At 34.0% G+C, this 71,939-nt stretch overlaps 5 protein-coding genes, 1 long non-coding RNA gene and 1 other non-coding gene across 10 annotated transcripts; all 7 read left to right on the top strand.

The window, feature by feature from the left end:
- Positions 1 to 18,116: 18,116 nt before the first annotated feature.
- On the top strand, positions 18,117 to 18,983 carry LOC136062546 (probably inactive leucine-rich repeat receptor-like protein kinase At5g48380). Its single transcript, XM_065761707.1, has one exon. It carries the CDS (start codon positions 18,117 to 18,119, stop codon positions 18,981 to 18,983), a length of 867 nt encoding a protein of 288 aa, XP_065617779.1.
- Positions 18,984 to 20,927: 1,944 nt separating this feature from the next.
- Positions 20,928 to 21,794, top strand: LOC112007606 (probably inactive leucine-rich repeat receptor-like protein kinase At5g48380). The gene has a single exon (XM_024039982.2). The coding sequence runs from the start codon at positions 20,928 to 20,930 to the stop codon at positions 21,792 to 21,794; it is 867 nt and encodes a 288-aa protein (XP_023895750.2).
- Positions 21,795 to 25,188: 3,394 nt separating this feature from the next.
- Positions 25,189 to 27,461, top strand: LOC112007597 (uncharacterized). The gene is made up of 2 exons (XR_010624277.1): positions 25,189 to 25,723; positions 26,375 to 27,461. It is a non-coding gene; the product is annotated as an uncharacterized LOC112007597 (transcript).
- Positions 27,462 to 48,029: 20,568 nt separating this feature from the next.
- LOC112007381 (2-alkenal reductase (NADP(+)-dependent)-like) lies at positions 48,030 to 54,614 on the top strand. The gene is made up of 5 exons (XM_065761669.1): positions 48,030 to 48,338; positions 51,363 to 51,540; positions 52,320 to 52,486; positions 53,178 to 53,260; positions 54,024 to 54,614. The coding sequence occupies exons 1-5, from the start codon at positions 48,123 to 48,125 to the stop codon at positions 54,400 to 54,402; spliced, it is 1,023 nt and encodes a 340-aa protein (XP_065617741.1). The 5' UTR covers positions 48,030 to 48,122; the 3' UTR covers positions 54,403 to 54,614.
- Positions 54,615 to 56,507: 1,893 nt separating this feature from the next.
- Positions 56,508 to 57,404, top strand: LOC136062551 (uncharacterized). Its single transcript, XR_010624276.1, has 2 exons — positions 56,508 to 56,661; positions 57,347 to 57,404. It is a non-coding gene; the product is annotated as an uncharacterized LOC136062551 (long non-coding RNA).
- Positions 57,405 to 58,600: 1,196 nt separating this feature from the next.
- Positions 58,601 to 63,020, top strand: LOC112007435 (2-alkenal reductase (NADP(+)-dependent)). 2 transcript variants are annotated; one of them, XM_065761679.1, is made up of 5 exons: positions 58,601 to 58,896; positions 59,610 to 59,787; positions 60,741 to 60,820; positions 61,513 to 61,605; positions 62,401 to 63,020. In XM_065761679.1, the coding sequence occupies exons 1-5, from the start codon at positions 58,741 to 58,743 to the stop codon at positions 62,806 to 62,808; spliced, it is 915 nt and encodes a 304-aa protein (XP_065617751.1). In that variant the 5' UTR covers positions 58,601 to 58,740; the 3' UTR covers positions 62,809 to 63,020. The 2 variants fall into 2 exon arrangements, with proteins under 2 accessions (XP_065617751.1, XP_065617750.1); XM_065761678.1 differs by having other exon boundaries at positions 60,654 to 60,820.
- A 2,911-nt stretch (positions 63,021 to 65,931) lies between these two features.
- On the top strand, positions 65,932 to 71,510 carry LOC112007361 (2-alkenal reductase (NADP(+)-dependent)). Of its 3 annotated transcripts, none has more exons than XM_065761673.1 (6): positions 65,932 to 66,226; positions 67,094 to 67,271; positions 68,142 to 68,308; positions 69,007 to 69,089; positions 69,783 to 69,787; positions 70,925 to 71,510. In XM_065761673.1, the coding sequence occupies exons 1-6, from the start codon at positions 65,984 to 65,986 to the stop codon at positions 71,296 to 71,298; spliced, it is 1,050 nt and encodes a 349-aa protein (XP_065617745.1). In that variant the 5' UTR covers positions 65,932 to 65,983; the 3' UTR covers positions 71,299 to 71,510. The 3 variants fall into 3 exon arrangements, with proteins under 3 accessions (XP_065617745.1, XP_065617746.1, XP_065617744.1); XM_065761674.1 differs by lacking the exon at positions 69,783 to 69,787 and adding an exon at positions 69,643 to 69,782 and having other exon boundaries at positions 71,060 to 71,510; XM_065761672.1 differs by lacking the exon at positions 70,925 to 71,510 and having other exon boundaries at positions 69,643 to 70,267.
- Positions 71,511 to 71,939: the final 429 nt, after the last annotated feature.

Below are 71,939 nucleotides of genomic sequence, written 5' to 3'. Positions count from 1 at the left end.
GGGGCTGCAAATCTCTTATAGCAATTTGGAATTCTCATGATGGGCTGAAGAAGATGGTAAGGTTCAAATTTGGTGTGTTCTCTGATCTATTGGAAGTGGTGTTTCACAAGCAAAGTAGTGTTGATGTGGATGTGTTGGCTATGATGTTTTGGCTTATATGGAACAATAGAAATGCAAAAAGATGTGGAGGGGCCATCACAGAAAATCACTTGATTCGGTCTAAGGCAGAAAGCATGATAAATGAGTTCGGGTCAACCCATGTTATTCATAGGAAGCCCTTTGAGGTTGTAGCTCGTGCTGTGAGATGGATTCCACCCTTCCCTCCAATGTATAAGATTAATTTTGATGGGGCAATCTTCAAGGAGCTGAGTTGTGCAGGTATGGGTGTTGTGGCCCGTGACTCCTCTGGCCGTGTGATTCGCGCTCTAGCTGAAAAAATTCCCATCCCAAATGCAGTAGCAACAGTTGAAGCTTTAGCATGTAGATGAGCTATGGTTTTTGCTAAGGAGCTTTGTCTCTTGGATTGTGTATTTGAGGGGGATGCCGAAGTCATAGTAAAGGCCATTCAGAGGAAAGAATAATCGCATCCAGAGCATGGTCAGGTGTTGAGTGATGTTTTAGTTCTTGTTGCAGATTTTTGTGTATGCAAATTTTCTCATGTAAAATGGGCAGGTAATTTTGTTGCCCATTATATTGCTAGACAGTGTAAGTTTAGTGATGAGCTACAAGTTTGGTTGGATTCCATTCCTGAGGATATAGATCCTCTTGTTGCGCGTGATGCGTTGTAATTTGTTTTCTTTATTTCAGTTTCCTATTTTTCAATATATGTCTTTGACCCTCGGGTCAGGTTTCTCAAAAAAAAAAAAAAAAATTTGAGGCAATCAGAAATTACAATAGCAAGTACCTCAAATGAAATTGTTTAGGTAGAAATTAGGTAGTCCAATTGATGCATGACATACAAAGTTGTATATTTTTCATTGAGAAATATATGTAGACAAATTTGCTTTTGGGTTATGTTTGCTTGCTATTATCTGTTTGTCATTCACCTCTTTTTCACCATTTCCCCAATGACTAAAACATAAAGTTTAATGTTTACGTGAATGCATTGTCGATTGAAAAAAAAAAAATTCTCTGTGCTTATCCATCTCGATTATTCTACTCATAAGGCACCACAAAAGATATTGCTATCACTAGACTCTCACTTGAAACTTAAACCCCGTACATCCTAATCTACTGTTGGTGGACAAATTGTATAGCTGCTCTCAGCAAGAGTCTTTTATTTTATAACCAATACAGAACAGTCAACCAATGTGTCTGATACAGGGTTACCTCTCGCTCAGTACATTTATATAGGGATGGCTATTTCTACAACATTCTGTTAGACCGTAACAATTGATAACATGATTTTCCGAAAAACCAACAAACTTGACACTTGTGGATGGAGTCATAATACCCCTCCGCTAGTTTATCCTTGTTGTAGTTAAGCGAACAGTTTTAATAATTCTAATAGTTAACCACTCCATTCATTCTATCCAGTCAAGGAAGATTTGTGTGTATTTAATCAAGAAGCATGCTTGTAGTTAATGTCTACTTTTCTTGATTGATCATTGACCACTTTGTCTGAATCATTGTTCTAGTCAAATATCTGTGGCATGTGCGCTCTGTAGTCTTCACAACGCTGACATGCAACATTCAAAAAGAATTTAGCGATTTCAAATTTAGTCACACACAATGAACTGACAATGAATTCTAGACTCAATCAATCCATCTCTTTAATATTCAGAATAGGCAAAATTTTCCTTCCTGCTTTGTCTTCAAAGAATTAGTTATTTCAACCAAAAAAAAAAATTGGAGCTTCAAAAGGATATATAGATGATCTTCTATATGTTTTAAATTTTAAATTAAAATCCTATGGACACACCTAATTTCACAATTTTATGAGTTGTCAACTTATGATAGGAGTAACTTCACTTTCATATGAGTCCACCATTGAACTTTTGCTGTGTCCTTAGTATGACTCTTTTATTATGTGCCAATTACAATTTCACACATTACTTATGTGTGAGAGATGGAATTTATTTTTGCAAAGTTGTGATAGTTTTAAATTCTAAAAGTTGAATAAATTGTGTTGACAATCTCAATTAGATATGATTTTCTTTTTTTTGGACGACCAATAATATATGAGATTAAGATTATTTTAATTATGAGTTCCAGCTAACTCAACTAATAAGTTTGTTAATGTTAAACAATAAATATGATATTCAAACTATACCTACTGATAACAAAGTATAATCATCATGGAATAAACTCTGAGATTAAATTTCTCCCCTATCTATCCAAATAACAAAAATCATTCTGCCTTGACCTTTTTTCATAGGTCCATTACTGGATTACATATGCTCTAGGCCTTTTTTAGTTTTTAATGCCGTAGGTATCCAATGGGCTGCTTTAGTGAGTTGAAAGCCTTGAATTAGTCTCTCAGAATTCAGCCCACTCTTTCTTTATTTAGCCCGAAGCAAAAACAAAGCCCAAGAGCTTTGAGTCTTTCACGAACGGCTCAGATAGGTTTTGGAACGTGATCATACTATCAAGATTCTAGCTTTTTTTTTTTTTTTTTTGAGAACTGGTCAGAAACTTTATTAAACTAAAAAAGAAGTACACGTATAAAGAAACTTGTATAAGTCCAAGGCCAGCTACATGGAGCTGGCCATAGACTGAGGCTACACTAACGTAGCTAGGAAAAGACCCATACCAAACAATTATCTCTAAGACGCCATCAGCTTTTGGTACTCATCCAGTAGACCCTCTGCACCACTATTTTCCTTGGGATGGGTTTGTTTTTGTTCAAATAGACCTTATTTCAGGCATTCCAAATAGACCATGCCACTGTAGCCCAACGTTCGAGGTCTCGTTGATCTAAGCTTTGCACCATGAACCGAACAGTAGGAAGAAATCCCGAGCTCATTGTTGCACTTCTGAATCTTCCCCTTTACCAACGCCCAAACATTCCTGGCAAGTGGACACTCCACAAAATATGCCCGTGGTCTCAAGTTGTTGCTTACACAAACCACACACCCTCAACATAAACCTTCCTTCTATGCAGATTGGCTCGAGTAGGTAAGCAGTCTGAGCACGCCCTCCAAATGAATTTTTGACTTTTGGGGTAACATTCAATGTCCAAATTTTCTTCCAGGTTGACTTGTCCGACCTGGCCTTTGAGTGCTCCACAACCTGCTGTTTCTTTAGCTTTAATAGTCTTTGCATTTGCACATGATTTCGTGATTTCTTCAATGACCAGTGCTCCACTATCCACAATCTTCCGAAAAAAAAAAAAAAAAAAACTCCACCGTCCAATATAATCTCGTACCTTGTTTGTTCCCAATTCCCATCAAACCAACCAAAGTATTTCAACTTTCTACGCGGTCCAAATGAACAAGAACAACAAAGTTAGACTAGCTTCCCCTTTCTTTTGAAAAGGTATAGTTATTGTTCATATGGGGACTTGCCTTGACTGTACAGGGCTCATGATTCATGAATCCCTCTGACCTCTTAGGCCTCCAAAATTTCACTTGCTTTTTTACTATAGAAAACCCTTTTTGTGAAAACAAAATCAAGCATAACAAAAGGCAGCATAAACGTTTTTTTTGTTTTTGTTTGTTTGTTTGTTTTTTTTTTTTTTTTAAGTAGACGTTGACCTTTAAAGATTCTAATCAACAATAACTCTGCTGTTTCTTTTTTGATGAACAATTATATAACTCTGTGAATGAGGAGTTACTCAAACCATTTGCGGTAGAGGAAGTCTTTTTGGCTCTGAAATAGATGGATGCAGATACGGCCCAGGTCCGACGGTCTTCCTCCTCTATTTTATAAGCAATTTTGGGATAAAGTGGGAGGGGAGGTCACAAAGGCAGTCCTATCCGCCCTTAATACCGGTACGATCCCTAAGGCTATTAATCATACCTATTTAATTCTTATTCCAAAAATTCAGAGTCCTAGAAAGGGTACTAATTTTTGGCCCATTAGTCTGAGTAATGTGATGTATAAACTCATTGCGAAGGTGTTGGCAAACCGTCTAAAACCCCTACTCCCTCAATTAATCTTTGAAACCCAAAGCCCATTCATGTCAGAGAGACTTATTACTGACAATATTTTTGAATGTTCAAAATGTGTATAAAACACCCTTGAAGGTTTAGACCCCAAATTACAAAATTTCAATTCAAGCTTATTATCAAACAATTAATGTGCGGAACATGAACATAAGTCAAACATATAATAAATAAACAATCTAAGCCAATTATAATCACATCCACAGCAGAAAATAAAAGGCAAAGATAAAGGGAAGGAAGATGCAAACACACGGACAACACACGATGTGTTATCGAAGAGGAAACCGAAGCTTTCGGCGTAAAACCTCTCCACCGCCCTCTAAGCGGTAAATAATCTACTAAAGAATGTAGTTGGGATACATGAACAGCAGAAGACCCTCCAAGCTTAATCTACCCAATGTACCTAAGCCCTCCAAGCTTCTTGCTCCAATGAGGTTGCACCAAACCTATTTCTTCTTTAGCTTACCGGATTCCATTATAACCCATAGCATCAACGAATAACCATTGGTCCCTTCCAAATTACTTCCCTTAGCACCAAAAGACCTTCTCATAGACGTGGGTGTGGTGAGAAAAGGATTTGATCAATAACCTCTCAAGGACATATCAATGGAAAGGAAGAGAGTAGAGGAATTTGAAGAGTCTCTTAGATGAAGATTGAGGATGAGGCAATCTTGTTTTTCTCTAGGGTTTCTCTCACAAAATTCTCTTTGAAAGCTTTCTACATTTCGTGGGGTATAAGGGTCTATATATAGTAGTGTGTGTTTGAAATACGAAAAGACAATGTTTGCCAAACAGGGCTAGTTGGCGACTTGGTCTCGCGGCTTGTCCAAGTCGCGAGTTCAAGTTGCGAAGTAACTGTCTGGCCAGCCTGGGACTTTTATCATGTAGTGTGACAGCTGGCGCGACCCTTCAGCTCCCTTATGTGCTTCTCATGTACTTGCAGTTGGCGACTTACCAGTCATAAGTCAGTCGCGAGTCCTAGCAGCGAAACTCTGCTTCTTTGCACATACTTGAGCTTTTCTTCACACTCTCTTCACACACTATCCTTACATGAATCCCACTTAAATACAGGGTTACTAAAAGCTAAATTACAAGCAAATTGGCACGGAATAAAGCTAGCAAGATGGTTGATAAATTTCAACCTTACAATTTTGGTAGCTCATGAAACACTCCATCACTTGAAATAAAAAAGGACCGATAAAATGGGTTACATGGCGCTGAAACTAGATATGCGAAAAGCCTATGACAGAGTTGAATGGAAGTTCCTTGAACAGATCATGAAAAAATGGGTTTCGCTCCGAAATGGATTCATCTAATTTCTGCATGTATCTGATCAGTGTCTTTCTCAATAATGCTTAATGGTCAACCACATGGTCTTATCTCTCCAACCAGAGGTCTTCACCAGGGTGACCCTTTGTCACCATATTTATTCTTGCTAGTGACTGAAGGCCTCCACGCCCTCTTTAGCAAGGCTGGAGAGAAGGGTGATATTAGTGGTGTCTCTCTCTGCCCGGCGGGTCCCAGAATTTCTCATCTGTTGTTCGCTGATGATAGCTTAGTATTATGTAGAGATTTTGTTCTTGCGTGTGTTAAGCTCCAATCTATTCTATACAACTACGAACAAGCATCGGGTCAAAGTATTAACAGGGGTAAGACAAATATTTTTTTCAGCACTAATACTTCGCATCAAACCTAAGTAGCTATCAAGAGCTTCTTGGGGATTCCATCTGTCCAAAGATTTGAACAATATTTGGGTCTCCCATCACTGATTGGTAGGGCAAAGAAGAAGTCTTTTAGTGTAATAGAAGAAAGAATTTGGAAGAAGCTTAAGGGTTGGAAAGAAAAATTATTGTCGCAGGCGGGGCGGGAAATCCTCATCAAGCAGTTGTGCAGGCAATACCAACGTACACTATGTCTTGTTTCAAGCTCCCAAAAGGTTTGATTAAGGAAATCGAGGTGTTGATTAGGCAGTTTTGGTGGGGTTATAGAGGGGAGCAAAAGAAAATCCACTGGCTGAGCTGGGAAAAATTATGTCTTCCTAAGGCGAGGGTGGAATGGGGTTTAGGGAGTTAAGCAAGTTCAATGATTCACTTTTGGCAAAACAAGTTTAGAGGTTAAATACCCATACTGAGTCCCTCTTCTATAAAGTGTTTAAGGCTAATTTTTTCCCAAATTGCTCCATCATGGAATGTGATAACCCAAATAAGGGATCTTTTGCTTGGAAGAGCTTGTTGCAGGCTAGACATGTTGTTGAACTGGGCACAATCTGAAGAGTGGGTAATAGAGAGTCTATAGTGATCAGAGGGGATAAATGGCTGCCAAGAACCTCAGCCCCAAAGGTGGTATCTCTGACCTTTGTTTTGCACCCAAGATCACGAGTCTGTGACCTTATAGACCACGAGACACACACTTGGAGGAAGGAGTTGATATCCCAAGAGTTCCTCACACATGAAGCAAGTTTGATTATCGGTCTGCCCTTAAGTCTACAAGTTACACCAAATAAGCAGGTCTGGTTTCCTTCATCTGATGGTGTTTTCTCAACTCGGTCAGCTTACAAGTTCCTAGCCACCTCAGACCGGGTTGTCCAACCAACTTGCTTTTCTAGTAGTCGTGGAAAAGCCTTGTGAAAGGGTATCTGGAATTTACAGGTTCCACAAACGGTGAAGCACTTAATATGGAGGGCAGCAAATGAAGCCATCCCCACATTGCTGAATTTGTGGAAGAGGAGGGCGGTTAATTTTGTCTATTGTCTAATGTGCAATTCAGATACCGAAGACCCAACTCACGCCTTGTGGGGCTGCAACTCTCTTACAGCAATTTGGAATTCTCATGATGGGTTAAAGAAGATGGTAAGGTTCAAATTTGGTGTGTTCTCTGATCTATTGGAAGTGGTGTTTCACAGGCAAAGTAGTGTTGATGTGGATGTGTTGGCTATGATGTTTTGGCTTATATGGAACAATAGAAATGCAAAAAGATGTGGAGGGGCCATCACAGAAAATCACTTGATTCGGTCTAAGGCAGAAAGCATGATAAATGAGTTCAAGTCAGCCCATGTTATTCATAGGAAGCCCTCTGAGGTTGTAGCTCGTGCTGTGAGATGGATTCCACCCGTCCCTCCAATGTATAAGATTAATTTTGATGGGGCAATCTTCAAGGAGCTGAGTTGGGCAGGTATGGGTGTTGTGGCCCGTGACTCCTCTGGCCGTGTGATTGGCGCTCTAGCTGAAAAAATTCCCATCCCAAATGCAGTAGCAACGGTTGAAGCTTTAGCATGTAGATGAGCTATGGTTTTTGCTAAGGAGCTTTGTCTCTTGGATTGTGTATTTGAGGGGGATGCCGAAGTCATAGTAAAGGCCATTCAGAGGAAAGAATAATCGCATCCAGAGCATGGTCAGGTGTTGAGTGATGTTTTAGTTCTTGCTGCAGATTTTTGTGTATGCAAATTTTCTCATGTAAAACGGGCAGGTAATTTTGTTGCCCATTATCTTGCTAGACAGTGTAAGTTTAGTGATGAGCTACAGTTTTGGTTGGATTCCATTCCTAAGGATATAGCTCCTCTTGCTGCGCGTGAAGCGTTGTAATTTGTTTTCTCTATTTCAGTTTCCTATTTTCAATATATGTCTTTGACCCTCGGGTCAGGTTTCTCCAAAAAAAAAAAAAATTATATAACTCTGTTGTTTCAAGAAGACGTTGACAGTATCAAAAAAAAAAAAAAACTGTTGTAGTAGGTATTATATTGGAATTTTACCTAACCCAAAAAAAAGGGGGAATAAAATAAAAGCCAAAACAAAAGAGACAATGAAAGAGAAGTGTGCTTTGGAACTAATCACCCTCTTTCTCTCTCTTTCATACTCATGATTAAGTGGACTTCCAACATTCCGCTGTCAACCACACAATGGTAATTTACACATTACTTGGGATCTATTATTTATGTGAGAGAAGAGATTGCGACATTATTATTGCACTTTTTGATAATTGTATAGTGGGTAAATGTTGTTATACATAAGTTAATTTACACAGTTTTGCATATACACTCCTAAATCAACATAACTCATGGGATAAAGTTTGTGTAATAAACGCTACTCTTGTACAATTAGTCACAAATGTGTCATGGTTAAAGTTCTTTTGAGCTTCCAGAATTGAAGGACTCTACAATTTAATTTATTTTTGGGTATATTCCAAGTCTACCTTTCTATGTGGTAAATTAATTGGCATCCTCTATATAAATGCAATGCTTCATGTCAATAATATGCTACTATAATCTCAAACACAAATGCCTCATAATGCAAGAGCCCTGGTTTTAGTCCACATTCTTTTTTGGTCATTTCTAAATACATTTATTTTGAGTCATGGTACTCAGAGTGATATCAATTGCTTGAAATCTTTTAGAGATTCCTTGGAAGACCCTCTCAATCTCTTAAAGACTTCATGGACCTTTAACAACCTTGCAAAAGGTTCCATCTGTAACTTTGTTGGGGTCACTTGTTTGAACTTAGCCAAGAATAGGGTATGCGATATCATACTTTTGAACATGGGGCTCAAGAGGGAGTTCCCCAGAGGCATTGAGGACTGCAAGGAACTTGTAAACTTAGACCTTTCAGGTAATGAGATTTCAGGATCAATCCCATTAAGCGTAGGAAATTGCTCTTATCTGGAGGTTCTTAAACTTGACAACAACAAGCTAACAGGTCAAATTTCTCAACAACTCAAACAGCTCAAGAATCTTAGAATCTTTAGTGTTGCTAACAATCTCTTGTCTGGTCTAGTGCCAGAGTTTGTCAACATTAATATTATGCGTGAGAGCTATGTGAATAATAGTGGACTTTGTGGAGGACCTTTAGAGTACTGTAAGAAGCATAGATGGGAGTTTGAAGTTTCTTTCAAAAGTGGGTTTATGGTTGGTTTCGTTTTTACTGCTACTTTGTATACACCGTTTTTCATGTACTATATTAATCTTAGGGTTGGTTTGAAGAAGAATAATCACAATAAAATGATGTCAACAACAAAGATGACAGCGTTACTGTCAAGGAGGAAGAACAGAACAAAACCTTGTTCTGTGAGTCAAATCCCAACTGAGGCACGACAACAAGAATTGAGCAAAGAGGTACTCTCTCTCTCTCTCTAGACAAGTATTAATTCAAAAAATTAGATATTCTTTCAAACTTATTATTATTAATATCATTATTATTATTAGTAGGAATTTTTTTTTTTTTATGAACATTATTATTAGTAGGACATTTACTACATAATTATACACATTTGCATGAATAGTATATGATACTGTAAATTATTGATGCGTATAATGTTGTATACATTTATTTAGTTTATAATGTAAAATATACATGAATGGTGAATGTAAAAACATATTTTCCATATAATTATTTATTATTTTTTTCTTTGGTAGTCAACCAATAATGTTAGATCCCCTCAAAAAAAAAAAAAAAAAAAAAAAATAAAAAAAAAAAAACCCAATAATGTTAGTATTGCATACTTTCAAACACTTGTTTTTGCTACAACTATCACAATTATGTGGATACACAATTTATTTTTTTTATCATTTTCAGTTTGCACAATTGTGAACGTGTGTATGAAAGTCTAAGGGTCCGTTTGGTATATGTGTTTAAACACATGTTTTCAGTTTTTAAATAATACTAGTCGCTAACCCATGCGATGCACGGGAAAGTTAATAACTAAATTCCAAAATAGTGTTATTTATTTACTTTTAAGAATGTTAAATAATACATGAGTATTTATAGAAGTTCAAATCTCTTAAAACACTATACCAATATGAGAAATTTGATTGCTGTGTTCTACCTAAGTACAAAGTTAAAAACAACATCTAACTTTATATTACTAATTTGTACCTTTAGTTAAAAACCTCGAACTACTGGTAGGCATCCCATGTTTATTATCAATTGCATCCTTTCTTTCATGAAATTTAAGGTCTCTATCATTTTTTTTAACATAATTCCTTCTATTATTCAGTCTATTTGCAAAATCTGGGTAATCCTAGTTGTTTATTCATTTTTCTTGTCATCATCAATGCGCTTAAAAAATCACATTTAGGAGTATCATTTGAAAAGTCATATATGGTGCAATTAATAAACAGTAGAAAGGGAGCAGAACATGCAAACACAAGAATGCTTTACATATCTTTAAATAAACTACATCCATTTAAATAAATAAAAAAACATATTAAAAGAAAAACATTGAGGACCTTGAACTTTGTGAAATAAGGTTGTAATGTTATTACATATAAAGTTATTCATCAGCCCTGTCTCAATCTTGTGTGCACTGCAAGCATGAGCTGGAGCATTTGAATCACTTGCAGCGGTACCCTACATTCCATCTTGCCTTTGGATGGTTGTCCTTAGAGGTTGCTATTAGAGATAGAGAGAGGGGGAGTGCATTATCGGGTTCAAAGTAGTTCAAAGTTCAAACTAAGTAAAATATTAACTAAAATACCGTGCTAAAAATAAAAATTATAAATATTGTTGAGGTGTAAAATTGTGAAGACTCCAAAGCTGAGTGGCACACTCTTAAAGAGGCCAACTTTTTATTAACATTTGAATTTACCTTGCAACCTTCTATTAACAAGAAGCAAACAAACACAACCTATGTTAATATTTCTCACTAAGTGCTTTTTTAAGAATCTGCCAATAACTACCAAAACTTCTTGGTCTTTGCATCAATTCCTAGTACAATGCCAACAATTACCAATTATCACAATACAACTAACACTAAGTACAATAGAAGCATAATGCATTTTAGCATGTACAACAACAACAACAACAAAAATTCACAAATAGCAGCACCAGGCATTAGTATAGCAGCACACAGCAGCAATAATGTTAGTTTGAATGCTAGAAAATGAAGATTAGCCTTATGCCCATAGGAGCAACATAGAAAGCCTATTGACTAAAACCTTATCTTCTTTCCTTTTTTTTTGTAAGTGAAAAACTTTATCTTCTTTCTAAATCATTTTATTTCAAATTACTGAAGCTTACCCTTCCAAGGGTTCAAAAGAATGATGACAGTGAAGCATAAGCAACTATGAACAGTTGTCGGCCTAATTAAACCATCAACACAATAATTAGACTACAAATATGAGTTATATTAATAATTATTTTTCTCAAAATTAAATCTAAAAAAAAAAAAAATTATCATTTGAAAAGTCATATATGGTGCAATTAATAAACAGTAGAAAGGGAGCAGAACATGCAAACACAAGAATGCTTTACATATCTTTAAATAAACTACATCCATTTAAATAAATAAAAAAACATATTAAAAGAAAAACATTGAGGACCTTGAACTTTGTGAAATAAGGTTATAATGTTATTACATATAAAGTTATTCATCAGCCCTGTCTCAGTCTTGTGTGCACTACAAGCATGAGCTGGAGCATTTGAATCACTTGCAGTGGTACCCCACATTCCATCTTGCCTTTGGATGGTTGTCCTTAGAGGTTGCTATTAGAGATAGAGAGAGGGGGAGTGCATTATCGGGTTCAAAGTTCAAACTAAGTAAAATATTAACTAAAATACCATGCTAAAAATAAAAAATTATAAATATTGTTGAGGTGTAAAATTGTGAAGACTCCAAAGCTGAGTGGCACACTCTTAAAGAGGCCAACTTTTTATTAACATTTGAATTTACCTTGCAGCCTTCTATTAACAGGAAGCAAACAAACACAACCTATGTTAATATTTCTCACTAAGTGCTTTTTTAAGAATCTGCCAATAACTACCAAAACTTCTTGGGCTTCGCATCAATTCCTAGTACAATGCCAACAATTACCAATTATCACAATACAACTAACACTAAGTACAATAGAAGCATAATGCATTTTAGCATGTACAACAACAACAACAACAAAAATTCACAAATAGCAGCACCAAGCATTAGTATAGCAACACACAGCAGCAATAATGTTAGTTTGAATGCTAGAAAATGAAGATTAGCCTTATGCCCATAGGAGCAACATAGAAAGCCTATTGACTAAAACCTTATGTTCTTTCCTCTTTTTTTGTAAGTGAAAAACTTTATCTTCTTTCTAAATCATTTTATTTCAAATTACTGAAGCTTACCCTTCCAAGGGTTCAAAAGAATGATGACAGTGAAGCATAAGCAACTGTGAATAGTTGTCGGCCTAATTAAACCATCAACACAATAATTAGACTACAAATATGAGTTATATTAATAATTATTTTTCACAAAATTAAATCTTAAAAAAAAAAAACTAACAAATAACAAAACCTAAATAATATTTAACACATTTTTGTTGTTAAAAATACCTGTACTGGTAGTGGTTCTTGCTATATATGAAGGTGTCAAGAGGCAGGGTTGAAGGTGGGTGATGATTTGACATGGAAGCAGTTTGACAGTCCTAGAATTTCTCTCAGTCTCTCTCCATCTATCTCTGTGTGCACATTTACAATTACCTTTATCGGCTACGAAATCATAATAAGAAATTATATTAAAAAATTAATAAGATGGAAACAAACAAACAAACCCAATTAATTGAACAAATTCTAAGGTCTGATTAGACTATTATAATCCAAATCGACTTTTGAAACCAACAATACTCAAACTAAAAGCAATTCAAATATAAACCAATTAGTAAAACTAAATAAAAGCTAAAACGATTCAAGAATATCTGATGCTATTCGTACTAAAATGGATTTAGCCGGAGAGAGAGAGAGTGACCTTCTTGGAGGAGTTGGCTAATTCCGTCGTCAGGGAAGAGAAAGGCTCAAACGGGAGTGGAGACTGAATATTGAGGAGACGGAAAGAACAACAACTCTGACTCTTGCTCGTCCACCGCTTATTCTTTGATATCCTTATATGTGTGTAAGAAGAATAAAAATCTTGGATATATAGATATAGATAAAAATAACCTAATTAATTGAACAAATTCAAGATATTTAGATATAGATAAAAATCCTGGATTTGACTCAAGAGGTTTCAAAACAGAATAAACATACCAAAAAGAAGCAGTGCTCCAATTAAGTAACCCAATAGTAACAAATTCAACACCCTAGGTAGAAAAAAAAAAAAAAAAAAAAAAAAAAACAACCATCAAACAAAAGAATAGAGCACAGCACGAAATAACATCAGGGATTAAATAGAGCACAGAAGCTGAAACCGTAGAACAGGAAGATGAAAACGTGAGTGAAACAGTAGAACAAAAGCTAAAACTGTGAGAATCAAAAAGTGAGGAAGGGAAAGGGACTAAACCCGAAACAATGAAACAAAACGTGGGACTGGGAGACAGGAAGTTGCAACCGTGAAAAAAACATCAGGGATTTTAGTTTTAAAGGCTTTGGGTGTGGCTTGGGCTTTATAGTGGAATTAAATGTATAAGAAGTGGACTTTAAAGTAGAAATAGGGCTAGAAATAATTTTATTTTTATTAGTATTTTAAAATTGGTAAAATTTATTTTAAAATTAAATTAAAAATTCATAAAAGGGGATGAGAATGATGTGGCTGCTGACGTGGCTCAATGTGAGTATAGCAACATTAAATGTTATGTTTCAGCTTTTAGTAATATATAGATATAGATTACACGCATTTTCACATACTTTTTTAACTATACGTATTTCCAAAAAATAAAAATAACATTACTAGAATAACGTTACCAAACAACCCCTAAGATACTAGTTTATTGGTGGGTTTTTTTTTTTGCTGAATAAAAATTCGCTAAAACACCTAAAAAAATCAAACATACATAAAGACACAAAATGAATTATTGGTAGTTGACTGACTTTGAAATTAGAAAGTTGACAATGTCAATTCTTCCTTGAGAAGAATTTGTGTATTTCCGTTTATCTTCTAAATTTTTTTTAATATACATACATCATAATCATAGAAAGCTTTTTAAAATGTATTGACAATGCCCTAGATCTTTGTAAGTGACACAGTGCTAAGTGGGCCTAAATCACATTTCTAGGAAATCAAGCTCTTTGACCCATAATCTTTCTAGATGGCTCCCTTTTGGCTCATTTGGGTTTGGAGCGTATCTCCTTGAGTGCTAATGATTTCATTATTTTTTCACCAAATACTAATGGTGATCTTATGTATAGGTTATGTAATTCAATCAAAAATTAACATATAAGTTGTAGCAAATTGTATGGTCCTAAAAGAATTGATATTCTTCATGACCTTGTGGTTGAGGGAGTTGGTTTCTCTTCCTCGTTTGTTTATATTTGTTCTGATTAATTAATTTATTAGTGTTATTCAGGGGGTAAAAAATGACTATAAATCAAAAAGTACTTTCTGATTATTAGTATTTAATTAATGTTGAAATGGTGCCCTAGATCATCTAGATAAAATCTTGAACTCCTCATTAGAATTCATTTAACCTTTATATTTTTGTTTGAGTACTAATGGAGAGTGATTTGCTTTACAGCTTTTAATAGTCGAGGGGATGGTTACAAAAATAAGTTTTACAAGGCTTAGTAAAGCAACCAACAATTTTAGTGCAAGCAATGTCATTGGATCCAGTAAAATGGGAACCATGTACAAGGCGATTCTTCTGGATGGTACTTTCTTAGCAGTCAAGAGGATAAATACATCTCAACATCATGAGGATCAATTACTATCTGAGCTAATGACACTAGGTAGGTTAAGACATAAACATATTTATTACTTCTGACCATCATGGGATTCTGTTGTACCTGTTTGTTCCTGTCAACTTCCCATCAAACCAACCAAAGTCTGTCAACTTTCTACGAGATCCAGATGAACAAGAACAACAAAGTTAGACTAGCTTCCCCTTTATTTTTTTGAAAAGGTATGGTTATTGTTCATATGGGGACTTGCCTTGACTGTATAGGGCTCATGATTCATGAATCCCTTTGACCTCCTAGGCCTCCAAAACTTAACTTGCTTTTTCACTGTAGAAAACCCTTTTTGTGAAAACAAAATCAAGCATAACAAAAGGCAGTATAAACGTTTTTTTTGTTTTGTTTTTTTGTTTTTGTTTTTTTTTTTTTAAGTAGACATTGACCTTTAAAGATTCTGATCAACAATAACTCTGCTATTTCTTTTTTGATGAACAATTATATAACTGTTGTTTCTAGACAACGTTGTAGTAGGTATTATATTGGAATCTTACCTAACCAAAAGAAAAAGGGAATAAGGTAAAAGCCAAAGCAAAAGGGACAACAAAAGAGAATTGTGATTTGGAACTAACCACCCTCTTTCTCTCTCTTTTGTACTCAAGATTAAGTGGACTTCCAACACTCCCACTCAACCACACAAAGGTAAATTATATAATACTGGAGGTTTACTATTTATGTGAAAGAAGAAAGTATGCTATTATTATTGTATTTTTCAATAATTGTATAATGGTAAATGTTGTTATACATAAGCTAATTTATACAGTTTTGCAAATACACCCCCCAAAACAACATATCTCGTGGGTTAAAGTGTGTGTAGTAAATACTATTCTTATACAATTAGTCACAAATGAGTTATGGTTGAAGTGCTTTTGAGCTTCTAGAATGAAAGGACTCTACATTTTAATTTATTTTTGGGTATATTCCAAGTCCACCTTTCTATGTGGCAAATTGATTGGCATCCTCTATATAAATGCAATGCTTCATGTAAATAATATGCTACTATAATCTCAAACACAAATGCCTCTTAATTCAAGAGCCTTGGTCTTAGTCCGCATTCTTTTCTGGTCATTTTTAGATACATTTATTTTGAGTCACGGTACTCAGAGTGATATCAATTGCTTGAAATCTATTAGAGATTCCTTGGAAGACCCTCTCAATCTCTTAAAGACTTCATGGACCTTTAACAACCTCGCAGAAGGTTCCATCTGTAACTATGTTGGGGTCACGTGTTTGAACCCAACCCAGAATAGGGTATGCGGTATCGTACTTGCGAACATGGGGCTTAAGGGAGAGTTCCCAAAGGCATTGAGGACTGCAGGGAACTTGTAAACTTAGACCTTTCAGGTAATGAGATTTCAGGATCAATCCCATCAGGCATAGAAAATTGCTCTTATCTAGAGGTTCTTAAACTTGACAACAACAAGCTAACAGGTCAAATTTCTCAGCAACTCAGCCAGCTCAAGAATCTTAGAATCTTTAGTGTTGCTAACAATCTCTTGTCTGGTCCAGTGCCAGAGTTTGTCAACATTAATATTACGCGTGAGAGCTATGTAAATAATAGTGGACTTTGTGGAGGACCTTTAGAGTACTGTAAGAAGCATAGATGGGAGTTTGAAGTTTCTTTCAGAAGTGGGTTTGTGGTTGGTTTCGTTTTTACTGCTACTTTGTATACACCTTTTTTCATGTACTATATTAATTTTAGGGTTGGTTTGAAGAAGAAGAATCACAATAAGACGATGTCAGCAACAAAGATGACAGCGTTACTGGCAAGGAGGAAGAACAGAACAAAACCTTGTTCTGTGAGTCAAATCCCAACTGAGGCACGACCACAGGAATTGAGCAAAGAGGTACTCTCTCTCTCTCTCTCTCTCTCTCTCTCTCTCTAGAGAAGTATTAATTCAAAAAATTAGGTATTCTTTCAAACTTATTATTATTATTAATAATATCATTATTACTATTAGTAGGAATTTTTTTTTATGAACATTATTATTAGTAAGACATTTGCATGAATAGTATATGATACTATAAATTATTAATGCATATAATGCTGTATTCATTTATTTAGTTTATAATGTAAAATATACATGAATGGTGAATGTAAAAACATATTTTCCATATAATTATTTTTTTTTTCTTTGGTAGTCAACCAATAACGTTAGATCCCCTCAGGAAAAAAAAATAAAATAAAATAAAATAAAATAACCAATAATGTTAGTATTGCATACTTTCAAACACTTTTTTTTGCTACAATTGTCACAATTATGTGGATCCACAATTTATTTTTTTATCATTTTCAGTCTGCACAATTGTGAAAATGTGTGAGAAAGTCTAAGGGTCCGTTTGGTACATGTATTTAAACACACGTTTTCAATTTTTAAATAACATTACATGCATTTTCACATACTTTTTTATCTACACGTATTTTCAAAAAATAAAACAACGTTCCTAGAACAACATTACCAAACAGCCCCTAAGATACTAGTTTATTGGTGGTTTTTTTTTTTTTTTTTTTTTTGGGCTGATTAAAAATTCGATAAAACACCTAAAAAAATCAAACATACATAAAGACTCAAAAAGAATTATTGGTAGTTGACTGACTTTGAAATTAGAAAGTGGACAATGTCAAATCTTCCTTGGGAAGAATTTGTATTTCCGTTTATCTTGTAAATTTTTTTAATATACATACGGCACAATCATAGCAAATTTTTCAAAATGCATTGACAATGCCCTAGATCTTTGTAAGTGACACAGAAAGTCTTGCTAAGTGGGCCTAAATCACATTGCTAGGAAATCAAGCTCTTTGACCCATAATCTTTCTAGATGGCTCCATTTTGGCTCATTTGGGGTTGAAGCATATCTCCTTGAGTTCTAATGACATATATTTTGTCACAACTTGCATATATATCAACTGGTGATTTCATTATTTTTTTCACCAAATACTAATGGTGATCTTATCTATAGGTTATGTAATTCAATCACAAATTAACATATAAGTTGTAGCAAAGTATATGGTCCTAGAAGAATTGATATTCTTCATGACCTTGTGGTTGAGGGAGTTGGTTTCTCTTCCTCATTTGTTTATATTTGTCCGATTAATTAATTTATTGGTGTTATTCAGGGGGTAAAAAATGACTATAAATCAAAGAGTACTTTCTGATTATTAGTATTTAATTAATGCTGAAATGGTGCCCTAGATCATCTAGATAAAATCTTGAACTCTTCATCAGAATTCATTTAAGCTTTATACTTTTGTTTGAGTACTAATGGAGAGTGATTTGCTTTACAAGTTTTTATAGTCGAGGGGATGGTTACAAAAATAAGTTTTACGAGGCTTAGTAAAGCAACCAACAATTTTAGTGCAAGCAATGTCATTGGATCCGGTAAAATGGGGACCGTGTACAAGGCGATTCTTCTGGATGGTACTTTCTTAGCAGTTAAGAGGCTACATGCATCTCAACATCATGAGAATCAATTACTATCTGAGCTAATGACACTAGGAAGGTTGAGGCATAATAACTTAGTTCCTCTCATGGGATTCTGCCTAGAAATGCAAGAAGGGCTTCTTGTATACAAATATATGTCAAATGGAAGTCTTCATGATTGGCTACATGCTGCGGAAGATAAGGGTAAGATCTTGGAGTGGCATTTAAGGGTTACAATTATAGTTGGTATTGCAAGAGGCTTGGCCTGGCTTCACCATTGGTGTGACTTCAAAACAGTTCATCTTGAAATTAGCTCAAAATGTATCTTACTTGATAAGAATTTTGAGCCCAAGATATCAAATTTTGGAAGGGCAAAAAGCAGGAGTTTTGCTATCAATGGTGAATTTGGTGATGTGGAACTGGTTAAGAAGGATGTGTATAGCTTTGGAATTATGCTTCTAGAACTAATTACAGGCAAGAAGCCAAGCCAAATAACTAATCTTCCTAATTGTCTTGATGGAACCTTGGTCCAATGGAATAATCATATTTCAAAAACCTCCTCATGTGGTATGAATGATGTCGTTGATAAATCTTTGTTGGGGAAAGGATATGATGGTGAAATATTTCAGTTCCTTACAATTGCATGTAGCTGTGTTCAGCCTCGTACCGATCAAAGGCCTACAATGCTTGAAGTGTGGGAGAAACTGAGGGCTATCAGAGAGAGATATGGCCTCACTGACAAAGATGATTATCAGTTACTAAGGCAGCCTCAAATTGGCACCTTTGACACTAAAGACGACCTTGAAATCATTGAGGTTAAGACCCACTGACCTGGAACATACATATATATTACAATGCTGATAGATAAATCCTTATCATCTAGTAGTTGTGCTTGTGCACCGTCTCCTTGTTATTTGATCTCTCTTTTGAATATTAAAATTTACATTTCAAAGGCGTTGTAAAGATCGAATAGTCATTCTTTGCCTTTTTATTAATATACATAACAAAATCAAACTAAATGAAGCTGTAGAAAAATGCGAAAGGACCAAAATACCGAAAACGATAATGTCTCTCAGCTATTATTTGTGAACTTGAAATACTCTATGTTGTTAAGCATTCAACAACTACTTTAACTTCAGGATCTAGAACTATCATGGATTTCACACTGATATAAAATACAACAAAATAGTCATAAGACTTACCTAGGTCTATTCATGCAATTCTCTTGAAATTCAGTGAATAATAATAATTCTCTATAGGACTGGTTTCTCTCTCTTCATCCTTTTTTGCTGTATATGCTCAGTTCATTCAGATTCAGTCTACGATGAGAAAAACTGAATACCTTAATGGGTGGAGAGAGGACTAGTTTCCTAATTTATTTTAACTTCCACTTTACCATCAAAGTTGCAATTACGTTAGGAAACCACTTCTCTAATTGATCAATCAAATAAGACACTAATAGATATGTCTTTATATCCCATTAAACCTCCAACTTATCACATGTGCCTTATCATGTGGGTCACCAAATTAATTTAGTCTTACATTATTTGCTTGTGGGCAATTTTAGGTTTTATTTATGTTGACAATTCGCGAAATAAACATATGTTGTAAGCATCTTTAGAAGTTTATTTTTGGAGACAAAGATGCTACAAAGTTATCTAATTTAGAGTGAAAATTTGGAAATTTCAATTCATGTTGGATTGATCGAAATTAAAATTTTGACCGATCAAGCACTTAAATTCGATCAATCAAAAATCGTAGATTAAATCAGTTTGCAAATTTTATAGCCCAGCCTACCGTCCAAGCAACTATGTTTTGTGCCATTTATTCTACACTATAAAAGAGACCCTATATGACAAAATAAACACTAAATATCCTAACACAATTGCTTTTGAAGCCAAATGATGAATTGGTGATTGAACTTAAGCAAGCTGAATTGCTTTAAATACATGTCATGGTAACTATGGATGATTTACTAGAGTTTAGGAACTAAGTATTGTTCAGGAGGGATGCAACTTGAAAATAGGAGAAAGCTTGTGTTAGTTGGCTAGGGTTTTATTTATATACCTAGGGTAAAAACATAAAACCCTAAACGTTTAATGAAGTAGGGCTGAGTTGGAAATTCTGCAGAAAATTCAACTTGTGCGATTTTCGATCGATCGAGTCTATTCTTCGATCGATCGAGCCAGGCCGAGAGTCCCAAGTACTTCTGCAACCACTCGATTCCAACTTTACAATATTAAACCAACTTTGAGCAAGTCTAAAGAAGACAACATACAATGTTTTGATCATGGTTTGCCAACATTACAAATTAGAGTTCTAAATACATAAAATCCTAAGACCTTAGAACCTAACATAATTCAATCACAAATTAACATATAAGTTGTAGCAAAGTATATGGTCCTAGAAGAATTGATATTCTTCATGACCTTGTGGTTGAGGGAGTTGGTTTCTCTTCCTCATTTGTTTATATTTGTCCGATTAATTAATTTATTAGTGTTATTCAGGGGGTAAAAAGTGACTATAAATCAAAGAGTACTTTCTGATTATTAGTATTTAATTAATGCTGAAATGGTGCCCTAGATCATCTAGATAAAATCTTGAACTCTTCATCAGAATTCATTTAAGCTTTATACTTTTGTTTGAGTACTAATGGAGAGTGATTTGCTTTACAAGTTTTTATAGTCGAGGGGATGGTTACAAAAATAAGTTTTACGAGGCTTAGTAAAGCAACCAACAATTTTAGTGCAAGCAATGTCATTGGATCCGGTAAAATGGGGACCGTGTACAAGGCGATTCTTCTGGATGGTACTTTCTTAGCAGTTAAGAGGCTACATGCATCTCAACATCATGAGAATCAATTACTATCTGAGCTAATGACACTAGGAAGGTTGAGGCATAATAACTTAGTTCCTCTCATGGGATTCTGCCTAGAAATGCAAGAAGGGCTTCTTGTATACAAATATATGTCAAATGGAAGTCTTCATGATTGGCTACATGGTGCGGAAGATAAGGGTAAGATCTTGGAGTGGCATTTAAGGGTTACAATTATAGTTGGTATTGCAAGAGGCTTGGCCTGGCTTCACCATTGGTGTGACTTCAAAACAGTTCATCTTGAAATTAGCTCAAAATGTATCTTACTTGATAAGAATTTTGAGCCCAAGATATCAAATTTTGGAAGGGCAAAAAGCAGGAGTTTTGCTATCAATGGTGAATTTGGTGATGTGGAACTGGTTAAGAAGGATGTGTATAGCTTTGGAATTATGCTTCTAGAACTAATTACAGGCAAGAAGCCAAGCCAAATAACTAATCTTCCTAATTGTCTTGATGGAACCTTGGTCCAATGGAATAATCATATTTCAAAAACCTCCTCATGTGGTTTGAATGATGTCGTTGACAAATCTTTGTTGGGGAAAGGATATGATGATGAAATATTTCAGTTCCTTACAATTGCATGTAGCTGTGTTCAGCCTCGTACCGATCAAAGGCCTACAATGCTTGAAGTGTGGGAGAAACTGAGGGCTATCAGAGAGAGATATGGCCTCACTGACAAAGATGATTATCAGTTACTAAGGCAGCCTCAAATTGGCACCTTTGACACTAAAGACGACCTTGAAATCATTGAGGTTAAGACCCACTGACCTGGAACATACATATATATTACAATGCTGATAGATAAATCCTTATCATCTAGTAGTTGTGCTTGTGCACCGTCTCCTTGTTATTTGATCTCTCTTTTGAATATTAAAATTTACATTTCAAAGGCGTTGTAAAGATCGAATAGTCATTCTTTGCCTTTTTATTAATATACATAACAAAATCAAACTAAATGAAGCTGTAGAAAAATGCGAAAGGACCAAAATACCGAAAACGATAATGTCTCTCAGCTATTATTTGTGAACTTGAAATACTCTATGTTGTTAAGCATTCAACAACTACTTTAACTTCAGGATCTAGAACTATCATGGATTTCACACTGATATAAAATACAACAAAATAGTCATAAGACTTACCTAGGTCTATTCATGCAATTCTCTTGAAATTCAGTGAATAATAATAATTCTCTATAGGACTGGTTTCTCTCTCTTCATCCTTTTTTGCTGTATATGCTCAGTTCATTCAGATTCAGTCTACGATGAGAAAAACTGAATACCTTAATGGGTAGAGAGAGGACTAGTTTCCTAGTTTATTTTAACTTCCACTTTACCATCAAAGTTGCAATTACGTTAGGAAACCACTTCTCTAATTGATCAATCAAATAAGACACTAATAGATATGTCTTTATATCCCATTAAACCTCCAACTTATCACATGTGCCTTATCATGTGGGTCACCAAATTAATTTAGTCTTACATTATTTGCTTGTGGGCAATTTTAGGTTTTATTTATGTTGACAATTCGCGAAATAAACATATGTTGTAAGCATCTTTAGAAGTTTATTTTTGGAGACAAAGATGCTACAAAGTTATCTAATTTAGAGTGAAAATTTGGAAATTTCAATTCATGTTGGATTGATCGAAATTAAAATTTTGACCGATCAAGCACTTAAATTCGATCAATCAAAAATCGTAGATTAAATCAGTTTGCAAATTTTATAGCCCAGCCTACCGTCCAAGCAACTATGTTTTGTGCCATTTATTCTACACTATAAAAGAGACCCTATATGACAAAATAAACACTAAATATCCTAACACAATTGCTTTTGAAGCCAAATGATGAATTGGTGATTGAACTTAAGCAAGCTGAATTGCTTTAAATACATGTCATGGTAACTATGGATGATTTACTAGAGTTTAGGAACTAAGTATTGTTCAGGAGGGATGCAACTTGAAAATAGGAGAAAGCTTGTGTTAGATAGTAGTAAGAAACCATGAGGGCAATTTGGTGAAAGCTCGGGTGCTTAACCTAGTGATAGCTATATTTGTAGATGTCACAGATGTTTGAGTCTTGCAAAGAGCTGTGGAGTTAGCTGGGAAGTGATGTACTGAACCATAGGGGAGAGGGATTCTCTAAGTCAATTTTGGATGCAACTATTAAGTAGAGAAGCCAATTTTTTGGGAAGTTGCTCTTATAGTTGAGGATATGAAAAATCTATTAACCCCTTTGATTGAGTTACAGTGAGTTATTTTGGGTTCCTAGGGCTAGTAATGAAAGTTATGAAACTGCTCACTTGATTGCTAAATGGGCCTTTGGATAGTGTGTGAATGAGTTGATCCGGTTATTTTCTCTATTATTAGATTTTTGTGGCCTAAAGGAAGGATTTTGGCTCATTTGGTAGCAGAATTTGAAAATTGTTTTGTGAGATTTAAATTCTCAAATATGTGAGCCCCATTTGTAAGTTGTGTTTGGTTAAAAAAAATCTTATAAGGATGTTTAGATAACAATTCTCATTTTAGGTGATTTAAAGCTAGCAAGTATTTGGAGAATCCTTCAATATATATATGTTATTGGTACTAAAGTAATAGTTTTAATTGGTATTGTTGTAATTATCAATTCCTTTGAAGTGAGTTTTATTGGGTTCCTTGAGCTAGTAAGAAAGTCATAAAACTGCCCACCTGATTGCTAAATGGGCCAAAATGGGCCTTTAGGTAGGGTGTGAATGAGTTTGTCTGGCTATGGTCTATATTGTGAGATTTTGTTTTGGGCCAATAGGAAGGATTTAGCTTCTTGATTACTTACTTTTGCTGCTCCTTTTGTTAGTCTGTGTTGGTGTATGTTTCGGTAGCAGACAAAAAAAGAAATGCCCTTAAGTCTTTTTGCTTTTCTTTTTTTAATCTTTTAGAATATTCTCTTGCTTTGAGCTCAATCTCACCCTTTATTTTTATTTCTATTTTCTTAAATTCAGATTCCATTTGTTATAAGCATCGTAACCCTATAAAATGATTTTACCAAACCTAATTTAAGTGTGGACTACATTAGACAATTGCGTTAGCGGAGAGTTTTTTTTTTTTTTGGAAATCTACATGGAGAGTCAATTTGGATGAATATATTTTATATATTGTTGTTTAGATTTATACTATATTTTTTGCTAATGGCCTTTGTAAATTGTTATTTTCTAGGGTTTTCATAAGAGACATTGAAGACTCAAATCCCCTCATATTCGTTGTAACTATTAAATTATTAAAAAAATTTAAAATTTTTTTAGCAAAAGCTAAGAGAAAAAAAAATTTATGAGTAGATTTTTTTTTTCCAAACTTATTTCTGAGGTTACTTTTGACTTCTTTTTTTTTTTTCTTTTTTTGAGAAGAGCATTCCTCATTGAAGTTTAGAGTCATGTATAAACTTTAAAAATTGTTATTTATACATTAAAATAAAAACATTTAATTTATACTCCCTATTTTCAAATTGAATAACTATAACAAAAGTGAGTGGTTAGCAGTTAGCATAACACAACTTATCTCAAACTTACATGCTTAAAATTTCGGGCCAAGTGATGCCTCTATATATTTTGTTTATTTAATCTGAGCCTCTCCAAGCAATTTTCTCTCCAATAAAGATCGTTATAGTAACCAACTTTTCATCTCTCTCCAAATTATAAAAGTCTAAATGTACATTGGACTTCTCACTAACACATAATGGCAAGTCTTGTAATAATTTTATCAATTAACGGTTAAGGTTCATCTTATTGGATCACTAAAATTTTTGAAATAGAGACTTTTCGAAACTCTGGTAGAAAAACACGGGTTTGTGTAGTTTACTATCTGCAATTATTAGACATGCTTATAGAAGTTTAATTTCAACAATTATGGTATAGTTGATTATGAATAATTAATAAAGAAAAAGTAATAAGTTCATGTGAAAATATAAACAACTACTCACAATCTTTCACCTTAGAACTGTAATAAAAGAACCCATGACATAAAGTTGTTTTCCTTTAATAACTCGATTGAATTTCTATGGACACGGCTTGTGTATGTGTCCTGAGCATTAGAGTAACGCATTGTACACAAGTTTAACCCAATTTTTACTAGCGTACTCCAGGGGGCATGACTTAGAAAATAGATCTAAAAACTACTAAAAAGTCGGGGTGAAAGACCATTTTTCTTCTCGTTTTAGAAGTGGAGTGGTGGCTTTTTATCTGCTCCTATACGTTTGAGTGCAGATTGACTTGACTTTGATCCTTGCTGTCATCCAACTTAGTTGTTTTTCTTTAGACTCTTAGGTGCTTCTAGAATCAAAAGATTTTACACTTTCATTCTTCATCCTACTAAAATCACAAACTCAAATGGCTCTTAATGCAGGAGCTCTGGTTTTGCTCTGCTTTTTTGTCTGGTCATTGCTAGGTACATTTAGTGAGAGTTATGCTCAGAGCTACGTGAATAATAGTGGACTTTGTGGAGGGTCAATCGAGGAAGACTGTAAAAAGCATAGATGGGTGTTTCAAATTTCTTTCAAAAGTGGATTTGAGGTTGGGTTTGTGGCGTTTGCTATTTTATATACAGCTTTTTTTATTTACTATTTTGACCTTGGGGTTGGGCTAATGGAGAGGGGGAAGATCATCAAAAGAATAGAACCTGATCATGTGAGTCAATTTCCAAAAGTAGAATCCCGATATGAACGAAGCAAAGAGGTACTCTCTCTGTTTACAAGCCATATTTTGAAGTTTAAACTTTAAAGCAGCTATCAATTCAAAAAAATCAGATGTAACTCCAAACTTTTTATTATTATATATTACTCAATTATAAATTACACCCTCCATGTCAGGATTTTTCAATTTTGGTATCTGAAGTTTTGATATTCTTAATTTTGCATATGAAGTTTCCATTCTCTTGGGGCAATGAAAGTGTTAAAAAAAAAAAGAGTAAAGAAAAAATTAAGAAAAATTAAGAATAAAATGGTGAAAAAATAAAAATTACAATGCTTAGGAAGCTTTAATAATAGTAGTCCAATTGGTGGACAGAAGGACTATATTGAACACAGAATAAAAGTTAAATGATGAAAATTAAAAAATCAAAATCAAAATCAAGGTTTTATTAGCTTCTTCTTCTTCTTCTTCGTCTTTTAATTTTAAATTTTTATTAGAAATTTGGACTTGCTTAACTTTTCATAATGCATTTTCATATGCTACATCTTTGTATGTGGCATCACATATCTGCAGGTAAAACTTCCCAAATTACTAGTTTTAATTGTTGAAATGTCTAGACAAAATCTTGAATTTTTCGTAATTTATTTTAAGATCTACGGTCATGATTAAGTACTAATGGAGTGATTTGGTCCACAGATTTCATTCTTCGAGAAGATGGCTACAAAAATAAGTTTTATGAAGCTCAGTAAAGCAACCAACAATTTTAGTGCAAACAATGTCATTACGTCAGGAAAGACAGGGACTGTGTACAAGGCAATGCTTCCGTATGGTACTTTCATGGCGGTTAAGAGGTTACACGCATCACAACATTATGAGAATCAATTTATATCGGAGCTAATCACATTGGCTAGTTTGAGACATAAAAACTTGGTGCCCCTTATGGGGTTCTGCCTAGAAATGCAGGAAAGGCTTCTTGTATACGGATATATGTCAAATGGAAGTCTCCATGATTGGCTACATGTTGTGGATGATAGGGCCAAGATGTTGGAGTGGCTATAAGGGTTAAAATCATAGTTGGTATAGCTAGAGGCTTGACCTGGATTCACCATATGTGTCATTTCCAAGTAGTTCACCTCAACATTAGCTCAAAAGGTATCTTACTTCATCAAAATTTTGAGCCCAGGATATCGACATTTGGAGAGGCAATGTTCATGAACCAAAATGACATTGATTTGAACAAGAGCTGCTCTATAATTAGTGAATTTAGGGAGGTCGAACTTGTTAAGAAGGATGTATATAGCTTTGGAATTGTGCTTCTAGAGCTAATTACAGGCAAGGAGCCAAGTCAGATGACTAATTTTCTTGACTTTCAGGAATCAAAATTTGATCAGTATGATGTCATTGATAAATCTTTGTTGGGGAAAGGATATGATGGTGAAATATTTCAGTTCCTTAGGATTGCTTGTAGCTGTGTTCAGCCTTGTACCAATCGAAGGCCAACGATGCTTGAAGTGTGCAAGAAATTGAGGGCTATCAGGGAGAGAAATTGCCTCACTGTTAATGATGATTTTAAGTTAGTAAGGCAACCTGAAATTGCTGCATCTATCACTGAAGATGATGTAATCATTACGGTTCACGCAGACTGACCATGAATAATGTGTATATCGTGTATATGTTGTAAATGAAATACTAATATCATGTATATACTCTTGCAGTTCTTCACAATCTCTTTGTATTTCAGTTTTCCTTTTTAATATAAATTTTTTACATTTTTGAAGACGTTGCGAAGACTGAATGGTCAGTTTTTGCCGTTTTGATAAAAGGCGGACACAAAGAGAGTACAAAACCAAGTGAAATGGAAGCTCTAGAAACAGATGAAAGATCAAAATGCTCAGACTTCTTTGCTATTGATTTTTTATGGATGAACTGTACAACCATTATCAATGTGGCAATGTGAATCCAACGTCTTACACTCTTCTATTGTGCACAAATTGGTCTTTACTCTTTAATACGTAACTCAATACTCATTTTGAGTACTAGATGATTTCGAAAAAATTCCATGTAACTAAGTCACACTTAGGAATATTAGACCCTTTTTCCTTTGTATAAATAGGAGGGTCCCAATGGGATGAGGGGGCTAACAATTTTCTCTCTAAAACATATATTGTAGGAACTTAAAAGTTTTCCATCGTAGACTTTTAACGCTTAAAGAACATGACTTGCCAACTAATCAAACTAAAGTTTTTAGTATCTACAACAATTTCACAACATCAAGAACAAACCTCAGTGTATACAATGTCAAATTCCATAGCCTCACATCAAATAAGTGTTTAATTTTTCTCGCAAAGTATTGAATAGTTAAGCTTCTGGGCCATGGTCTCAACTACAACACTCAATCATGTTGGACTTGGCTGACTCCTTTCCACAACATATCATTATAAGATGTAAATAAAATTTGAAGTGTACACAACGTTTAGTGTGGATGGAAAGATATTTCATCCTATATATTCCAATTGGATAGGTCAGTACTAAGGGACCTATTCCAATTTAATGATCCATGAATTTTGTATACAAGTATTAATCAATGAAATTTCCATCTAAAATAAGTTAGACTTTTGGCAGGAGAGAAAATTGATCTCTAGACAAATCAAGCTAAGCCCAACCAAAATGGACCATATTCTTAATTTCTTATCTCGATTTGTTCCGTGTACAAGACTTACAATCAATGCTTGGCGTATAAAAATTGAACATCTTTTCTAAAGTCCATCATCTGAAAGCTTGAGAAAAAAAATCATTTAAGCCAACACAGTATAGAAATTATAACAAAATCAAAGAAAAATTGTCAAAAATAATGAAAATTTAATCTGTGAATAAATTATTATAAAGATAAACACAGTAGCAATAGCCAATTTTTTTATATAAAAAATAAATAAATGAAGGTAAAAAAAAATCTATGCTTATAAAAAATATATTTTTTATTGTTATTATTTTTATGCCAAAGATATCTAATGGCCATTTTTCTAGGTCGAAAGCCTGGAATTAATCTTTCTGAATTCAGCCCACTCTTTCTTCATTTAGCCTGACGCAAAAACAAAGCCCAAAAGTTTTGAATTTCACAAACGGTTCGGATAAATATCGGAACGTGATCTTTCTATGAAGTTTCTAGCTGTAATAGTGTTGCATTTGCATAGTGTTACCATAACATGATGTGTTTTCGAAAACATTAGACAGCCAACTATTTTACTGTGGGATCATTCGTTTTACCCATTATAAATTATAAAATGAGTTGAACATAGTGCCTATTTGCGAGTGTTGAAGACTGAATTCTGTATGTCTTAAGTGTATTACTGTATATAAAACTCTACTAGTACTAGGAAATGCTTTATATAGGCACATTATGTGTGTATTATAATATTATATAGTACAAGCAATGTGAGTATAGGGCAAGTACAATAACACAACAGGCCCAATACTCTTTTCTTGATGTACGATACAGGGCATAAGACAACAAACCTTGCAAAACAATTTATATTAACAACCACATTATTAATGAATGCTAATAGAAAAATTGATATTTAAATGATAAATATTCTCTCACATTTGTATACAATATCTACAATTGTATGTGGTGATATACATATTTTAAAATGCGAGAAGATGATGTACACATTTAAAGTGTAAAAAGTTCATAAATATGAAAGAAGTAAAATAAGTTGTGTGAGAGAATAACTGTGGATTATATTTATAATTCTTGAAAACTTTGTGAAAAAATCATAAATTTAATATTTGAAGGGCCAAAATCACAACCATCGAAATTTAAAAATAAATATAAAAAGAAAAAAGGGGTTGCCGGACACATCTTTCGCTGAAATTATTAGGAATCAACAATCAACAGTCCTTTCTCTGTCTTGGCTTAAACCCATTTGACTTTGCTTTTCAGGCTTTAAATTTTCTACTAGCGTTCTTCACGAGGTATGACTACATGACTTGGAAAATTAGACAGCCAACTACTTTAGTATAGGGCCATTAATTCTCTTCTTTTTACCCTATTTAGTGGTTGTGAGATATGTTGCGACTCTTAACTTATTTTGATACACAGCCAAGTCTTCCAAAAACAGTTAATATGTTATTTGAAGATCCAAGAACTAATGAAAATTTTTTGTGAAAATATGTTGCAACTCTAGATTTTGTTTCTATCTTTCTATTTCTAAGTAGTTAAAATATATGGCTTTTTAGTTCCGGCTTTTCTTGCTTAAGCACTCAACAAGCAAATGACTCTTAATGCCAGAGTATTCGCAGCTCTTTTTCACATATTTGCTTGCGTATTTCTAGATATTCTTGAAATTAACAATGGCCGATCGAGTGATATCGACTGCTTCATGTCAATTAAACATTCGCTTGAAGACCCTTATGGCTACCTTAAAGATTCATGGGACTTCAACAACAATACCGAAGCTTTCATCTGCGAATTTACCGGGGTCGAATGCTAGCACCTTGATGAGAATTCGGTCATAACTATCCGACTCGCCGCCATGGGGCTCAGGGGCCAGTTCCCTCGAGCCATTGAAAACTGCACAAGTTTAACAGGGTTAGACCTCTCGAGTAATAACTTTTCAGGACCTCTCCCATTTGACATAGAAGAGTTAGTCCCCTCTGTCACGACCCTCGACCTCTCCAGCAACAAATTTTCTAGCGAAATTCCAATGAACTTATCCAATTGCACTTACCTAAATGTCCTTAAACTTGACCACAATCATCTAACTGGTGAAATCCCTCCGGAAGTAGGCCACCTCGCTCGTTTAAAACAATTCAGTGTTTCTAACAATATGTTGTCAGGGGTTGTCCCTTACTTTGGTCCCAATGCATCTATTACAGCCAATAGCTTTGTTAACAACAAGAAACTTTGTGGATCGCCTTTGTTAACAACAGATGGAATTTATTTTTGCAAAGTTGTGATAGTTTTAAATTCTAAAAGTTGAATAAATTGTGTTGACAATCTCAATTATATATGATTTTTTTTGGACGACCAATTATATATGAGATTAAGATTATTTTTAACTATGAGTTTCAGCTAGCTTAACTAATAAGTTTGTTAATGTTAAATAATAAATTTGGAATTCAAACTCTACCTACTGATAATAAAGTATAATCATCATCAAATGAACTTGGCGAAATAAATTACTCTCATATCTAACCAAATAACAAAAATCATTCTACCTAAACTTTTTTTTTTTCATAAGTCCATTACTGGTTTACATACGCTCTAGGCCTTTTTTGAGTTTTTAATGCCATAGGTATCCAATGGGCTGCTTTTGTGAGTCGAAAGCCTTGAATTAGTCTTTCTGAATTCAGCCCACTCTTTCTTTATTTAGCCTGAAGCAAAAACAAAGCCCAAGAGCTTTGAGTCTTTCACAAACGGCTCCGATAGGTTTTGGAACGTGATCTTACTATCAAGTTTCTAGCTTTAATAGTCTTTGCATTTGCACATGATTTCGTGATTTCTTCAATGACCAGTGCTCCCCCATCCGCAATCTTCAAAAAAAAAAAAACAAAACAAAACTCCACCGTCCAATATAATCTCGTAACTTGTTTGTTCCCAATTCCCATCTAACCAACCAAAGTCTGTTAACTTTCTACGCGATCCATAAGAACAACAAAGTTAGACTAGCTTCCCCTTTATGGCTTTATTTTTTTGAAAAGGTATGGTTATTGTTCATATGGGGACTTGCCTTGACTGTATAGGGCTCATGATTCATGAATCCCTCTGACCTCCTAGGCCTCCAAAACTTCACTTGCTTTTTCACTGTAGAAAACCCTTTTTGTGAAAACAAAATCAAGCATAACAAAAGGCAGTATAAACGTTTTTTTGTTTTTTTTTGTTTTGTTTTTTTTTTTTAAGTAGACGTTGACCTTTAAAGATTCTGATCAACAATAACTCTGCTATTTCTTTTTTGATGAACAATTATATAACTCTGTTGTTTTTAGACAACGTTGTAGTCGGTATTATATTGGAATCTTACCTAACCAAAAGAAAAAAGGAATAAGGTAAAAGCCAAAGCAAAAGAGACAACAAAAGAGAATTGTGATTTGGAACTAACCACCCTCTTTCTCTCTCTTTTGTACTCAAGATTAAGTGGACTTCCAACACTCCCACTCAACCACACAATGGTAAATTATATAATACTTGAGATTTACTATTTATGTGAAAGAAGAGAGTGTGCTATTATAGTATTATTATTGTGCTTTTCAATAATTTTATAATGGGTAAATGTTGTTATACATAAGCTAATTTATACAGTTTTGCATATACACCCCCCAAAACAACATATCTCGTGGGTTAAAGTGTGTGTAGTAAATACTATTCTTATACAATTAGTCACAAATGAGTTATGGTTGAAGTGCTTTTGAGCTTCTAGAATGAAAGGACTCTACATTTTAATTTATTTTTGGGTATATTCCAGGTCCACCTTTCTATGTGGTAAATTGATTGGCATCCTCTATATAAACGCAACGCTTCATGTAAATAATATGCTACTATAATCTCAAACACAAATGCCTCTTAATTCAAGAGCCTTGGTCTTAGTCCGCATTCTTTTCTGGTCATTTCTAGATACATTTATTTTGAGTCACGATACTCAGAGTGATATCAATTGCTTGAAATCTATTAGAGATTCCTTGGAAGACCCTCTCAATCTCTTAAAGACTTCATGGACCTTTAACAACCTCGCAGAAGGTTCCATCTGTAACTATGTTGGGGTCACGTGTTTGAACCCAGCCGAGAATAGGGTATGCGGTATCGTACTTGCGAACATGGGGCTCAAGGGAGAGTTCCCCAAAGGCATTGAGGACTGCAGGGAACTTGTAAACTTAGACCTTTCAGGTAATGAGATTTCAGAATCAATCCCATCAGGCATAGGAAATTGCTCTTATCTAGAGGTTCTTAAACTTGACAACAACAAGCTAACAGGTCAAATTTCTCAACAACTCAGCCAACTCAAGAATCTTAGAATCTTTAGTGTTGCTAACAATCTCTTGTCTGGTCCAGTGCCATTAATGATGATTTTAAGTTAGTAAGGCAACCTGAAATTGCTGCATCTATCACTGAAGATGATGTAATCATTACGGTTCACAGCAGACTGACCATGAATAATGTGTATATCGTGTATATGTTGTAAATGAAATACTAATATCATGTATATACTCTTGCAGTTCTTCACAATCTCTTTGTATTTCAGTTTCCTTTTTAATATAAATTTTTTACATTTTTGAAGACGTTGCGAAGACTGAATGGTCAGTTTTTGCCGTTTTGATAAAGGCGGACACAAAGAGAGTACAAAACCAAGTGAAATGGAAGCTCTAGAAACAGATGAAAGATCAAAATGCTCAGACTTCTTTGCTATTGATTTTTTATGGATGAACTGTACAACCATTATCAATGTGGCAATGTGAATCCAACGTCTTACACTCTTCTATTGTGCCAAATTGGTCTTTACTCTTTAATACGTAACTCAATACTCATTTTGAGTACTAGATGATTTCGAAAAATTCCATGTAACTAAGTTACACTTAGGAATATTAGACCCTTTTTCCTTTGTATAAATAGGAGGGTCCCAATGGGATGAGGGGGCTAACAATTTTCTCTCTAAAACATATATTGTAGGAACTTAAAAGTTTTCCATCGTAGACTTTTTACGCTTAAAGAACATGACTTGCCAACTAATCAAACTAAAGTTTTTAGTATCTACAACAATTTCACAACATCAAGAACAAACCTCAGTGTATACAATGTCAAATTCCATAGCCTCACATCAAATAAGTGTTTAATTTTCTCGCAAAGTATTGAATAGTTAAGCTTCTGGGCCGTGGTCTCAACTACAACACTCAATCATGTTGGACTTGGTTGACTCCTTTCCACAACGTATCATTATAAGATGTAAATAAATTTGAAGTGTACACAACGTTTAGTGTGGATGGGAAGATATTTATCCTATATATTCCAATTGGATAGGTCAGTACTAAGGGGCCTATTCCAATTTAATGATCCATGAATTTTGTATACAAGTATTAATCAATGAAATTTCCATCTAAAATAAGTTAGACTTTTGGCAGGAGAGAAAATTGATCTCTAGACAAATCAAGCTAAGCCCAACCAAAATGGACCATATTCTTAATTTCTTATCTCGATTTGTTCCATGTACAAGACTTACAATCAATGCTTGTGTATAAAAATTGAACATCTTTTCTAAAGTCCATCATCTGAAAGCTTGAGAAAAAAAAATCATTTAAGCCAACACAGTATAGAAATTATAACAAAATCAAAGAAAAATTGTCAAAAATAATGAAATTTAATCTGTGAATAAATTATTATAAAGATAAACACAGTAGCAATAGCCAATTTTTTTATAAAAAATAAATAAATGAAGGTCAAAAAAAATCTATGCTTATAAAAAATATATTTTTTATTGTTATTATTTTTATGCCAAAGATATCTAATGGCCTTTTTTCTAGGTCGAAAGCCTGGAATTAATCTTTCTGAATTCAGCCCACTCTTTCTTCATTTAGCCTGACGCAAAAACAAAGCCCAAAAGTTTTGAATTTCACAAACGGTTCGGATAAATATCGGAACGTGATCTTTCTATGAAGTTTCTAGCTGTAATAGTGTTGCATTTGCATAGTGTTACCATAACATGATGTGTTTTCGAAAACATTAGACAGCCAACTATTTTACTGTGGGATCATTCGTTTTACCCATTATAAATTATAAAATGAGTTGAACATAGTGCCTATTTGCGAGTGTTGAAGACTGAATTCTGTATGTCTTAAGTGTATTACTGTATATAAAACTCTACTAGTACTAGGAAATGCTTTATATAGGCACATTATGTGGTTATTATAATATTATATAGTACAAGCAATGTGAGTTAGGGCAAGTACAATAACACAACAGGCCCAATACTCTTTTCTTGATGTAGATACAGGGCATAAGACAACAAACCTTGCAAAACAATTTATATTAACACCACATTATTAATGAATGTAATAGAAAAATTGATATTTAAATGATAAATATTCTCTCACTTTGTATACAATATTTACAATTGTATGTGGTGATATACATATTTAAAATGCGAGAAGATGATGTACACATTTAAAGTGTAAAAAGTTCATAAATATGAAGAAGTAAAATAAGTTGTGTGAGAGAATAATGTGGATTATATTTATAATTCTTGAAAACTTTGTGAAAAAATCATAAATTTAATATTTGAAGGGCCAAAATCACAACCATCGAAATTTAAAAATAAATATAAAAAGAAAAAAGGGGTTGCCGGACACATCTTTCGCTGAAATTATTTGGAATCAACAATCAACCGTCCTTTCTCTGTCTTGGCTTAAACCCATTTGACTTTGCTTTTTAGGCTTTAAATTTTCTACTAGCGTTCTTCACGGGTATGACTACATGACTTGGAAAATTAGACAGCCAACTACTTTAGTATAGGGCCATTAATTCTCTTCTTTTTACCCTATTTAGTGGTTGTGAGATATGTTGCGACTCTTAACTTATTTTGATACAAGCCAAGTCTTCCAAAACAGTTAATATGTTATTTGAAGATTCAAGAACTAATGAAAATTTTTTGTGAAAATATGTTGCAACTCTAGATTTTGTTTCTATCTTTCTATTTCTAAGTTGTTAAAATATATGGCTTTTTAGTTCCGGCTTTTCTTGCTTAAGCACTCAACAAGCAAATGACTCTTAATGCCAGAGTATTCGCAGCTCTTTTTCACTATTTGCTTGCGTATTTCTAGATATTCTTGAAATTAACAATGGCTGATCGAGTGATATCGACTGCTTGATGTAATTAAACATTCGCTTGAAGACCCTTATGGCTACCTTAAAGATTCATGGGACTTAACAACAATACCGAAGCTTTCATCTGCGAATTTACCGGGGTCGAATGCTGGCACCTTGATGAGAATTCGGTCATAACTATCGACTCGCCGCCATGGGGCTCAGGGCCAGATGATGTCGTTGATAAATCTTTGTTGGGGAAAGGTTATGATGGTGAAATATTTCACTTCCTTACAATTGCATGTAGCTGTGTTCAGCCTTGTACCGATCAAAGGCCTACGATGCTTGAAGTGTGGGAGAAATTGAGGGCTATCAGAGAGAGATATGGCCTCACTGACAAAGATGATTATCAGTTACTAAGGCAGCCTCTAATTAGCACCTCTGACATTAAAGAAGACCTTGAAATCATTGAGGTTGAGACCCAATGACCTGGAACATACATATATATTATAGTGCTGATAGATGTATGATGCATCCTTATCATCTTGTAGTTGTGCTTGTGCACCATCTCCTTGTTATTTGATCTCTCTTTTGAATACTAAAATTTACATTTCAAAGACATTGTAAAGATCGAACAGTCATTCTTTGCCTTTTTATTAACAAACATAACAAAATCAAACTAAATGAAGCTGTAGAAAAAGGCGAAAGGACCAAAATCCCGAAAACGATAATGTCTCTCAGCTATTATTTGTGAACTTAAAGTACTTTATGTTGTTAAGCATTCAACAACTACTTTTAACTTCAGGATCTAGAACTATCATGGATTTCACACTGATATAAAATACAACAAAATAGTCATGAGACTTACCTGGATCTAGTGATGCAATTCTCTTAAAATCCTGTGAATAATAATAATTCTCTGTAGGATTCGTTTCACTCTCTTCACCCTTTTTGCTGTATATGCTTAGTTCATTTAGATTTAGTCTACGATAGGAAAATTTGAATATCTTAATGGGTAGAGATTAGAGAAAGGACTAGTTTCCTAGTTTACTTTAATTTCCACTTCACCATCAAAGTTAGGAAACTAGTTCTCTAATTGATCAGTCAGATAAGAAACTAATGGATATGTCTTTATATCCCATTAAACCTCTAACTTATCACATGTGCCTTATCATGTGGGCCACTAAATTAATTTAGTCTTACATTATTTGTTTATGGGCATTTTTAAGTTTTATTTATGTTGACAATTCACGAAGTAAACATATGTTGTAAGTATATTTAGAAGTTTATTTTTGGAGACAAAAATGCTACTAAGTTATCTAATTTAGAGTGCAAATTTGGAAATTTCGATTCATGTTGGATTGATCAAAATTAAAATTTTGACTGATCAAGCACTTAAGGACTCAATGAGATCATTTTTCTCTTTCTCGGCAACACAATCCTTCCTCCTTCTCCCCTCGGATTCTCTCTATTCTACTTTTCTATTACCACTGTTCTCTCCCCTCCCCTTTTTTGACCAAACCTTCTCTCTTATCCTCCCCTTTTATTTATAGTGCTCAGCTCAGGCGTAGGTTATCAATGCTCTCATAGTTTGTGCAACAGAGGGTCCAGTAGGATTTTCTCTAAGTGGGAGGTCAGGTATGGGTGGCTTTGGAACTTGGTTCCCACCCCCGTCGGCAGCTCGGCAGAGTGGGTGCGCGCTTAGTGCTATGGATGGTCCAATCAGGGGGATGATAAGTGAGAGTCTAGGCCTGGGTGGCTTTGGGACTTGGTGCCCACTTTAGGTTAGAGCTAGATAGTGGCGCTTAGAGGGCCTTCTTTGAGCCAAACAAAGATGATGCGCCGTTCACTGACACTTCCGAACATGCTCGGTAAAAAATATGCCGATCATAACTTAGTAGTGAAGCTTGGCACCCCCGAGCTGTGATAGCAAGGGTTGGGCCTTAGGGCGAATGAGGATTGGGCCCAATGACTGCGTTTGGAGCGGAGACTAGGGGCTGAGTGGGCCCAACAGTTCGGATGCCGCACATTAGCCCCCCCTTGATTTATGCTCGGCGCCCGGCGTGAATCAAGGAACTCCAAAGAGCGCACGTTACGTGTTCAGTGAAGCGACGTCTGGGGCGTTGCAGGGTTTCATTAATGCGCCCTAAAAAGGCGCGCTGGATCTGGCCAAGCGTTACAACCCTCATCATTGCCTGACGCTTCGTGAACCGAGGAGGCGCAGTTGTTATCGGGTGTTGAAGTCATCATTGCTTGTTAATCAATTTCCATAATGGCTGGTTAACCGCTGCCCATCCGTTTTGTGTTCACTATAAAAGGTACCTCCAAAACTATTCTTTTACTTTACAAACTCTGAATTCTGCAACTTCTTCTCTGCCGCGTATTCATCTACATCTTCATACTCCAGCCCAGAAATCTCTCTCACCTCAGAACCCACAGTAAGTTTTCTACACTTCTTTCCTCCATATCTCCACTTTCTTAAATTTTAGGGTCCTAGGATGGGTTATTCATATCTTTTAGATACGGCTGCGGCCTTAGCTACCTTTAGGCAGGCCTTTAACATCCCTAGCGATGTGGAGGTTGCATATTGTCACGAAAGTGAGATGGCACTCCATAGAGGAGGCAATACTGCCTTCTTCCCCTTAATGGCCATCTTGGAAGGTGGGGTAAGGTTTCCCATAGACCCCCTGATAATAGACACACTTAGGTACTACGGCCTGTGCCCGGACCAACTTCCTCCCAATTTTTACCGGTTAGTGAGTTGTGTGAGTAGATTAAACCAGACCTTCAGTTTACAGTTAAACCAGCATGACATAAACCATATGTACAGTTTGTGCGGAAGTAAGAAAACGAATTACTACCTCAAAGTGAGAGACATGAGGGTACGGCTGATATCCTGCCTGCCCGATTCAAATAGAAACTATGCCGGGGAGTTCGTTTTGGTGCGCGGCAATTGATTTGTCGGCGAATTCCTTGTCCGCTTACTAGGCGAGAAGTGGGTTCGTCCCGATCATTAATTCCCTTTTTTTTTTTATCATTATGTACATTTCTTTTTGTTTGAGTTTATGCTCAGATACACATGCACGAGTACTTTGCGTATTCTGATTTTCATTTCTATTGGTTATTTCAGACGGCAGGGTGTTCGCCCCGGACGTTAGAGCCGTGCATGTACGGGATCTAAACTTTATTCTCAGATCCGAGATCTTCGTTCACGCATACGGGCAGCTACGGGCCTCTCATCTCATACTTAGAGTCGACCCCGTGTACACCACTTGGCAGAATTTTAGTCAGTCTTTGCTAGTTGACAGCCCCCTCCTCTCTTACATAGACGTTCGGCACGCGAACTTCCTTCCCCCCAAGTTCACAGCAGGCGAGGCACGCGAACTCGGTCCTCGGCACATTTGTTCTGACGAGATTCCACCCGTGAGGGACGAATCAGCCGAATGTGTGTCCCGAGCACGAAGAGAACGTGCACACGAACAAATTGAGCAAGAAGTTCAAGTTGACCAGGAACCCCCATCCACAGATACAGAAGTAGTTGGTGAGTCATCCGGTGAAGCTATGGTGACTCGAAAGGTAATGTCAATCACCCGCTTTGTCCCCGGCGCCCGGTCTGCCGGGAATCAGCAGCAACAAGAACACAATCAAGGTCGTACCCAGCCTAGTCCACCTCCGCCGACAGCTCCTACACGGCAAAGGAAAAGGCCGCGCACTACCGAGCAAACACCAGCCGACCCAGTTTATGCGCGGTCAAGAACGCCCCCTCGTCCCTCTAGCGGTATCGTGATTCACGAACCCGCGACCCAAACGGGGCTGAACGTGGCGTCTTCTTCTCGTGCCGTGCCCGCGTGGCAGCCCTCCTTTATGATGGACGGCAAACCTCTCCCCTCGGACGCCCGTGTACATGTCTGGGGAAAAGGGACCGGTGGCCACATTGCCCAGACCTTGGTTCGGGGGCTCCTCCTGCCCGAGGACGTGCGTGCTTTCGAAGATGGCACTGACGAATCGATAGGGCGACGGCTGCAATGGCACACTGTCGCGGTAAGACCAAGACTTCCCCCCCCACCCTTTTTTTTTTTTTTTTAAGTTTAGAGTCATGTATAAACTTTAAAAATTGTAATTTATACATTAAAATAAAAACATGTAATTTATATTCCCTATTTTCAAATTGAATAACTATGACAAAAGTGAATGGTTAGCAGTTAGCATAACACAGCTTATCTCAAACTCACATGCTTAAACTTTCGGGCCAAGTGATGTCTCTATATATTTTGTTTACTTAATTTGAGCCTCTCCAACAAAGTTAATTATAAGTAACCGACTTTTCATCTCTCTCCAAATTATAGAAGCCTAAATGTACATCGGACATCTTACTAACACATAATGGCAAGTCTTGTAATAATTTTATCAATTAACGGTTAAGATTCATCTTATTGGATCACTAAAATTGACTTTTCTAAACTTTGGTAGAAAAACACTAGTTTGTGTAGTTTACTATCTGCAATTATTAGACATGCTTTTAGAAGTTTAATTTCAACAATTATGGTATGGTTGATTATAAATAATAGAGAAAAAATAATAAGTTCATATGAAAATATAAACAACTACTCACAATCTGTCACCTTAAAATTGTAATAAAAGAACCCGTGAGATAAAGTTGTCTTCCTTTAACAACTCGATTGAATTTCTATGGACACGGCTTGTGTATGTGTCCTGAGCATTAGAGTAATGCATTGTACACAAGTTTAACCCAATTTTTACTAGCGTACTCAATTTTTACTAGCGTACTCAAGGGGGCATGACTTAGAAAATAGATCTAAAAACTACTAAAAAGTCGGGGTGAAAGACCATTTTTCTTCTCGTTTTAGAAGTGGAGTGGTGGCTTTTTATCTGCTCCTATACGTTTGAGTGCAGATTGACTTGACTTTGATCCTTGCTGTCATCCAACTTAGTTGTTTTTCTTTAGACTCTTAGGTGCTTCTAGAATCAAAAGATTTTACACTTTCATTCTTCATCCTACTAAAATCACAAACTCAAATGGCTCTTAATGCAGGAACTCTGGTTTTGCTCTGCTTTTTTGTCTGGTCATTGCTAGGTACATTTAGTGAGAGTTATGCTCAGAGCTACGTGAATAATAGTGGACTTTGTGGAGGGTCAATCGAGGAAGACTGTAAAAAGCATAGATGGGTGTTTCAAATTTCTTTCGAAAGTGGATTTGAAGTTGGGTTTGTGGCGTTTGCTATTTTATATACAGCTTTTTTTATTTACTATTTTGATCTTGGGGTTGGGCTAATGGAGAGAGGGAAGATCATCAAAAGAATAGAACCTGATCATGTGAGTCAATTTCCAAAAGTAGAATCCCGATATGAACGAAGCAAAGAGGTACTCTCTCTCTCTGTTTGCAAGCCATATTTTGAAGTTTAAACTTTAAAGCAGCTATCAATTCAAAAAATCAGATGTAACTCCAAACTTTTTTTATTTAATTTTTTTTTTTATAAATATTACTCAATTATAAATTACACCCTCCATGTCAGGATTTTTCAATTTTGGTATCTGAAGTTTTGATATTCTTAATTTTGCATCTAAAGTTTCCATTCTCTTGGGGCAATGATAGTGTAAAAATAAAAATAAAAATAAATAAAAATTTAAGAATAAAATGGTGAAAAAATAAAAATTACAATGCTTAGGAAGCTTTAATAATAGTAGTCCAATTGGTGGACAGAAGGACTATATTGAACACAGAATAAAAGTTAAATGATGAAAATTAAAAAATCAAAATCAAAATCAAGGTTTTATTAGCTTCTTCTTCTTCTTCTTCGTCTTTTAATTTTAAATTTTTATTAGAAATTTGGACTTGCTTAACTTTTCATAATGCATTTTCATATGCTACATCTTTGTATGTGGCATCACATATCTGCAGGTAAAACTTAAAGTGGATTTGAAGTTGGGTTTGTGGCGTTTGCTATTTTATATACAGCTTTTTTTATTTACTATTTTGATCTTGGGGTTGGGCTAATGGAGAGAGGGAAGATCATCAAAAGAATAGAACCTGATCATGTGAGTCAATTTCCAAAAGTAGAATCCCGATATGAACGAAGCAAAGAGGTACTCTCTCTCTCTGTTTGCAAGCCATATTTTGAAGTTTAAACTTTAAAGCAGCTATCAATTCAAAAAATCAGATGTAACTCCAAACTTTTTTTATTTAATTTTTTTTTATTTATAAATATTACTCAATTATAAATTACACCCTCCATGTCAGGATTTTTCAATTTTGGTATCTGAAGTTTTGATATTCTTAATTTTGCATCTAAAGTTTCCATTCTCTTGGGGCAATGATAGTCTAAAAATAAAAATAAAAAAAATAAAAATTTAAGAATAAAATGGTGAAAAAATAAAAATTACAATGCTTAGGAAGCTTTAATAATAGTAGTCCAATTGGTGGACAGAAGGACTATATTGAACACAGAATAAAAGTTAAATGATGAAAATTAAAAAATCAAAATCAAAATCAAGGTTTTATTAGCTTCTTCTTCTTCTTCTTCTTCTTCTTTTAATTTTAAATTTTTATTAGAAATTTGGACTTGCTTAACTTTTCATAATGCATTTTCATATACTACATCTTTGTATGTGGCGTCACATATCTGTAGGTAAAACTTCCCAAATTACTAGTTTTAATTGTTGAAATGTCTAGACAAAATCTTGAATTCTCCGTAATTTATTTTAAGCTCTACGGTCATGATTAAGTACTAATGGAGTGATTTGGTCCACAGATTTCATTATTAGAGAAGATGGCTACAAAAATAAGTTTTATGAAGCTCAGTAAAGCAACCAACAATTTTAGTGCAAGCAATGTCATTACGTCAGGAAAGACGGGGACTATGTACAAGGCAATGCTTCCATATGGTACTTTCATGGTGGTTAAGAGGTTACACGCATCACAACATTATGAGAATCAATTTATATCGGAGCTAATCACATTGGCTAGTTTGAGACATAAAAACTTGGTGCCCCTCATGGGGTTCTGCCTAGAAATGCAGGAAAGGCTTCTTGTATACGGATATATGTCAAATGGAAGTCTCCATGATTGGCTACATGTTGTGGAAGATAGGGCCAAGATGTTGGAGTGGCCTATAAGGGTTAAAATCATAGTTGGTATAGCAAGAGGCTTGACCTGGATTCACCATATGTGTCATTTCCAAGTAGTTCACCTCAACATTAGCTCGAAAGGTATCTCACTTCATCAAAATTTTGAGCCCAAGATATCGACATTTGGAGAGGCAATGTTCATGAACCAAAATGACATTGATTTGAACAAGAGCTGCCCTATAAATAGTGAATTTAGGGAGGTCAAACTTGTTAAGAAGGATGTATATAGCTTTGGAATTGTGCTTCTAGAGCTAATTACAGGCAAGGAGCCAAGTCAGATGACTAATTTTCTTGACTTTCAGGAATCAAAACTTGATCAGTATGATGTCATCGATAAATCTTTGTTGGGGAAAGGATATGATGGTGAAATATTTCAGTTCCTTAGGATTGCTTGTAGCTGTGTTCAGCCTTGTACAGATCAAAGGCCAACGATGCTTGAAGTGTGCAAGAAATTGAGGGCTATCAGGGAGAGAAATCGCCTCACTGTTAATGATGATTTTAAGTTAGTAAGGCAACCTGAAATTGCTGCATCTATCACCGAAGGCGATGTAATCATTACGGTTCCACAAACTGACCATGAATAATGTGTATATCATGTATATGTTGTAAATGAAATACTAATATCATGTATATGTCGTAAGTGAAATAATAATATCATGCATATACTCTTGTAGTTCTTCACAATCTCTTTGTATTTCAGTTTTTTTTTTTTTTTAATATAAATTTTTTACATTTTTGAAGACATTGCGAAGACTGAATGGTCAGTTTTTGCCGTTTTGATAAAAGGCAGACACAAAGGGAGAACAAAATCAAGTGAAATGGAAGCTCTAGAAACAGAACAAAGATCAAAATGCTCAAACTTCTTTGCTATTGATTTTTTATGGATGAACTGTACAACCATTATCAATGTGGCAATGTGAATCCAACGTCTTACACTCTTCTATTGTGCACAAATTGGTCTTTACTCTTTAATACGTAACTCAATACTCATTTTGAGTACTAGATGATTTCCAAAAAACCATGTTCCTAATGCCATTAAGGTTTAAAAACTTATTTACTAGAAAAATTAAGTAGAGCGACGTGGATAGAAATACTGTTAATTTCCTTTTTCTTTTTCTTTTTTTCTTTATATATATATATAAATTAAAGTTATAATTAAAGTAGGTATAACTTGAAACCTAGGATGCACGGATATAGAGTTTTTGGCCAAGTATGTTTCCTTGGCAAGTGACCAACACCAAAGAAGTCAATATCGTACTGGAGATTGTACTGGTTTCGCTAGCGGTACAATATATTTCGGATACCGGTCAATGCTGGTATACCATTTCGAAATTACTTCTATTTTTATATAAAATCATGAGTCTATGGCTCATTGAATATAAATGCCTAATTTATTCAATTCACCAATAATAATAATAATAATAATAATAATAAATAATGTAGTTAGATAATTAAAACAAAAAGAAAAATGAATTTCAAAAGAAGCCTATAGTTGAAGTGTTGAACACGTGAGTGTGACTTTTACTGTCTACTGGTTGATGTGATAAAAAAGAGTTTGAAAAGTTAAAAAATTACATTCAAATTTTCACTATTTGTTAAATCTTCACCGGTCAAACTAGTGTCAGTCCCTTAAAAAGTGTGCCAATTGGTAGTAAAAACTAAGCAACTCTCGTGGGTAGGGGCGGATAAAACAAGAGAAAGGAAGATACAGAGAAAACTAAAAAAAGGAAGAGAAGAAGAAGAAGAGGACGAAGTAGTAGTAGTAGCAACGTGAGGCCGAGAAGAAAAAGCAGAGAACTCTGATATCGACGTTGTGTCGGTGACCGGATGCGTGGTGGCAAGCGACGACAAGGTTTTTTTTTTTTCTTTTTTTCTTTTCTTTACCGGCTGGTTCAGATTTACCAGCCGAAATCCGGATTTTTCTCCGGTACAATCGAAATGGCTCCGGTATGACCGATATTTAAACCGGTACGGAATGCCAACATTTCTGTACCGGCCAAGGCAACGGTAAGGAAAATTTCAGCCGTACCGGCCGGTACGGTACGATATCGTCTTCCTGGTCCAACACTGGTACCACACTGACACATCTTGTGTATTTAAGTAAATCTCGAACGAGATAGATCTCCTTCCACCTACACATCTCCACCATCAATAAAGCATCGTCCGTCTCTAAGCCTTCTCTTTTCAAGCTCTAGTTCTCACTCTCTTTCGTTGCTATTAGCCTAGATCATTGATCCAGGGGCGGCTCCACATTGAAGCCTTGACCTGGAAAAATAATTATTTTATATATAAATTTTAAAAATTATATAATATTTTTTTATCTTTAAGAAAAATTTGTGACTACTCTAAATTTTTTTGGCTTAATATAATTAAACTCTTGGACAAAATTTGGCAACAAACTTGGGTTACAACTCCACTTTTCCTTTTCTTTTTCTTTTTTATTAGATATAAATTTTGATAAATTCATAATTAGATTATATTTTCTTCTTATATCTTCTATGTTTGCAAATTTTCAATAAGATCAAAGATCAATAGCTATTTCATCAATTAAATATTTAAATTTTATGTTTTTGTAGTCCAAAATAACATCTAATTGATCAAATATCTAAATTTTAAGTTTATGGATTGAATAGTAAATAACATTCGATTGACATGAAATTTGACATGTTTTTTAAAAACATAAAGAATTTGCAATTCAATTATTAAAATTTCAAAATATGTAGTTATGTTAATTTTTTTAATAAGTTTGTAACCAAATTTTGTCTTTAAACTTTGATCTCGTAAAAAATATATTAGGCCCTTCCAAACAAAAAGGAAAAATCCAAGAAAAATTTTATTGAACTAAAATTTTAAAAGAGTTGTAGCTTGCAACATGGATAATGAGACTATCATATAACAATTTTAAAATAAGAAAACTCGTAGAAGAAAATTGTAAGACTTTATGTATTTGCGTGTGTGTGTGTTTTTGTCAATATATGAAGTTATACTTTTATCATATTTTGTATAATTTAAGTTTCATAATGATCATCTTGAAAAAAATTCCTAGAGCAATCATTGCATTGATTGACGGCCCATCGCTACCCATCCAAACTAGCTACTAATGATCCTTCACAACTCTTCGAGACAAGCAACCAGTTGGCTTTTTTCTTTTCTCACTTGCAATATACTCCCAAATTTTTTGAAGTATTGATTAGTTTACATGAATAGTACCATGTAAATAGTATATTGTGGGCAAAAATGTGGCTAATATTTGCCACATTGAGAGAAAGTGTACAATCATTTTGCCTACAATATGCACTTTACATGGTACCATGCATGTGAACTCATAATATTTCTTTTGTTTTGTTTTTTTATCTCGCTAGGTAGTGACTAGTTTTTCTCCTTGTTAATTTATGTATTTGTATTAATTTATTTATTGATTGATTGATAATAATTAATTTTTTGTGTATTTGTATTTTTGTTTTTTATTTGTAGTGTGTAGGTTATTTACGTACACTATTTCAATTTATTTATTAAATTGAATTATTTAAACTATTTCTTTGTAATTTGAACATCATTGAAGGGTTATCAATGTACTTTTTTGCAATCTATTATTACTTTTAAATTTATTTTGGATATATTTTCAAAAAAAAAAAAATTTGACGGTTGGTACTTATTTTTTAAACCTAAATTATACCTAAAAATAAATAATATATGCATAAAATTAATTATTAATTTACATATCTCTACTGTCTTATATCTTAATTTTAAGAAAATGATGTGTCGTTATAGTGCATATAATGTTGTACCTCAAATCGTGTCGGTACTAGTGTACCATAGCTAGAAACCCTCCATTCTAAAATTCTCAATTTTAATTAAATTCAGATAATGTAAGTGAAAAAATATTATTGAATTTCGATAAAGTACAAATTATATAGTTAAAAATAGTTATGAAAATTGCGTGTGTTGAAACTTTTTATGGTAATAAAGAGAAATTCAGATAGACAAGAAGAAAATTTACCATGTATCAAGTGCATGTATCCCTCTTTCACATAAAGAGTTTTGGACAAGAGCCTTACGTGATTTTATCCATGCATTTCGGTAGGTCCACACCACATGTGGCCAATTTGGACAAACAAATGCCAAAGTATTAGGCGCACCTGTTTCATCTCCTCGGTCCACAAACTACTATTGGAGCAATAATTCATGCCTAAAACCACGTGTAGTTGAAAATTGAAACTGAAATCAGTCCAAACACACATAAATAGGTAGATGAAGAGAGAAAAATTCTAAAATGGTTAAATTTGTGCGTGAGTGATTGAGAAAAAATAGTTAGTTTATGTGAAAGTAACAGGACAATTAATCCAATCTGACACATAAAATAGCTATATTGAAAATTGTGGAAGATTAGGTAGTACTAAAGTCTAGAACCACTTGAGAGACAAAGACCCAATTTCATTTTTTTTGCAAAAACAAAGACCCAATTTCTCGTGAAGACGGTATCGATGTGATTGTTACAGTTCAAACCGATTGACTGACATGTAATCGATGTGTTTTTTTTTTTTTTTTTTTTTACAAGATAGAATTTCTACTTAACTTAATGTAAGTGTATATATATGAGAGACCATGAATCATATTTATATCATGTATATGTTGTAAATGAAATACTAATATTATGCATATACTCTTGCAGTTCTACACAATCTCTTTGTTTTCAGTGTATTTTTTATATAAATATTTTAGATTTTAGGACATTGTGAAGATTACTTAGTGTTCTGCAATCTGTAGCTTCTTTGTCTTTTTAATTGACGTACTCTCATATCTTTGAATTGAATGAAATTTCAGTTTGGAATCAATTTTTTCTTTTTGATCTGATCTTTGATTTTTTGAAGAGAGGAACAATTGGAGAGAGAAAACCTGTTGTTCTTTTTGTTTTTTGTTTTCTTTTTTCTTTTTTTTAAGCTGTGGCTTTTTTTGTGTTAAGACAAATTTTTTTAATACTGTTTTAGAATCATTATGTGTGCCAATAATGCCCAATATTTACCGCGTAAGCATTTTCGTGTGAGAACCAAATTAATTGTAAGTTGAAAATAACATAAATTAAATTGACTACTACGTACCTAAATGTAAAGATCAAATTAGCTATGACTCCAAAATATATAGACCAAAATGGTATATTCATCCATTTTTAAATAAAGTACAAATTAGTTAAAATAGTTATGAAAAATTGGTGCGTACCGAACTTTTTAAAGTAGACAATATTTAAGGAGGATCAAGATAGATAAAGATCAAATGTTAATCCTTCTGTTTACCCATTGCGTAGCTGATTTCTCAAAGTGTGAGCGAACACACGTGTTATCTCCTTAGTTCACAAACTTCATTCCCTATATAAAAGCAACAAATAATTGAGACCCATAGAACCACGTACGAGTAGTTGAAAGTTGAAACTGAACACAGACGGAGAGAGAAACACACAAACCTCTCAGAAAGACTAACAATGGCTACTAGTGTTGTTGTTGTCGGTGGGAAGTGATGAGGAACAAGCAAGTAATATTCAAGGACTACGTGTCTGGTTTTCTCAAAGAGTCAGACATGCAAGTGAACAATGGAACCCTGAAACTGAAGCTTCCAGAGGGCTCCAATGGAATAGTAGTGAAGAACCTTTACTTGTCCTGTGATCCTTACATGCGTAACCGGATGACAAGAGTTGAGGGTCCTAACCATTTTACTTCTTTCACTCCTAGCTCTGTAAGCCTACCACTCTCTCTCTGTTTCTCTCTTCTAGCTCTCAGCTTTCTTGGTTTTTCTTATAATCCTAACATGATAGGTAAAATTCGATTGCCCGGTTTGTGAAAATAATAAATTTAGCTATTCAAAATTTTTCATACCTTTGAAAGTGATGTTGTCCCTCTCAAAATTATGAGCATCTTTAAAGTATTTTTTAATAGATTATAAAAAGTTTTCTAAAAATTTAATTGTTTTTTTAATACAAAATTTAGCTACAAACTAACTTGATTAAAACTTAAAATTACAAATTTCCTTTGCTCTTGCAAAAAAGTTTCCTTGTGTTAAAACATATTGTGGGTTGTGTGCAGTTGCTAAATATGCTTAGATGCTAAATATAGAATCTAGATGATCATATTTAACATATCATAATTATATGATACAAATTGATGCATATTAGTATATATGTATGAATACTATAAATCATACTCCCCGCTCAACATCCCCCCCCCCCCCCACAGCACCCCAAGCAATCTTCCTCAGCATAGAAATTTCAAAGACAACCAATTAACTATGCAAATTCTAAGCCCATAATTATCAGCCTTAATAATTATGCAAATCGATACCTTTGTATTTATAGTTTAGTTATGCCGATAATATAATTACCCTTCGTCAACAAAGAGAAGTGTATACAATATAGTATATATATACTTAAAACGTAAAACAATGAGCTGTTTAGACAATGTTCGAGACACCTGCAAAATTAGAATTGGCTACCATAGTGTTCTGATACAAAGAGCTACTTAATATGCTTCTGTCAAAACCTAAAGTTCAAGTAATTGAGATTTTACATTTTATTGATCTAATATCATGAATGTTTGTGAGAGTTAGTGCCTTATGAGGTGGCTTGTTATTCTCTAGCAGCACATGCAAGAACTTGTGTGCTGTCATGAGATGTGCTACACACTTTGTGCCTTTATCAACAAAGTTATACTAAATATCATACTAGAGGAAAAAGATACAAAGAGATAATACTAAATTGGACACATTGACACTTACTATTTTTTTTTTTTAATGGGAGATACACAACACTTAATCTTTTACACCAATTGAAATTCAATTTTCATCAAACTTTTTAAGTTTAAATCAAAATGTCTACTAAATTGTGTTAAAAATATTTCATGGCTCCAACTCTAAGTAGCGGATCCATACTTTCAAAATATGTCTTATTTTTTCATGACACTAAATCTCTAACGCTTACATCTTTCTACTAATTTTTTCCCCTCAATCTCTTTGACTCTTTCATTGTTTCAAATTCTATGTTTTGGTAACGAACTTTGAGGGTTTTAGCAATGAAGTGTTAAAAATTAATTAAAAAATTGAGTGGAAGATCAATAGATGAACGATTGTTTTCCAAAGTTCCCTATAATTTGTCCCCCCCCCCCCCCAAAAAATTGAAATCCTGACTCTCTACCGGGTCCAAGTCTTTTGTAAACCTATGTAGAGATAACCTAGTTCCAGGTTCAAATTTTTGTCTCACAAAATTTGCTTCATTCTATGTGAATTTCAGTTAATTCAACTAATAGTTGAATAAGAGATTTGAAATTCAATTTCCATTACACAAAAAAATCGATTGGTATTTAAATATGATGAAAAAGAGCACAATAATCAGAAATGTACTCTATAGGTTGAAACTTTAAAAAAAAAAAAAAATGACACCTTCTATTTTTTTTTCCCCTCGTTTCTCAAACTAAGAGAAAAAGCCTAAAGGCTGTTTGGATAGCAAAAAAAAGTAGCATTTTTTATTTTCATTTTCAGTTTTTAGTGAGACCCATCACAAAAACTTGTTTGGTTTAAGAACTCTTACTCAATTTTCATTTTTAATATCCAAAAAGTTGAATTTGAATACGAAAAATGAAAACACATTTTCAAAATTTTCATTTTCATAAAAAACAAATATAGTGGCAATTTCGTAAAAATTGTGAAAATGCAAAGGCCCCACCTAACTTATGTGAGTGTATGTAAGTGGAAAAAGTAATTTTTTTTTAATAGAAAACAATGCCAGACACATATATGATATATTTTATATCAATACTGTGTATTCAAAATAACTTACAAAACACCTTCAAATGTGAAAATTGGTCTTTTTTTTTTTTATTTTTTATGTGTCTTTTATATTCAAATTATGTATTCAAAATAGCTTATCAAACCCTCAAAATGAAAATGTATCATTTTTTTTTTTTTTTTACATTCAAGATTTGAATGTAAAGGAATACAGAACAAAAAAGAAAAAATGAATAAGTGAATGCACCACTTTTTGAAACCAAACAGAACCCTAACTTTTTTCTTAAAAAAAAAAAAAAAAAAAGCCCTAACCTTAACAAAAGTTAATGCCTCAACCTTCCGTTTTTTTTTTTATTAATAATAAAATAAAAATAAAAATCCCAATATTTTAAGTTGTGGGTAATTTCTTGTCGTTTGAGGTTTTGGAATTTGCTGTGGGCAATTTCTTAATTTCTTCTCTTTGGGGATTTTTCACAGCAAACCCCAAATTCCCGAAATCTGACGAAAAGGATGAGGCCCGGATCGGAGAGTGACTTCAACCTGGGGTTGCACTTCATCTTCGAAGCAAACATACATTGGATTTCGTGGAGTTTGCTGTTTGGTGCTAAGCAATCTGGTGGGAGGTGTGGATGGCATAGCACTAGTTAAAAGTACTAATAGTAGAAGTAGTGATAGACTAGTACTGTAGTGGTATTATCATTCTGGTTATAAGTTTCAGAGAGATGGGTCTGTGAGGGCGCAAGAAAGTTATTAACCCATAGCTAAATTCGTTTGGATACTGGGTTTTTTGATTTATTTGAATATGGAATTTCAATTTCAAGTACTTTCTGGGTTTTTTGTCCTTGTCTTTTTATGGATTATTTATTTTTATAATTATTATTATTGATGAGATATGGAAAATGAAAATAGTAAACCTCTTGCAATATATATATATATTAATATATAGATTGGGATTTGTAAAATAACTCAGCTTGTACAATGCAGCCATTAACTGGTTTTGGGGTGGCTAAAGTATTGGATTCAAGACACCCAAACTTCAAGAAAGGTGACTTGATTTGGGGCACAACCGGATGGGAAGAGTATAGTGTCATCACAGAACTGGAAGGAGTCTGTAAAATCCAGCACACTGATGTCCCCCTTTCCTACTATACTGGAATTCTTGGTATTTTGCTGCTTATGTGTGTGTGTGTGTGCGTGTGGGGTTTGGATATCTATGTGTTAGCTTGTGAAATTCTTATTCAAATGCGATTACTCTATGCACTGTATATGCAAATGCACCCTAAAACTATATGTGAGATTCATGGTTTCTTGCTGCCATTTGTGGAATTTTCTCTTATTATTTAATTGTCATGGTTAAAAACACTTGATGGTGAATAGCTATTTCATTGTGATGACCCTTTCATTAAGAACCTCAAAAGATTGAATCAAAACTTGCATGATTAATCCATATCCTACATTTTCTGAACCTAATTAGCATGAATTCGATTCTTTTCTCTTGTTCAAATTTGTAGCTAGATAGTGTGGTACAGTTGGATCCTTGACCAATTCAGTGAGTTGGTTCAGTAGTTTGCTGGAATAGATTTGGTAAATACAGCTGTTTATACTTGTGGTTCTAGATCAGATATAATTGGTATATACACTATTTCAATGGAGTTGATTCTGATAAAAAAGAATGTGTTCTTAGTTAGGATTATGTGTTGAGTTGAGTAGTCTAGTAGGTTTGATACTTCTTGGTTTCAAGTAAGTTTTCTATCTGCATACTGTTTGAATAAATTTGATACCAACAATGTGAGAAAATTTAGTTATGGATATTTAGCAACTATGAAACTGCCAATGTTATTAAATGAAAATTTTACAAAATTAGGTGAGATTTTCATTTGCTTTCCCTTTCCATCATATAATGTCTGCCCTATAATTGGCTGTGTTTGAATTTTATTCTAGGTATGCCTGGTTTGTCAGCGTATGTCGGTTTTTACGAAGTTTGTTCTCCTAAGAAAGGAGAATATATGTTTATTTCTGCGGCATCAGGTGCAGTTGGTCAGCTTGTTGGGCAATTTGCAAAGTTGATGGGTTGCTATGTTGTTGGAAGTGCTGGAAGTAAAGAAAAGGTGAGTAATTTCTATTTGGCATACTTCAAAATTAAGTGCTATCTATTCTTTGTCCAATGAATGCTTTGATTTTTTTTCCCCCTCTTTTTATAAAATGATTTGGTTACACAATGACCATGATTAAGCGTGGTTAACCTGATCTTGCCATGTGTCATTTGGTTTCTTTGAAAATTTATAGTAAATCCAAGCCAATATGTGGACTTAAGAATAATAGAATATATTTGTTTCTAACTTGAATATTACTAATTTTGTACTTACAGCATCTTTCTTTTTCTATGACATACCACAATTTCCACAATAATATTTCAAAATTCATAGAATTCATAATAATTATTTCTAATTCATTAATCCCAATTTTCTCTTCCCATCGAGTGGCTCTATAGTTCATGGACCAGAATCTTCTGACCACTATGCATACCTGGTTTTCTTCATGAAATGTTCAGATGGGAAACAAAAGGTATATTGAAGGCCTTTGTTTTAGATAAACTCATTCATATGCATAAATAGTTACTTTATAGGAAGCAGTCTTTGCAAGCTTTTGAAAGGATGGAGTTCTTGCTAGAGTTGTTAGCAATGCATATCTTTCTTTTTCTTTCCCCTCTCTGTTTTAGAAGGGAGTATTCAGACTGGTCAATACTCAACAAGAAATTAGAATATTTTTGTTCACTTTGTTTGCTTTAACATCATGCAGGTTGATCTCCTAAAGAGGAAGTTTGGGTTTGATGATGCTTTCAATTATAAGGAAGAAACTGACTTGGACGCTGCGTTGAAAAGGTCAGTATCTATACATATTGCTTAACGAAATTTCTTGCTCTGAAGCTTTAGTTAACAATAGGATATCAGATGGAGATAAAGTTGTTGCATCTGTGCTACATATTATTTACATTTGTGTGTGTGTCTATATTTTCATCACTATTAAGGATAACATACATGGTCTTGATTATCATAATGATACTAAATATTACTAGCTTTTGGGTGAGTTCCATGGTTTGTGTTACTAGCAGCTTAATTGTTTAGTTGGAATCATGGCCAATGAGTTGAGGATTTGATATAAAATATCTGTAAACTGGAGAAAGTTGGAATGTAAAGTGCACCATTTTATCAATTTGTTCAATAATTTTACTAATTCTCTTCTAATGTTAGCTCCTTTATCTCTGATATAACTATTAATCATGATGGAATTTTGTCTTCTTATGAATAGCAATACAGACAGGTTAGATGACTTTGCTCATGAAACATGTACATTCTTTCAACTGTAGTTTTATAATTGGTTTTTCTAAGTAGGTAGGTACATGGTGATAGCACATTCATGGAAAATCCTATTGACAGGTTAAGATTAAGATTACATGTAAAGAAAAAAAAAATGTTAAGTTGAGGCAGAATATGTGAGAGTGAGGGGACATGAAATAAAATTTCTTCTATTCAAAGTGGAGCATATTCTTGCATAAAAATATTCAGCCCACAGATGTTAATTATGAGTTGAAGAAATTTATGTCAGACACTAAATACAGCCTTCACTATTTCTGAGTGTCACCAGGTACTTCCCTGAGGGCATTGATATCTACTTTGAGAACGTAGGGGGAAAAATGCTTGATGCTGTGCTTCTCAATATGAAAGACCATGGCAGGATTTCTGTATGTGGACTGGTTTCACAATACAATCTTGATCAGCCTGAAGGTGTTCAGAACTTGATGTGTCTTATTTATAAAAGAATTCACATGAAAGGATTTGCTGTCTCTGATTACTATAACATTTATCCCAAGTTCTTGGATGTAATGCTGCCTTACATCAGAGAAGGGAAGATAATGTATGTGGAGGACATAGCTGAAGGCCTTGAGAGTGGCCCTGCTGCTCTGGCAGGACTTTATAGTGGCCGCAATGTTGGGAAACAAGTTGTTTTGATTGCTCGGGAGTGATTTGGCCATGATTTATGTATCCATTTGCTATTATGTTGAGTTTTATGTCAAATTCTTCGATGTTAGAGGTCCACCTTGTGGTAGTTTAATAAAGCCTTGTCTGCAGCCAGAGAAAGGTTTATGGTTTGGTGTTGAGTACAATAAATCTAAACGAAGGAACTTTGACAATTTACAAAACCACATTATATGAGTTTCAACCTTTAACTTAGTCATGAATGATATGTTATATCTTATTAAGGAAACAATGTTTAGTAAGCTTTGAGACCTGTAAGATAATAAAAACCTGGCTCCATCTCTAAAGAATGTGAATTGATATTTTTTAGAATCTGATTTGCAGGCATGTGTATTATTCATTCTAGTGTACAATGAAAACTTGAGAGTTGCTTAGTTTGGTGTGCAATACAATTTGAGCCAGAGATATTGTTAAATAAGCCATTATCATTTCTTGGAATTAAAAAAGTAGCTTTGAGAAATATCTGTTTCAGGTTGAGAGATTGATGACCTTAATCATATGCGACAATGCACAGGAACAGTCCAAGACAAAGCAACGTAGCCGTAAGCATTAGCTTAAAATGAAAAAATTAATTAATAATCTTTCATATCAAGAAACAAGAAGCATTTAAATACTATATTAAAATGAAAAAAAAAATACTAATTATATGTAAAATTATCTTCTTATACCTCAAATTGTAATGAGCGGCCTTGTCTTTGCATGCCAATTAAAATTTACCACTTTGTTTGAAAATGAAAATTTTCAAAATGTCAGTGTAAAACTTAAAATAAATAATAATAATTATTTAAGGGAATCTATTCTCTCTCTTACAATAGATGAGTTTTGTGGTTTTTAAAATAATACTATTATTTAATAAAAATAAAAATAAAAGTAAAAAGATAATAATTTCTTTTTTAAAGAGGGTAAATTACTAATATGGTTTTTGGACTATTAGATAAAGTTTGATTTGCTAACTCATTGTCATGGCTTTTGAATGTAGATTGTGGTGTGTTTTTGGGTTAGAACCACATTCTCTCTCCATTTCGGTATACTTCAGTATATTCAGTCTACTTTGGTTTATTTGGACCATTCACTAAACTTCAGTTTGATTTGGTCCAATATGGTTCACTGCATCCATTTGCTCCACTTCAGTCTATTTTGGTCCCTTTGGCCCACTTCTGTCCATTTCAGTCCACTACTACTTTTGTGCATTTAGTCCACTCAGTCCATTTAGCCTATTTTAGTCCATTTAGCCTAATTCGATCCTTTCGGTCTATTTGGTACACTTCAGTCTACTGCAGTCCAATTTGGTCTAGTAGGTCCATTTAGTCCATTTTGGTCCACTTCATTCCATTCACTTTACTTTGATCCATTTCAGTCCTTAAGTTAAAGTCGCATTTATCTTTCTATAATTTCCTACTCTCAAAAATGACATTGACCTAATATTAAAGGTTGTCTAAATTAAAAGCATTTATAATCGTGGAATGTAACCTCAAAAAATCAAAATGACAACGTTTTGGAAGCTTTAACAGTAGTCCAATTGGTGGATGGAAGAATCATATTGAACACAGAATAAAAGTAGAACAAAATTCAATAATAATAATAAAAAAGAATCAATATTTTTAAGAAATGAAATTAAAAAAACTTTGATCCCGAGAAGCATGAATTCAATTCTTTCTTGTGTTGAAATTTCGAGCTAGTGTGGTACAGTTGGGTCCTTGATCAATCCAGTGAGCTGGCTCTGTAGTTTGCTGGAACAGATTTCGTAATTACAACTGTTTATGATTGTGGCTCTAGATCAGATATAATTGGTAGATGTAGTTGATTCTGAACAAAGTATGTATTCTTAATTGAAATTATGTGTTGAGTTTAGTAGTCTAGTTGGTTAGATAATTCTAGGTTTTCAACTAAGTTTGCTATGTACATTCTGTTTAAATTAATTACATACCAACAATGTGCATTTTAATATGGATGTTTAGCAACATTGCAACAGTCAATGTTATTAAATGAACATTTGACAGATTAGGTGAGATTCTGCCATTTTACCTTTCCATCAACTAAATATCCGCCCTATATTGGCTGAACATTTGGATTTATTCTAGGTATGCTGGTTTGACTGCTTATGCTGGTTTTTATGAAGTTTGTTCTCCTAAGAAAGGAGAGTATGTCTTCATTTCTGCTGCATCAGGTGCAGTTGGTCAGCTTGTTGGCAATTTGCAAAGTTGATGGGTTGCTATGTAGTTGGTAGTGCTGGAAGTAAAGAAAAGGTGAGCTATTTCTATTTGGCATGCTTCAAAGTTGGACCCTATCTATTCTTTATCCACTGCCTGCATTGAATTTTTTTTTTGATTTTTTTGGTTATCTTTTCATAATATGATTCAATTACATGCAATGACCGTGATTAAGCATTGCTAACCTGATCTCATCACATGTCATTGTATTTCTTCGAAAATTTGTAGTCAACCTGACCCAATATATGAACTCTCAGAACATTAGAATTTCTCTCTTTCTAACATGAAGCTTACTTCTTTTGTTTTACAGTCACTTCTTTTCTATGACATAATGAAATTTCACAGAAAACTTATAAACTCATATAATTCTTACTAATTGATACCAAGATACTTCCCAATTTTCTCTTCCCATGGAATGGTTCTATAGTTAATGGACTACTATCTTCTGACCACTATGTATACCTTTTCTTCTTGACAATTTTGGATGGGAAACAAAAGGTATATTGAAGGCCTTGCTTTAGAAATACAAACATCATATACATAAATAATTCTTTATAGGAAGTAATCATTGCATGGTTTTGAAAGGATAGATTTCTTGCTACAGTTGTTAGCCATACAATAGCTTTCTTTCTCCTTCCCTTCTCTGTTCTAGAAGGGTGCAGGCCAGTCAATACTCAACAAAAAAATTTCTATCTCCTTTCTGTGCTTTGATGTCATGCAGGTTGATCTACTACGGAACAAGTTTGGGTTTGATGAGGCTTTCAATTATAAGGAAGAAACTGACTTGGTTGGAGCTTTGAAGAGGTCAGTATCGGTAAATATTTCTTAGCACATTTCTTCCTCTGTAGCTTTAATTAATCATTGACATCAGATGATATATAAGTTGTCCGTCTATCTTTTATAATCTATTTATGTGCGGGTCTATATTTTTATACTATTAAGGATAACATACATGACACGGTCTTGATCATCCTAATGATATTAGAAATTACTAGCTTCAGGTGAGTTCCATGGTTTACGTTACTAGCAGCTTAATCGTTGCATTGGAAGCAAGGCCAATGGGTTGAGGCCTTTCTATTTTTTTTTTTTTTTTTTTTTTTTTTTTGAAAAATTTCAACATATAGTTTTTGCTCTTGATAAGTCTCTTTATCACCAAATCAAAACACAAATCAGTTTTTTGTGTAAGTAAGAATTGAACCCCAAATCTCTTATTCAACCCTCAGAAACTTTACTAGTTGAATTAATTGAAACCCACGTCACATTTTTTGTTTTCTATTGCAAGGTAGTGACTAGGTTTTCTCTCTATCAATTTGTGTATTTATATTTATTTATTATTTGGTATAATAAATTTTGGTATTTCACTTAAAAAAAATTATTTGTAGTGTGTAGGTTATTTGCTTAAATTATTTCAATTTATTTATTAAATTGAATTATTTAAACTGTTTCTTTGTAATTTGAATACCATTTAAGGGGTATTAATGTACTTATATGTGATATATTATTACTTTTAAATTACTTTTAGATTTTTTTTTTAATTTTGATTGTTGGTAATTATTCTTAAGCCTAAATTATAAGTTAAACTAAATAATATATATTTTAAAATAAATATTAATTAATCAATTAATTTTTAATTCCTTCTGTGTTATGTCTTAATTTTTCAAAAAAAATGTTGTGTCGTATTGTAGTGCAAATAATTTTGTACCTCTCGTCGGTGCCACTATATAATAGTTTGAAACTCTCCTATTAAAATTCTCATATTTTATTTAAATTCAGATAATGTTTCGCCAAAAGTATATTATTAAAATTTCTACAAAAGTAGTACAAATTAGTTAAAAATGGTAATGAAAATTGTGTGTATCTAACATGCATTGCAGTAGCTGATTTCTCAAAGTGTTTGGCTCACACACGTGTCATCTCCTCAGTCCACAGACTTCATATTATAAAAGCAACAATAATTGAAACTGAACACACAGCATAGATTGACGGAGAGAAACACTGAAACACCAGAAGCTCTTAGAAAGGCTAACAATGGCTAGTGGTGTTGTTGGTGAAGAAGTGAGGAACAAGCAAGTAATATTAAAGTACTAGGTGTCTGGTTTTCCTAAAGAGTCGGACATGCAAGTGATCAATGGAACCATGAACCTGAAGCTTCAAGAGGGGTCCCATGGAATAGTAGTGAAGAACCTTTACTTGTCCTGTGATCCTTACATGCGTAGCCGGATGACAAGAGTTGAAGGTCCTAACGTGTTTACCTCCTATTCTCCTGGCTCTGTAAGCTCTCTCTCTCTCTCTCTGCTTTCTTGGTTTTACTTCCTCTATGTTAGGAACCACTGTAGGCATATGGATAATAATTGCTATTGTTATATTAAATGAAGAAATTATCTATCTCCTTTTAAGAGAAATCTGTAATTTGATATGGTATCAGAGCAAGAGATCATGAGTTTAATCCTAAAGATTTAGCAGCTCCAACGATGAAAGCCTCACAGATTTTTCTATGGCTCTCTGGCTCCCTAAAGCTCAATTCTCAACTCTGATGTCTTCTTTTTGGCTCAAGGAGCATGGAAACTGAAGTCCTCAATTGTTTGGTGCTTGCCTGTTTCCTTAAGTTGCTCGTATGAGCAGTGTTAGCTGCTTGCTCGAGCAGGTTTTAGGGAATTTATTGGCCCAACATTTTCACACTCAATACAAATTACATTGTCATGGATATTTGCCAATTCAAATCATCACAATATATATTAGTACGTAACATATAGGGTTGGAAAATTACATTGTTGAAATTTTTAGAAAGATAATCATAATTAAATGGAAATTAACTAAATGGTCAAATTCATTGTATGTTGTAAGCATTATATAAATTTTAAAATTTCCACCTCTTGCAATATATATATATATATATGTTGAGTGGGCTTTGTAAAATGACTCAGCTTGTATCTTGTTCATTGAGTGCAATTCTAATTTCTTTTTCTGATGATAACATGAAGCAGCCATTAACTGGGTTTGGGGTGGCCAAAGTTTTGGATTCAGGACACCCAAACTTCAAGAAAGGTGACTTGATTTGGGGCACAACTTCATGGGAAGAATACAGCCTCATCACAGTACTGGAAGGACTCTTTAAAATCGAGCACACTGATGTACCCCTTTCCTACTATACTGGAATTCTTGGTAACTTAGTCATCTACTCATTCAATGAAATATTCTAGATTGAATTAGCTATTAAATTACAATGAATGCTGCTTGTGCATGCGCCTGCATGTGTATGATTTAGATATGCATGTCTGCTTGGGTGTGTTTGTATGTATGAATTGGTTATGCATGTGTTAGCTTGTAAAATTCTTATTTGAAGGTGATTACTTCATATTTTCAGATGTGCTATATATGCAAATGCACCATAAAACTGTGAGTTTCATAGTTTCTTACTGCCATTTGTCTATTTTTCTCTTACTAGTTAGTTGTCATGGTTAAAAACAATGATGGTTAATAGTTATTCCATGGTGATGGCCCTTACTTTGTAATTATAACCCTCAAAAGTTTGAATCAAAATTTGCACGGATAATCCATATCCTTTAACTTTGATCCCGAGAAGCATGAATTCAATTCTTTTCTTGTGTTGAAATTTCGAGCTAGTGTGGTACAGTTGGGTCCTTGATCAATCCAGTGAGCTGGCTCTGTAGTTTGCTGGAACAGATTTCGTAATTACAACTGTTTATGATTGTGGCTCTAGATCAGATATAATTGGTAGATGTAGTTGATTCTGAACAAAGTATGTATTCTTAATTGAAATTATGTGTTGAGTTTAGTAGTCTAGTTGGTTAGATAATTCTAGGTTTTCAACTAAGTTTGCTATGTACATTCTGTTTAAATTAATTACATACCAACAATGTGCATTTTAATATGGATGTTTAGCAACATTGCAACAGTCAATGTTATTAAATGAACATTTGACAAGATTAGGTGAGATTCTGCCATTTTACCTTTCCATCAACTAATATCCGCCCTATAATTGGCTGAACATTTGGATTTTATTCTAGGTATGCCTGGTTTGACTGCTTATGCTGGTTTTTATGAAGTTTGTTCTCCTAAGAAAGGAGAGTATGTCTTCATTTCTGCTGCATCAGGTGCAGTTGGTCAGCTTGTTGGGCAATTTGCAAAGTTGATGGGTTGCTATGTAGTTGGTAGTGCTGGAAGTAAAGAAAAGGTGAGCTATTTCTATTTGGCATGCTTCAAAGTTGGACCCTATCTATTCTTTATCCACTGCCTGCATTGAATTTTTTTTTTGATTTTTTTGGTTATCTTTTCATAATATGATTCAATTACATGCAATGACCGTGATTAAGCATTGCTAACCTGATCTCATCACATGTCATTGTATTTCTTCGAAAATTTGTAGTCAACCTGACCCAATATATGAACTCTCAGAACATTAGAATTTCTCTCTTTCTAACATGAAGCTTACTTCTTTTGTTCTTACAGTCACTTCTTTTTCTATGACATAATGAAATTTCCACAGGAAAACTTATAAACTCATATAATTCTTACTAATTGATACCAAGATACTTCCCAATTTTCTCTTCCCATGGAATGGTTCTATAGTTAATGGACTACTATCTTCTGACCACTATGTATACCTGGTTTTCTTCTTGACAATTTTGGATGGGAAACAAAAGGTATATTGAAGGCCTTGCTTTAGAAATACAAACATCATATACATAAATAATTCTTTATAGGAAGTAATCATTGCATGGTTTTGAAAGGATAGATTTCTTGCTACAGTTGTTAGCCATACAATAGCTTTCTTTCTCCTTCCCTTCTCTGTTCTAGAAGGGTGCAGGCCAGTCAATACTCAACAAAAAAATTTCTATCTCCTTTCTGTGCTTTGATGTCATGCAGGTTGATCTACTACGGAACAAGTTTGGGTTTGATGAGGCTTTCAATTATAAGGAAGAAACTGACTTGGTTGGAGCTTTGAAGAGGTCAGTATCGGTAAATATTTCTTAGCACATTTCTTCCTCTGTAGCTTTAATTAATCATTGGACATCAGATGGATATAAAGTTGTTCCGTCTATCTTTCTTATAATCTATTTATGTGCGGGTCTATATTTTTATACTATTAAGGATAACATACATGACACGGTCTTGATCATCCTAATGATATTAGAAATTACTAGCTTCAGGTGAGTTCCATGGTTTACGTTACTAGCAGCTTAATCGTTGCATTGGAAGCAAGGCCAATGGGTTGAGGCCTTTCTATAAAATATCCAAAAAAAGAGATTGTTAGAATGTAGAATGCACCATTTCATCAATTTGTATAATAATTTTACCTCCTGTATCCTTGATGTAACCATTCATCACAATGAAACCATGTCTTACAGACAAAGCCATGTAAATGACTTTGCACATGAAAGTGTACGTTCTTCAATTGCAGATTTTATATTTGATTTTTCTATGTAGGTAGATGCATGGTGATAGCACATTAATGGAAAATCCTATTAACAAGAAAGGATTAAGATGGTAACGGAAATTTGTAAGATTATATTATTGCAGTATTGATTATGCATTTGCAAATCCTTTTTAAAATAATGGTTATACTGCATCCACTAACATGCCCAAGCCCGTCTGATTAAAAAAAAAAAAAAACGAGGCAGAATAAGGGGAAGGGGAGGATAGAAATTATTTATTTATTTTTTAAACCAAAGGTGCATATTCTCCCAATTTAAGTTTCTGCCCACAGCTGTTAATTATGAGCTATTGAAATGTTATCTCATGCACTAAATACAGTCTTCACTATTTCTGAGTGTCACCTGGTACTTCCCTGAGGGCATTGATATCTACTTTGAGAACGTAGGGGGGGAAATGCTTGATGCTGTGCTTCTCAATATGAAAGACCATGGCAGAATTTCTGTATGTGGACAGGTTTCACAATACAATATTCTTGATCAGCCTGAAGGTGTTCAGAACCTGATGTGTCTTATTTATAAAAGGATTCACATGAAAGGATTTGTTGTCTTTGATTACTATAACATTTATCCCAAGTTCTTGGATGTAATGCTGCCTTACATCAGAGAAGGGAAGATAATGTATGTGGAGGACATAGCTGAAGGCCTTGAGAGTGGCCCTGCTGCTCTGGTAGGACTTTATAGTGGCCGCAATGTTGGGAAACAAGTTGTTTTGTTTGCTCGGGAGTGATTTGGCCATGATTTATGTATCCATTTGCTATTATGTTGAGTTTTATGTCAAATTCTTCGATGTTAGAGGTCCACCTTGTGGTAGTTTAATAAAACCCTGTCTGCAGCCAGGGAAAGGTTTATGGTTTGGTGTTGAGTGCAATAAATCTAAAAGAAGGAACTTTGACAATTTACAAAACCACATTATATGAGTTTCAACCTTTAACTTAGTCATGAATGATATGTTATATCTTATTAAGGAAACTATGTATAGTAAGCTTTGAGACCTGTAAGATAATAAAAACCTGGCTCCATCTCTAAAGAATGTGAATTGATATTTTTAAGAATCTGATTTGCAGGCATGTGTATCATTCATTCTAGTGTACAATGAAAACTTGAAAGTAGCTTAGTTTGGTGTGCAATACAATTTGAGCCAGAGATATTGTCAAATAAGCCATTATCATTTCTTGGAATTAAAAAAGTAGCTTTGAGAAATATCTGTTTCAGGTTGAGAGATTGATGACCTTAATCATATGCGACAACGCGCAGGAACAGTTCAAGACAAAGCAACGTAGCCGTAAGCATTAGCTTAAAATGAAAAAATTAATTAATAATCTTTCATATCAAGAAACAAGAAGCATTTAAATACTATATTAAAATGAAAAAAAAAATACTAATTATAAATAAAATTATCGTCTTATACATCAAATTGTAATGAGCGGCCTTGTCTTTGCATACCAATTAAAATTTACCACTTTGTTTGAAAATGAAAATTTTCAAAATGTCAATGTAAAACTTAAAATAAATAATAATTATTATTTAAAGGAAACTATTCTCTCTCTTACAATAGATGAGTTTTGTGGTTTTTAGAATAATACTATTATTTAATAAAAATAAAAAGTAAAGTAAAAAGATAATGATTTTTTTTTTAAAGAGGGTAAATTACTAATATGGTTTTTGGATATTAGATAAAGTTTGATTTGCTAACTCATTATCATGGCTTTTGAATGTAGATTGTGGTGTCTTTGGGTTAGAACCCCATTCTCTTTCCATTTCAGTCTACTTCAGCATATTTGGTCTACTTTGGTCTATTTGGACCATTCGCTAAACTTCAGTTTGATATGGTCCAATACGGTCCACTTCATCCATTTGCTCCACTTTAGTCTATTTCACCTAATTTGGTCCTTTCGGTCTATTTGGTACACTTCAATCAACTGCAATCCAATTCGGTCTAGTGGGTTCATTTAGTCCATTTTGGTATACTTCATTCCATTCGCTTTACTTTAATCCATTTCAGTCCTGAAGTTAAAGTCACATCTATCTTTCTATAATTTCCTACTTTCAAAAATGACATTGACCCAATATTAAAGGTTGTCTAAATTAAAAGCATTTATAATCGTGGAATGTAACCTCAAAAAATCAAAATGACAACATTTTGGAAGATTTAACAGTAGTCCAATTGGTGGATGGAAGAATCATATTGAACACAGAATAAAAGTAGAACAAAATTCGATTAAAAAAAATTCAATATTTTTAAGAAATGAAATTTTTAAAAAATCAAGGTCATTTAGATGAAAGGGTTTTTTTTTTTTTTTTGGTCCCCTAAAGGTTCTTTGGACACGATTCCTTGCTTTCACTTTGAAAGTACAAAAATCTTCATTCAAATGGAAAAGGAAAAAAAATTGTATTAATTAATATTTTAGAATCATTTTATACCATAATCTTAACTTTTCCTAATGCACTGTCATTAACATCACCTTGTATGTGATATCATGAATCAGGCAAAATTTCCCAATTACTAGTTTTAAATTTAATTATTGAAAAGTTACACTTTGTTATCTTGACATACTCTTGAATTCTCCTAATTCATTTATGCTCTACGAACATTTTTTCTTAAAGTACTCATGTATAGTGATTTGATCCACAGATTTCATTATTAGAGAAGATGGCTACAAAAACGAGTTTGAAGAAGCTCAGAAAAAGCAACCTACAATTTTAGTGCAAACAATGTCATTACGTCAGGAAAAATGGGGACTGTCTACAAGGCAATGCTTTCGGACGGTACTTCCATGGCAGTTAAGAGGTTTCATGCATCACACAATCGAAGCTGATCACATTGGCTAGTTTGAGACATAATAATTATTTATTTAATAGGTATCATGAGAAAAAGAATTATTTACTTAATAGGAATACGTCCCAAACACGGTTGTGACTCATTTGTACAAGAGAAAAAGAACAAAACAAAGTTGCTTGTTCCTACACCTCTTTCTTTTCTTTTCTTTTTTTCTTTTTTCTTTTTTTTTTTGAGAAAATTTCAATATATGGTGTTTGCTCCTAATAATCTTTTATTCAATCAGTAGAGATTTTACCAGTTGAGTTAACTGGAACTCACATCACATTTTTTTTTCTTGCAAGGTAGTGACTAGGTTTTTTCTCTATCAATTTGTGTATTTTTATTTATTTATTATTTGGTATAATAAATTTTTGTTTTTCATTTAAAAAAAATAATTTGTAGTGTGTAGGTTATTTGCTTAAATTATTTCAATTTATTTAATAAATTGAATTATTTAAAATGTTTCTTTGTAATTTGAACAGCATTTAAGGGGTATTAATGCACTTATTTGCGATATATTATTACTTTTAAATTAATTTTAGATATATCTTTTTTTAAATTTTGATTGTTGGTAATTATTTTTTAAACCTAAATTATAGGTTAAACTAAATAATATATATTCAAAAATAAATATTAATTTAAACAATTAACTTTTTATTCCTTCTGTCATATCTTAATTTTTCAAAAAATGTTGTGTCTTATCGAAATGCATATAATTTTGTACCTCTCGTATTGTGTCGTGCCACTATATTATAGTTTGAAACTCTCCTATTAAAATTCTCATTTTTAATTTAAATGTTTTGCCAAAAAAATATTATTAAAATTTCGATAAAGCAGTACAAATTAGGTTAAAAATGGTAATGAAAAATTGTGTATATCTAACTTTTTTTAAAGTAGGCAATATTTTAATGACGAAAACATGCATTGCAGTAGTGGATTTCTCAAGTGTTTGGCGCACACACACGTGTCATGTCCTCAGTCCACAAACTTCATATTATAAAAGCAACAATAGTTGAAACTGAAAACACAGCTAGATTGACGGAGAGAAACACTGAAACACCAGAAGCTCTTAGAAAGACTAACAATGGCTAGTGGTGTTGTTGGTGAAGAAGTGAGGAACAAGCAAGTAATATTGAAGGACTACGTGACTGGTTTTCCTAAAGAGTCGGACATGCAAGTGATCAATGGAACCATGAAACTTAAGCTACAAGAGGGGTCTCATGGAATAGTAGTGAAGAACCTTTACTTGTCCTGTGATCCTTACATGCGTATCCGGATGACAAGGGTTGAGGGTCCTAACGTGCTTACCCCATATACTCCTGGCTCTGTAAGCTCTCTCTCTCTCTCTCTCTCTCTCTCTCTCTGCTTTCTTGGTTTTGCTTCCTCCCCTGTAGGCATGTGGATAATAATTGTTGTTGTTATAATAAATGAATAAATTATCCATCTCCTTTTAAGAGAATCGATAATTTGTCATGAGTTCAATCCACCTGTGCGAGCATATATATATAAAAAAAGAAGCCAGTGTAAGAAAACTAGGTTCTTTAAGCATATGCTCCTAACGAATTAGCAGCTCCAACGATGAAAGCCACACAGATTTTTCTAAGGGACTCTGGCTCCCTAAAGCTCAATTTTCAACTCTGATGTCTTCTTTTCGGCTCATAGAGCATGGAAACTGAAGTCCTCAATTGTTTGGTGCTTGCCTGTTTCCTTAAGTTGCTCGTATGAGCAGTGTTAGCTACTTGCTCGAGCAGGTTCTTATTTGAGCAAGACAAAATCCTGATTAGAAAACATCCTCTGATAAAATTGCGCTCGAGCGAGATTTTTCAAATTGCAAAACTCTGAGCTTCTCTCATTAGGGAATTTATTGGACCAACAATTTCACACTCAATACAAATTACATTGTCATGGATATTTGCCAATTCAAATCATCACAATATATATTAGTATGTAAAATATAGGGTTGGAAAATTATATTGTTGAAAGTTTTAGATAGATAATCATAATTGAATGGCAATTAAATAAATGGTCAAATTCTTTGTATGTTGTAAGCATTATCTAAATTTAAAAAATTAAAAAAATTCTCTTGCAATATATATATATATATATGTTGAGTGGGCTTTGTAAGATGACTCAGCTTGTATCTTGTTCTATGAGTGCAATTCTAATTTCTTTTTCTGATGATAACATGAGGCAGCCATTAACTGGGTTTGGGGTGGCCAAAGTTTTGGATTCAGGACACCCAAACTTCAAGAAAGGTGACTTGATTTGGGGCACAACTTCATGGGAAGAATACAGCCTCATCACAGAACTGGAAGGACTCTTTAAAATCGAGCACACTGATGTCCCCCTTTCCTACTATACTGGAATTCTTGGTAACTTAGTCATCTACTCATTCAATGAAATATTCTAGATTGAATTAGCTATTAAATTACAATGAATGCTGCTTGTGTATGCGCATGCATGTGTATGATTTGGATATGTATGTCTGCTTGGGTGTATGTTTGTATGTATGAATTGGATATGCATGTGTTAGCTTGTAAAATTCTTATTTGAAGGTGATTACTTAATATTTTCAGATGCTCTATATATGCAAATGCACCATAAAACTATGTGAGTTTCATAGTTTCTTACTGCCATTTGTCTATTTTTCTCTTACTAGTTAGTTGTCATATTTAAAAACAATGACGGTTAATAGTTGTTCCATGGTGATGACCCTTACATTGTAATTATAACCCTCATAAATTTGAATCAAAACTTGAACGGATAATCCATATCCTTGAACTTTGATCCTGAGAAGCATGAATTCAATTCCTTTCTTGTGTTGAAATTTGGAGCTAGTGCAGTACAGTTGGGTCCTTGATCAATTCAGTGAGCTGGCTCTGTAGTTTGCTGGAACAGATTTCGTAATTACAGCTGTTTATGATTGTGGCTTTAGATCAGATATAATTGGTAGATGTAGTTGATTCTGAACAAAGTATGTATTCTTAATTGAAATTATGTGTTGAGTTTTGTAGTCTAGTTGGTTAGATAATTCTAGGTTTTCAACTAAGTCTGCTATGTACATTCTGTTTAAATTAATTACATACCAACAATGTGCATTTTAATATGGATGTTTAGCAACATTGCTACAGTCAATGTTATTAAATGAACATTTGACAAGATTAGGTGAGATTCTGTCATTTGTCCTTTCCATCAACTAATATCCTCCCTATAATTGGCTGAACATTTGGATTTTATTCTAGGTATGCCTGGTTTGACTGCTTATGCCGGTTTTTATGAAGTTTGTTCTCCTAAGAAAGGAGAGTATGTCTTCATTTCTGCTGCATCAGGTGCAGTTGGTCAGCTTGTTGGGCAATTTGCAAAGTTGATGGGTTGCTATGTAGTTGGTAGTGCTGGAAGTAAAGAAAAGGTGAGCTATTTCTATTTGGCATGCTTCAAAGTTGGGCCCTATCTATTCTTTATCCACCGCCTGCATTGAACTTTTTTTTGGTGTGTGTGTGTGTTATCTTTTCATAATATGATTCAATTACATGCAGTGACCATGATTAAGCATTGCTAACCTGATCTCGTCAAGTGTCATTGGATTTATTTGAAAATTTGTAGTCAATCTGACCCAATATGTGAACTCTCAGAACATTAGAATTTCTCTCTTTCTAACATGAAGCTTACTTCTTTTGTTCTTACAATCGCTTCTTTTTCTATGACATTAATGAAATTTCCATAGGAAAACTTATAAACTCATATTATTCTTACTAATCAATACCAAAATAAATCCCAATTTTCTCTTCCTATGGAATGGTTCTATGGTTAATGGACTACAATCCTCTGACCACTATGTATACCTGGTTTTCTTCTTGAAAATTTTGGATGGGAAACAAAAGGTATATTGAAGGCCTTGTTTTAGAAATACAAACATCATATTCATAAATAATTCTTTATAGGAAGTAATCATTGCATGGTTTTGAAAGGATAGTTTTCTTGCAAGAGTTGTTAGCCATGCAATATCTTTCTTTCTCCTTCCCTTCTCTGCTCTAGAAGGGAATAAGCAGGCCAGTCAATACTCAACAAAAAATTTCTATCTTCTTTCTGCGCTTTGATGTCATGCAGGTTGATCTACTACGGGACAAGTTTGGGTTTGATGAGGCTTTCAATTATAAGGAAGAAACTGACTTGGACGGAGCTTTGAAGAGGTCAGTCTCTATAAATATTTCCTAACACATTTCTTGCTCTGTAGCTTTAATTAATCATTGGACATCAGATGGATATAAAGTTGTTCCTTCTATCTTTCTTTTCATCTATATATGTGTGTATGTCTATATTTTTATACTATTAAGGATAACATACATGACACGGTCTTGATCATCCTAATGATATTAGAAATTACTAGCTTCGGGTGAGTTCCATGGTTTACGTTACTAGCAGATTAATTGTTGCGAAGCGTTTATCAAAAAAAAAAAAAAAATCGTTGCATTGGAAGCATGGCCAATGGGTTGAGGCCTTTCTATAAAATATCCAAAAATAGAGACTGTTAGAATAAAGAATGCACCATTTCATCAATTTGTATAGTAATTTTACCAATTTAAGTTTCATCAATGGGGGAGGATAGGAAATTATTTATTTATTTTTTAAATCAAAGGTGCATATTCTACCAATTTAAGTTCCAGCCCACAGCTGTTAATTATGAGCTATTGAAACGTTATCTCAGGCACTAAATACAGTCTTCACTATTTCCGATGTCACCAGGTACTTCCCTGACGGCATTGATATCTGCTTTGAGAATGTTGGGGGGAAAATGCTTGATGCTGTGCTTCTCAATATGAGAGACCATGGCAGGATTGCAGTATGTGGAATGGTCTCACAATACAATCTTGCTCAGCCTGAAGGTGTTCAGAATTTGATGTGTCTTATTTTTAAAAGGATTCACATGGACGGATTTGCTTTCTTTGATTACTATAATGTTTATCCCAAGTTATTGGATGTAGTGCTGCCTTACATCAGAGAAGGGAAGATAAAGTATGTGGAGGACATAGCTGAAGGCCTTGAGAGCAGCCCTGCCGCTTTGGTAGGACTTTACAGTGGCCGCAATGTTGGAAAACAAGTTGTTTTGATTGCTCGGGAGTGATTTAGCCATGTTTTGTATATCGATTTGCTATTATGTTGAGTTTTATGTCAAATTCTTTGATGTTAGAGGTCCACCCTGTAGTAGTTTAACAAAGCTCTGTCTGGTTTATGGCTTGGTGTTTTAGTACAGGAAATCTACGAGAAGGAACTTTGAACATTTACAAACCATGCTCATTATATGGTTTTCAACCTTTAACTTAGTCATGGATGGTATGTTATATCTCATTATGGAAACTATGTTTGGTTAGCTTTGAGGTCTGTAAGATAGAAAAAACCTGGCTCCATCTCTAGAGAATGTGAATTGATATTTTTAGGAATCCGATTTGCAGGAACATAAATTATTCATTCTGGTGTACAACGAAAACTTGAGAGTAGCTCTGTTTGGCGCACAATGCAATTTGAGCCAAAGGTGCTGTCAAATAAGCCATTATCATTTCTTGGAATAAACAAGTAGCTCTGTGAAATATCTGTTTCAGGTTGAGAGATTGATGGCCTTAATCATATGCAACCATGCACAGGGTCGGTTCAAGACGGTCCGTTTGGATACAACTTATTGTTGCTGAAAATTGATTGTTACTGAAAACTGATTGTTGCTGAAAACACTGTAAGAAAATAATTTTTAAATGTATAAATAGTACTGTAAGACCAATTTTAAATATTTTTAATGCGTAAACAGTGTATGCATGGTGTATGAATAGTGCATACACTGTTTATGCACAGTAAATATTGTCTCTAAAAAGTCAAGAACTCCAGCAAAAAAAAAAAAAAAAAAACTGAAAACGCAACTTAGAAAATGCAACTTAGAAAACGCAACGCGTAATTAAGCTGTATCCAAACCAATACAAAGTCACTTAGGCATTGCCTTAAGGCCCCCCAAAATCTAAACACCAAAAAAAAAAAAAANTCCCTGAGGGCATTGATATCTACTTTGAGAACGTAGGGGGAAAAATGCTTGATGCTGTGCTTCTCAATATGAAAGACCATGGCAGGATTTCTGTATGTGGACTGGTTTCACAATACAATCTTGATCAGCCTGAAGGTGTTCAGAACTTGATGTGTCTTATTTATAAAAGAATTCACATGAAAGGATTTGCTGTCTCTGATTACTATAACATTTATCCCAAGTTCTTGGATGTAATGCTGCCTTACATCAGAGAAGGGAAGATAATGTATGTGGAGGACATAGCTGAAGGCCTTGAGAGTGGCCCTGCTGCTCTGGCAGGACTTTATAGTGGCCGCAATGTTGGGAAACAAGTTGTTTTGATTGCTCGGGAGTGATTTGGCCATGATTTATGTATCCATTTGCTATTATGTTGAGTTTTATGTCAAATTCTTCGATGTTAGAGGTCCACCTTGTGGTAGTTTAATAAAGCCTTGTCTGCAGCCAGAGAAAGGTTTATGGTTTGGTGTTGAGTACAATAAATCTAAACGAAGGAACTTTGACAATTTACAAAACCACATTATATGAGTTTCAACCTTTAACTTAGTCATGAATGATATGTTATATCTTATTAAGGAAACAATGTTTAGTAAGCTTTGAGACCTGTAAGATAATAAAAACCTGGCTCCATCTCTAAAGAATGTGAATTGATATTTTTTAGAATCTGATTTGCAGGCATGTGTATTATTCATTCTAGTGTACAATGAAAACTTGAGAGTTGCTTAGTTTGGTGTGCAATACAATTTGAGCCAGAGATATTGTTAAATAAGCCATTATCATTTCTTGGAATTAAAAAAGTAGCTTTGAGAAATATCTGTTTCAGGTTGAGAGATTGATGACCTTAATCATATGCGACAATGCACAGGAACAGTCCAAGACAAAGCAACGTAGCCGTAAGCATTAGCTTAAAATGAAAAAATTAATTAATAATCTTTCATATCAAGAAACAAGAAGCATTTAAATACTATATTAAAATGAA

Source organism: Quercus suber, unplaced genomic scaffold, assembly GCF_002906115.3.
Source record: "Quercus suber isolate HL8 unplaced genomic scaffold, Cork oak 2.0 scaffold_425, whole genome shotgun sequence".
Classification (NCBI taxonomy): domain Eukaryota; kingdom Viridiplantae; phylum Streptophyta; class Magnoliopsida; order Fagales; family Fagaceae; genus Quercus; species Quercus suber.
Note: the sequence above shows the minus strand (reverse complement) of the source record. Positions and strands in the feature narration are given on the sequence as shown.

Bases quoted from the DNA above. Each gene is read 5' to 3' on its own strand.
- LOC112007381 (XM_065761669.1), top strand. From the start codon at position 48,123: ATGAGGAACAAGCAAGTAATATTCAAGGACTACGTGTCTGGTTTTCTC. The intron at 51,541-52,319 runs GTATTTTGCTGC...ATTTTATTCTAG, and splicing joins CTACTATACTGGAATTCTTG to GTATGCCTGGTTTGTCAGCG. The intron at 53,261-54,023 runs GTCAGTATCTAT...GAGTGTCACCAG, and splicing joins TTGGACGCTGCGTTGAAAAG to GTACTTCCCTGAGGGCATTG.
- LOC112007361 (XM_065761673.1), top strand. From the start codon at position 65,984: ATGGCTAGTGGTGTTGTTGGTGAAGAAGTGAGGAACAAGCAAGTAATA. The intron at 66,227-67,093 runs GTAAGCTCTCTC...AACATGAGGCAG, and splicing joins CCCCATATACTCCTGGCTCT to CCATTAACTGGGTTTGGGGT. The intron at 67,272-68,141 runs GTAACTTAGTCA...ATTTTATTCTAG, and splicing joins CTACTATACTGGAATTCTTG to GTATGCCTGGTTTGACTGCT.
- LOC112007435 (XM_065761678.1), top strand. From the start codon at position 58,741: ATGCAAGTGATCAATGGAACCATGAACCTGAAGCTTCAAGAGGGGTCC. The intron at 60,821-61,512 runs GTGAGCTATTTC...GATGTCATGCAG, and splicing joins GTGCTGGAAGTAAAGAAAAG to GTTGATCTACTACGGAACAA. The intron at 61,606-62,400 runs GTAAATATTTCT...CACTAAATACAG, and splicing joins CTTTGAAGAGGTCAGTATCG to TCTTCACTATTTCTGAGTGT.
- LOC136062546 (XM_065761707.1), top strand. From the start codon at position 18,117: ATGGGGACCGTGTACAAGGCGATTCTTCTGGATGGTACTTTCTTAGCA.
- LOC112007606 (XM_024039982.2), top strand. From the start codon at position 20,928: ATGGGGACCGTGTACAAGGCGATTCTTCTGGATGGTACTTTCTTAGCA.